At 36.6% G+C, this 72,089-nt stretch overlaps 1 protein-coding gene across 1 annotated transcript; it reads left to right on the plus strand.

Moving 5' to 3' along the window:
• Nucleotides 1-23,126: 23,126 nt before the first annotated feature.
• Nucleotides 23,127-34,283, plus strand: LOC114298861 (pleiotropic drug resistance protein 1). The gene is made up of 25 exons (XM_028243497.2): nt 23,127-23,652; nt 23,774-23,894; nt 24,000-24,088; nt 24,182-24,266; nt 24,982-25,141; nt 25,239-25,315; nt 25,503-25,556; nt 25,656-25,697; nt 28,620-28,668; nt 28,754-29,055; nt 29,158-29,439; nt 29,547-29,863; nt 29,941-30,101; nt 30,203-30,306; nt 30,435-30,591; nt 30,715-30,819; nt 30,908-31,071; nt 31,188-31,520; nt 31,622-31,912; nt 32,007-32,090; nt 32,173-32,306; nt 32,476-32,703; nt 32,834-33,005; nt 33,354-33,608; nt 33,729-34,283. The coding sequence occupies exons 1-25, from the start codon at nt 23,327-23,329 to the stop codon at nt 33,987-33,989; spliced, it is 4,353 nt and encodes a 1,450-aa protein (XP_028099298.2). The 5' UTR covers nt 23,127-23,326; the 3' UTR covers nt 33,990-34,283.
• The last annotated feature ends 37,806 nt before the right edge of the window (nt 34,284-72,089 follow it).

A 72,089-nucleotide genomic window follows, 5' to 3' on the forward strand; every position in this document is an offset into this window, starting at 1 on the left:
TAATTTTTTTAGAGTGTCATCATATCTGTCACGTTGTCACGTTTGAGAAAAGTACACTAAGTAATTTTTATTTTTTTGTAGTGTCACATCATACCTGCCACGTTGTTACGCTTGAAAAAAGTACACTAACGAGTTATTAATATTTTTAGAGTAAAAGTTTTAGAATGTCACATCATACTCGTCACGTTGTTACATTTAGAAAAAGTACACTAAGGAGTTTTAATTTTTTTGGAAGTGTCACATTGTTGGAGTTAGGGGCGCAACTTGGGTGGGCTAAACCCGAGCAACCCCGAACCCAGCCTGAATTTTTTTAGGACTTGGACAAGATATTTTCAAATTCGGTATAGGTTTGGACAAAAATTCAAAAGTTCGAATTAAATTTGGACAGGCTTGGGCAAAGACGTTAAACAACCCGAGCAACCCGAAACCTGAATTATACATATATAGATATATTAAAATATTAAATATACATATCAATTATTAGCCATTACATGATATTAAAGTAATTTAGATTATTAAATCATATTGAATATATATTATATATACAAATAACATAAAATCTTACTTTTTTTTTATTTTCACTTATAAATTATAAAGACTACTATAGTGACATCTTTCTTAAATTATATAAATTATTTGTTTTTATGGTATTAATGATTTTCTATATAAAAAAAATGTAAATAGAGTCAAATTTTAATAATTTAATAATGCAGCTGCAAAAAAAAAAAATTGAAATTCATCTACAATTCAAATAATTCGGGCAACTCGGGCAATTCAGATTTAACTCGAGTTGGGTTTGGGTAGGCAACTTCGGGTTACAATTCAGTCTTGGACGGCCCTGGATAGGTCTCAACACAACTTGGACTAAGCTTGGACAACTTTCTAACCCGACCGAACCAGCCTGAGTTGCACCCCTAGTTGGAGTGCCATATTAATACCTGTCACATTAGAGTATTATATCATACTTATTACATTAATAAAAGGATACAACTGTATAGCAAAACACTACCAAAATAAAAAATAAGATCACACGGAAATAAACTCTCCACTAATAAGACTTAACAGATCAATAAAAAAAATTGAACTAATTAAAATATTTATTTGTGAGATAAAATTTATTGATAAATATCCCTTAAAATACCAAAGTATTCATATAGAGCTCTCATTTTTTAATATTTTCAACAAACATCACTCATGCATCCATTATTTTGTTGTATCATCTATACTATATCATATTAGATTATTTGGCATTTCCTAAATAGCAAATTTTTATCATTTTTTTTATCACATTATTTTATTATTTTTTTTATATATTTTTTTTTGTAAAAAATTAAAAAATACTCTTAGATCATTTCCCACAATCCCTTAATATGGTCTCATCTTAGGATCACGTCGCCTCGTTCCTACCCCATTCTTATCACCTTCCTAATTTTCATGCCTTGTCAAGAAATAGTGTGAAAACATATAAAAATAGGAATGGGACAAAAGTTTTATCAAAAATGTTAGAAGCCCCAAAAATTTTATCAAAAATTTTACCAGATGTCTCATATGGGTGTGGGACTCACATGGGACCCACATGTGTGGGTCCCACACCCATGTGAGACATTTGGTAAAACTTTTAATAGAATATTTTGGGGTTTCTAACATTACTCAAGTTTTATTGTTCCATCAAGACTTAGGCCTCGTTTGACAAGAGGCTATTTTAGCCAATTAGTCAAAAAGTTACTAAATTAGCCAAAAAGTCAACAACCCATACCAAAAAGTCAAAGATTCTCTTTTCTCTCTACTTTTTGCACATCTTTTCGTAATTAGCCAAAAAGTCATCCCAAACATACAAGTTTTTTTTACCTACCTTTTTAGCCAAATAGCTAAAAAGTCATCCCAATAAGCATTTTAAAAAATTATTGTCAAAGTTGAGAGATGTGTCAAAAGATAAATGTGTTGCAAAATTGACATCTTATGTTAGAAAATCTAAGCAGTGGCTTCCTTTCAGTCTCAGATCGGATTGGAGGATATTGTTAGGTCTGTGGAAACCTATTACGGGTCTCGTTTTGATAATCCGAACTGTTTAATATGTAAATCTCGTTGAGTGTTATATGTTTGTAAAAAGTCGCGTTGATTGGATATCAATAGTTATCTCATCGGATTAGTTTTCTATCAACTGTTTATTTTTTTACTATCCATTTTTTTTATATAAAACTGATTTGATCACGTAGCTATCGATATCCAATCAACGTGATTTTTTATAGACATATAGTACTCGACGAGTTCTACATATTGCACGGTTTGAATTATCGAAATAGGACCCGTGGTGGGCTCTCATGGCCCAACAACACCATTGGACCGAAGCGAAGTCAGGCCCAAAATCTAATCTGGTAACTAACTTACGGGAGATTCATTCCTAAGATTCAGGCCTCGTTTGGGAACCTCCATTTTAGTCAAAAAGTTACTAAATTAGCCAAAAAGTCAACAACCCATACAAAAAAGTCAAAGATTCTCTTTTCTCTCTACTTTTTGCACATTTTTTCGTAAAAAGTCAAAAAGTCATCCTAAACACACTAGTTTTTTTTAGCTCATATTTTAGCCAAATAGCTAAAAAGTTACTAAATTAGCATATTCTCAAACAAGGCCTCAGTACAAGCAATTCATATTTGGACGAATTGAGATTTTGTTTGGATGAAATTATTTTTAAATTAGTAAAAATACATGTTAGTAAAATCATTTTTCTGATTGAGTCTTGTTAACTACCGCTTACTTGTTAAGAACTAGGGAATTTTTTTAAAAAAAAATTCAATACATATTTTATTTTTCTCTGTACTTTTTATATATTTTACTGTAATTTTTACATCTAGACTAATTAATCATCATCCAATGCACAATAGTTAGTATATCCCTTCGTTGAATACGTTGAGGACATTATACTCCATCCTTCTGACATTATTTATCATTTTTGATATTAGTCTCTTTTAATCGAATCAATAAATAATGTATTTTTGTCAAAAAAAAAATCTATAAATTAAAATATGTCAATTAATTCTTTTAAGTAAATTCTTCAAAAAAATTTAAAAAATGAATAAATTAATATAAATAGGAGTAATACATGGCAGGATATTATTTATTTATTTATTTAGAGGGGCATACATGGTAGGATTTTTGAGCTGCAATTTTTTGATTTTGGTCGCAGCTCAATGGGCTTTATTTAACTATGATGAAAGTTTTATGAGAGAGAAATTGCTTGGTTCTTAAGTCATCAATGCAGTCATTGATGCCCTCATCTCTCATGAAAATAAAAATAAAAAAAATGTTATTTATCTCAAAATCCTTTAATCATTGGCGAATATTCTTTATCTTCTTTATTTTTAAATTCGTATATTTTAACTCTCTCAATACCATTTCCGAAAAAGGTGATTTGTATGATTTTTATAATTGACAGGTTAATATGTTCGGATTTATAGATTAGAGGGATAATTATATTCATTAATAGTTAAGGTGGTGTTAGTATAATTAACCCAAAAAAATAAAATATTTAAAGAGAACTGCTATACATTGTTTATTATTTTATTCACCCAAGAATTGATACAGCAGCCCTCAATGTTATAGAAAGTGAAAAGTTAGTGGGTAATTACAACTTTATTTATTATTTTCTTCACCTAAGAATTGATACAGCAGCCCTCAATGTTATAGAAAGTGAAAAGTTAGTGGTTAATTACAACTTTGGATGATGGTCAAGGAAGCTCTCAGTGGGAGTAATCACACAAGCATATACTTATTTTTGAAGGTTAATGCCATCACTGATGATATCATCATCTTACAGGAGGTTGAGCTACTCTAATTGTTGTATACCAGACTAATATTCTTTTTATATAAACAGTGGTAGGTTCAGAATTTAAAAAAATAATAATAATAAATTTTGCACATTATATTAAAAAGGATACCTATGAAAGATACGGGGAAAATTATCCGGTTTTTATAATAAAAAAATCATCCATAAGAGTAGAATAAATAAATAATTAAAGTCAATTTGATGGATACCAATTAAATACAAATAAACCATTTTTTTTTTTTTTTTGGGAACAAATAACAACAATCAGAATAGTTTCTCTCAACTAAGAAATACAAAGATTAACAAACAATCTAATTACTGTAATACAAAGAATACATAATGATTTCAGCCTATTATTACATAACAAATAAACCAGTTATAGAAGGGCTTATATTTAAAATAAATCTCAGCCTATTATTACACTTTTTATGATCGATTATGTGTTTTGATTATGTATTCTTAACATTCATATTTTAATTAAGCATATTTTTATACTTATTCTTAATGTATTAAAGTGTTATTATAAGGGTAAGACATGGGGGTTTTGAGAAAGTAATAAATGTTAAGGGTTTTTTTTTAAATCAAAAAATCAAGAAATTTAGATTGGGATATTAGAACTCTCACAAAACTTATAGGGTTAGAGATAGATATAAATAAATAGATAGATATAGATATAGATATTTATATTTATTTTAATATACAAATTATTTGTTTTTGAAAAGGTACTGCAGTAATTATGAGAGAAGTCAAAAAGTCTTGTGGGTTGAGAGAAATTAATAAATGCTGAGGTTAATTTTTTTTTTAAAATAAAAAATTAGAAAAAGAGAGAGAGAGAGCCTGTGGCATATTGGAGCTCCCATAGGCCTTGGGGTTAAAAACCCCATTTTGCTTAATATATAGTATAGACTAGCCTATCACCCGTGCTATGCACGGAATAATTATAGATATTTATATTTATTTTAATATATAAATTATGTTTTTTAAGATTTTTTATAAAAATAATTTAATAATCTTATCACTAACCATAATGTATAGGAGAAATTAAAAAAACTACTGCAGTAATTATGCATGGGCTGTATCTATAATTATTTGTATGAGTGGATTTTAAATGCTAATCAGGGATTTTGACCAAATCAATAAATGCAGGCATGTGGATTGAAAAAAGTTAATAAATGCTGATTAGGGGAGTTTGATCAAATCAATAAATACTAAGGTTGCGTTTGGTTGTGTTTTGTAAATGTGATTTGAGAGTATGAATTGTATTTTGAATTTGTGTGTTGTAAAATTATGATTTGAGTGTAGAAAATTTGTTTGGTAAAGAGTTTTGAAAATAGTTTTGGAAAAGATGTTTGATTTGAGTGGGGAATTGTTGATGTGATATTTGATATGTGATACAAAAATTTACAACTCATAACTAAATATACAACTCAAAATTATTTTAAAGTACATTAAAAATTAAAAAAATTTCAGAAATTTTTTTTTCCAATTATATAAATCAATTGCAAAAAAAAAAAAAAATTTCCTGTACAGCAGAGGACATCCAGGTGGATGTCCCCATGGACGTCCGGGCGGTAGTCCCTAAGGACGTCCGCGTGGTCTTCCCCTGGCCAAAATTTGAACAAAAAATGCGACTGTAATACAGAGCTCTCTGCAGAAGTTTGGAAAGTTGATTCCAAACACACAACCAAACATCATACTGAAATACACATGTGGAATTACATTTTGAATTCACAACCAAACAGAGCCTAAGGTTTTTTTTTTAGGGCCTGGCTTTGGTCCAGTCCACCTTCGGACTGGACCGTGCTGTTGGGCCCGTGGGGGCCACCACTGGTCCCGTTTTGAAAATCTAAACCGTTCAATGTGTAGAACTCTTTGAGTACTATACGCCTGTAAAAAATCACGTTGATTGGATATCGATAGCTATGTGATTAAATCAGTTTTTTGTCAACCGTTAATTTATTCACTGTCCTTTTTTTTTTTATACAAAACTGATTTGATCATATAGCTATCGATATCTGATCAACGTGATTTTTTACAGGCATATAGTACTCGAAGAGTTCTACACATTAAACGGTTCAGATTTTTAAAACGGGACCCGTGGTGGGCCCCCACGAGCCCAACAGCACGGTCCAATCCGATGGTGGACTGGACCAAAGCTAGACCCTTTTTTTTAAATCAAAAATTTAGAAAATTAAGATTGAGGAATTGGAGCTCCCACAAGGCTTGGGGTTTAGAAACTCCTTTTTTCTTAATATATTTACAATTATCTATATATGTGAATTGCAATTTTTAAATGTCTTTTTTTTTTAATGTCTTCTTTTTTCCCTTTTTTATATTATATTAAAGTTTAATATTTTGATAATAATCCTATGTGTTGGACTTTTTAGGGAATTAAATGTCTTTTTTTTTATTATATTATATTAAATTTTAATATTTTGATAATAATCATATGTGTTGGACTTTTTGAGAAATATTTTTTATGCTTGTTCTTAATGAATTAGAGTGTTATTATGAGGGATAATAATTATATGTGTTGAGACTTTTCAAAAAATTCATATGTGTTGGATTTCAAAGAATTTTTTTTAGGCTTGTTCTTAATGCATTAAAGTGTTATTATGATGGTAAAACTTGGGGGTTGGGAAAAGTTAATAGGTGCTAAGGTTTTTTTTTTTTTTTTTTTTTAAATCAAGAAATTTAGATTGGGAGATTAGAACTCCCACAAGGCTTGAGGTTAAAAACCCTTTTGCTTAATATATAGTATAAATATATTATCTATATATGTGAATTGCGATTTTTAAATTTTTTTTTTAAATGTCTTCTTTTTTTTCTTTTTTATATTATATTAAAGCTTAATATTTTAATAATAATTATATGTGTTGGACTTTTCAAGAAATTTTTTTTATGCTTGTTCTTAATGCATTAAAGTGTTATTATGAGGGATAATAATCATATGTGTTGGGACTTTTTAAAGAATTCATGTGTTGGATTTCAAAGAATTTTTTTTACACTTGTTCTTAATACATTAAAGTGTTATTATGAGGGTAAGACTTGGGGGTTGGGAGAAGTTAATAAATGCTATGCTTTTTTTTAAAATCAAAAAATCAGGAAATTTAGATTGGGAGATTGGAGCTCCCACAAGGTTTAGGGTTAAAAATCTCATTTTGCTTAATATATAGTATAGACTAGCATATCACCCATGCTATGCACGGATTGTGTTTACAATTATCTATATATGTGAATTGCGATTTTTAAATGTCTTTTTTTTTTTTTTTAAATGTCCTCTTTTTTTCCTTTTTTTATATTATATTAAAGTTTAATATTTTGATAATAATCATATGTGTTAGACTTTTTAAGGAATTAAATGTCTTTTTTTTATTATATTATATTAAAGTTTTACATTTTGATAATAATCATATGTGTTGGACTTTTCAAGAAATTTAGCATTTATTAACTTTTTTCAATCCACATGTCTTTCCACATGCTTGCATTTATTGATTTGATCAAAATTCTCTGATCAGCATTTAAAATCCTCTCATACAAATAATTATAGATACAATCCGTGTATAATTACTGCAGTACCTTTTTTCAACTTCTCCCATACACTATGGTTAGTGATAAAATTGTTAAATTATTTTTATAAAAAATCTTAAAAAACATAATTTATATATTAAAAAAAATCTAAAACAAATATAAATATCTATAATTATCCCGTGCATAGCACGGGTGATAGGTTAGTTATCTATATATGTGAATTGCGATTTTTAAATGTCTTTTTTTTTTTTTAAATGTCTTCTTTTTTTCCGTTTTTATATGATATTAAAGTTTAATATTTTGATAATAATTATATGTATTAGACTTTTCAAGAAATTAAATGTCTTTTTTTTATTATATTATATTAAAGTTTACTATTTTGATAATAATCATATGTGTTGGACTTTTCAAGAAATTTTTTTTATGCTTATTCTTAATGCATTAAAGTGTTATTATGAGGGATAATAATTATATGTGTTGGGAATTTTCAAAAAATTCATATGTATTGGATTTCAAAGAATTTTTTTTATGCTTGTTCTTAATGCATTAAAGTGTTATTATGAAGGTAAGACTTGGGGGTTGGGAGAAGTTAATAAATGCTAAGATTTTTTTTTTAAAATCAAAAAATCAGGAAATTTAGATTGGGAGATTGGAGCTCCCACAAGGCTTGGGTTAAAAACCCCCTTTTGCTTAATATATAGTAAGTATAGACATGTGTTAGACTTTTCAAGGAATTAAATGTCTTTTTTTTATATTATATTATATTAAAGTTTAATATTTTGATAATAATCATATGTGTTGGACTTTTCAAGAAAATTTTTTTATGCTTATTCTTAATGCATTAAAGTGTTATTATGAGGGATAATAATCATATGTATTGGAACTTTTCAAAAAATTCATATGTATTGGATTTCAAAGAATTTTTTTTATGCTTGTTCTTAATGCATTAAAGTGTTATTATGAGGGTAAGACTTGAGAGTTGAGAGAAGTTAATAAATGCAAAGGTTTTTTTTTTTTAAATCAAAAAATCAGGAAATTTAGATTGGGAGATTAGAACTCCCACAAGGCTTGGGGTTAAAAACCCCATTTTCCTTAATATATAGTATAGATTAAATATTGATAACTACAGTGAAAATAATGACAATAGATCAAGTAACGTTACCCAAATAAAAATGAGTAATGTTATATAAATAAATATTTATATATTGTTAATATATATGGTATATACTTTTAGATATATGGAGTATTGATTTCTTAAATATATTTGTATTGTTATAGTTATGTTTCTTATAAGATACTATCTCTCATAGATATGTTTTTTATAAGATATTTTTTCTTAACCTATATATACATGCTTTTTATTGTATGAGATTAATTCATTGAATACAATACATATTTTTTTCCTCTCTCTCTAGTATTGTAACATGGTATCAAAGATAGGGAATCGTCAAGGGATGTAAGACGAGTTTGAGAATTAACTAGAGTAGTGGTGGTCTTGCAATCGATAAGGCCAGTATAAGCCAAGAGATCAGAAGTATGGTTGGCCTGGGTAAGAAAGTAACCAGATGAATCTTGAAAATTTTCCAAGCTAAGGAAGTAGCTAAGCAAATCAAAATCTTTCATCTCAAACTGGCGATTGAGAAACTGTTTGAGACTAAAAATACCCACCGTGTCATTCCCAATGATAATCATATTATCCACATAGAGGAGAAGAAGAATAGTATCACATTTTGTCTTATGTACAAACAAGGTAGAATCATGGGCACTAAAGGAAAAGCCAAAGTCACGAATGATAGTGCCGAACTTGGCAAACCGGGCACGCTTAGCTTGTTTCAAACCATATAAAGTACGACGGAATTTGCAACCTTTGTTTGATGGAACAGAAGAACAGGAAGATGTTGCATATAAACTTCCTCAGTGAGATCACCAATGCGGAATGCATTCTTGACATCCATCTGATAAAGACTCCAGTGGCGAGCAGCAACCATTGCAATTAAGTTGCGAACGGAAATAAAACGAGCAATATGAATAAATGTTTCCTCATAGTCAATGTCATACTCTTAAGTAAACCCCTGGGTGACAAGGTGAGCTTTGTAACGCTCAATGGAACCGTCAAAATGAATTTTGGTCTTGTAAACCCATTTTCAACTAACAATACTCTTGCTAGGAGGAAGATCAACCATATCCCATGTATGAGTTTTATTAAAAGCCTTTAGTTCATCAGTCATAGCTTGTTGCCAAAGAGGGTTAGAACAAGCTTCTCGATAGGAAGTAGGTTCATCAGAGAAAAAGGTAGTGGAACTAACAATATAATCACGGAGAAGAATAGAAGGTTGCCTTACCCGTGTGGAATGACGCTTTGGTAGAGGAGGAACCTCAATAGGAGGTGGAGATGGAAGAACCTCCACAGGAGTTAGAGAAGGCATAGGGCCATTAGCAGACACAGGATCCTCAGGATGGACGATAGACGTAGGCGATTGTGGAAGCATGGAGTCAGAATCTGTATCAAATTCATCAAAAAACAGGTCTATAGAAAGATCAGTAAAGATTGGTGAGTGAGTGAATTGTGGTAGGTGAAACTTGGAAAGATTTGAGAACATTTTGAATTCCCAGAAGACCACATGACGGGAAATACGAAGTCGGTTAGAGATAGGATCCCAACAACAATACTCTTTATGTTCTATACCATATCCTAGAAAACAACAAAGATGAGAATGAGGTTCTAGTTTAGTGTGTTCATAGGGCTAAAGTAGAACAAAACAAGCAGAACCAAAAAACTTTAAGAGTTGTATAGTCAGAAGGAGAATCATACAAGTGCTCATAAAAAGAATTATTAGCTATGACAAGTGTAGGTACATGATTTATGGTGTGGATGGTAACGAGGGCAGCTTCCTTTCAAAACTGTTTAGGACAAAAAGATGAGATGAGAGCTAGGTCAAGTACCTATATCACGGCGAACATGGTTATACACCATGCAAACCACCTAAGTCGTTCCCTCAACGTCAACCTCAACTAGGTTTCTATCTTCAAACCAATTTGAGTTTGAAGGAGGTATTTTACCTATATCATAGTGAACATGATTATACACCATGCAAACCACCTAAGTGGTTCCCTATGGCGCACAACTTAAGTCGCTCCCTATGGTGCACCACCCTAGTCGCCTCTTGGAGTACTACCCAAGTTGCCTCATTTAGCGCACAATCTAAGCCGCTTTCTCTGGCACACAACCCAAGTCGCCCCTTGGCGCACTACTAAAGCCGCCCCCTAGCACACCATCCAAGCCGCCCCCTAGCACACTTAGTCATCTGTTGCCATCATCGGTCAGCACCACGTTATACGTTATGTGTGTTCCGGGCGTGCTGGTTCAACATCCAGTCTCTACAACGGTCAGACATGACCTATAAACTGTTCCAACATTGATTCCGACAAGTTCCTACAACGGTCCAGCATGACTTTAAACTGTCCCGACATTAGTTTCGGCCAGTTCTTACAACGGTCCGACACAATCATAAACTATCTCTCGGCATTAGTTTTGGCCTCTGATCTATCTCAAACGCCCTTACGCTCCCGTTCGGATTTTGTAATATATTTGCCTTTTATTTTATTTAGTTTTATTTCATGTTTTAGTTTCTCTTTGCAAACTTAATATGTTTATCCTCCTTGAGTTTGAGGGGGGATGTTAATGTATATGTGGTATATATTCCTAGATATATTACGTATTGATTTCCTAGATATATTTGTATTGACATAGTTAAGTTTCTTATAAGTTACTCTTTCTCATATTTAGATTCCTTATATGATATTATTTCTCGGCCTATATTTACAGACCTTCTATTGTATAGGATTAATTTATTGAATACAATACATATTTTTCCTTTCTCTCTACTATTGTAACATATATAATTTTTATATATAATGATGTAATTTGTTATGAACTTTTCATTTCAAAACAAAATACTATTGAAGATGGATTTATTTATAATAATGACATTGCTACGTTATTCTTGTCAAATTTTGTGTATGAGTTTTATGTATATTTAGAATTTTCCAATAAAAAAATCATACATTTTCTTTATATATAATAATGATGTGGCTTACTGTGAATTTTTTATTTCAAAACAAAATTCAATTGAAAATGAATTTATTTACAATAATAGTATTGTTATATCATTCCTGTCAAATTTTATGAGTAAATTTAGGATAAATTACGAACACACCCCCTAAGGTTTATTTAAATTACCCCTTATAATTCTACAAATTACATTATGCCTCTAAGGTTTCTAATTTCATAACAAATAGGTCTTTTTATAAATAAATCATCAAGTTTATTAACAATTTTTAATAATTTTAAAATTTTATTTCAATTAATAATTCAGATAATTTTATTATTGTATAAGTGAACAGTTAAAAATTTCACATTTTTAATTAATTCTGTTAAATAAAAAATTCTAACAAGAAAATAATTATAATTTTTCAAACTATAAAAAATAATTCATATTTTAATTAAACTTAAAGGAGTGTATTTATAATTAACCCTAATAAAGGAATAGAATTTTCCTATTAGATTTTCCATTTCACAACCCTTTCCGAGAAAGTTCAGGCCAATGGTGGGAAAGTGAAACATTATTTTTTTTTTTTGAACTATAAGTGAAACATTATTTGATCTGTTGGAAACTAAGGCCTCGTTTGGGAATAAACTATTTTAGTAATTTTTTAGCTTTTTACGAAAAGATGTACAGAAAAATAGAGAGGTGATGTGACAACTTTTAGTAACTTTTTGACTTTTTGACTAAAATAGCCACTCCCCAAACGAGACCTAAGCCATGATGTAATCCCAAACGTCATTCCCATTGCATAATACACATGGTTTTTTTAAAAAGCAAAAATCTAAACTACAAGGTGCATTGAAAGAACAACTTTGCACATTGAATTTGGAGCTTTCTTTCTAGAAGCTCGATGATAGTTGCTTGTCTTCATCAAAGTGATCATATGGACATCTAGAGCCATTAAAATATTGATCAAACAATAAGATAGAGATTTGAGTGTCTATCATAGTCGTGTCATTTTGTGTGATATGCCTTGTACTTGTAAGAAAATTTATTCAATGATCTGGATTTTGGGACACTGAACCAATTTTTTTTTTCTCTCCCAAATAACGGTGTTAGAAGAAGCATCAATATTTAGAATATCAAACAATATATGTATGAGAGTTGAATGCTATGATTAAATTTTTTTGTAAAAATTATTAGCTATGCAACTTTATAGTAATTGAACCAGTTATATTGATTGTGAATTGGTTCATAAATCAACTATGAATTAATTAATACATTGAGAATTGATCAATATAATAGTAATTTTCATTTCAATCGATATTTCAAATCACACAAGGTGGAACTTCAAATTTTCTTTTTATTTGAAATTATCAAATATAAGTGATTTGATAAAATAAATAAATAATAATAATAATAATAAAAAAAAAAAAATTAAAAAAAAAAATTGACATGAAAGTGTGAAACCATAGTAATTATGATGGGTAACTCCATTAATTGTGCATGCAGCACTTAGGCAACAAATGTTGACTTCAACACTTTGACAATAAAGGATTGAATTTATATTTTTCCAACCTTGTGACATTTTGTGCCATTTTGGAAATATAGTAAAAAATCACGTTTTTAGAGTCTAAAAATGTGACTGTAAAAAACGCAACAAAATTCTTTTGGAAAGTGCAACAAACGCAGTACTAAAATTATAAATTAGGGCCTATAAAAAAAATAAAAAAATAAATCTCTTATGTTGGGTAAGGGTATTTTGATCATTTTAATTTGATTTGACACCATAAATAAATATTAAACTAAAAAACAAAAAGTTAACTTTTTACCAACTTCTCAAATCACTTTCAAAAAAATCAAAAAACTTGATAAAAAGCTAAAAATTAACTTTTTACCAACTTTCTAAAACAACCCAAATGTATAACTTATTCCCCAAACTTTACTAGGAGAGGAGGGACCCTTCTAGGATTTGATTGGCAGGCAAGAAACTCATTCCTTTCTCCTTGAGACCCACACTAAAAAAAAAATAAAAAAAATAAAAAAAAAAATTCATTTTTGTTTGGGTAAAAACAAAAATGCTCATTTGGCTTTTTTAAATTGTCTTTTTAACTTTTTAATCATATGTAAAAACTTTGAAATGATGGAGAAATTAAATTTAAGCTTAAATATCTATATGAATCTTGAGATAAACAAAAATGTGATTTTTCATGTCTACAATTTTGACAATTGAAACGATTGAAATATGAACGCGATTTTTGAGTACCAACTTTTAGTACATCATTTTCTATTTGCCGATTAGCTGTTACATGAAGTAGGAAAGTTTGCTGGCAATCATATAATCAAAGGTTTTTGAACAGTTCAGGATTTGGAACAACTAAAAGATTTCGTTTACACTGCACATTTTTCTCAAATTGAAGGGTGATGTCAAATTGAAGATAATGGAGATCATTATGTTGCACTTCCACCGAAGGACGAAACCAACATTTTGTTATTGGGTAGGTCGAATTTTTTTTTTTTTCATCATATACACAAATATATATGTGTATGTATAAATATGATATATAAATTATATGTATATATAAAAAAAAAATTAAATACCATAAAAGCAATCTCTAATAGTACTATAATATATAAGAGTTTTAAAGATCAAATGTTTTGGTTTTTAAAAGTGAAAATTTTGTTATAAAAGACATTTAAGGATCAATTTCCATAGTAATGAGGATAGTCGTTAAAAGGTCGTCTCAAAAAATAAAAAATAAGACTTTTAGCGACAAAATTTAAAAAATGTTACTAATAAATAGACTTTTAAGGACAAAAAAAATTGGTCTCAAAAGAATAATAATTCATTACTAATGTCCAATTTTTGTTGATAAAAATATAATGACGACATTTTTTGCAACAAAACTATTTGGACTCTAAAAAATAATTTTGTCTTTAAATTTTGGTCTCTAAAACCTTAATTTTTTTGTAGTGTAGGTTGAAGAAGTTTTTTGGTGCAAAATAAAAAGATAATACAAGATAAAAAAAGAATGAGATATATATGCTTTTGTACTAGGGGACTATTTTATATATAAAATGAATTCAAGTGCTATGACAAATAGTATTTTTTTTTAGGAAGACTTATTTAAAAGTCTTATTTCGGACACTTATGCTATATTAAGTCCTATGAAATTTCTTATAGAGTTTCAAGTCCTATTTAGATATGAATGTATTCCGCAAGATCCTATGAGTTGTAAATAAATGGTATTAATATACTATTATACATTACAATGGCAAAACCATATATAAGAAATTAAATGTTACCATAGAAAGTAACATTTTCACATTCAATTAAAAAAATCAAAAACTTAGTAAGTTTGCGAAACGTAATGTGACACGTTACGTTACGTTTATGTAGGTGTGACGTTACGTACATTTATGTAGGTGTCACATTACGTTACGTTTTTATAAGTGTCATGTCATATTACGTTTATGTAGATCTCACGTTACGTTTATGTAGGTGTCACGTCACGTTACGTTTATATAGGTGTCACGTCACGTTACGTTTATGTAATGTCCCATCTGATATGGTCACGTTACGCTTCGCAAACTTAATCTATGGTAACATTCAATTTCTTATATATGGTTTTACCATTATTTATGATATTGACAACTAATATTGAGGGTAAATGTGTTAACAAACTTCACATAGGACTTATGGGAACATAAGTTTTTTAGTAGGACCATATGTAGCATAAGTCTCCCTAATAAGACTTATAAATAATTATTTATTTATTTTATTTTTATTTTTATTTTTATTTTATAGAAATAGAGGAGTTATGACCCTCATGATCTTTTCTTAATCCTGTCCCTACTTGTATTGTCATGATTTAGCTAAAAATATGAATATTCATGGTGGGGGAGAGGGTCGGGTTTGTGGCGTCCCGTCTTTATCTTATTCTTTGTTGACGTGTGAATAAGATAGAAATAATCTAATATTAACGAAAGAGATAGATGAATAAGGAGCGTTATATGTAAAATGTATTTAATTAATATAATCATAATCGAACAAAATGGAAAAAATGAGACGAAAGAAGCAAATATCATTTTTTCTGTTTTCTTATAAGAACGGTAATTTTTGCATGAAATGAGAAGAGTGGTATGGAAAAGAAATTGTTATCCTTAAAAAGGAGGAAATGTAATCGAATCAAAGGTTTGAAAACTTAACCCAGGAATGGGGAGGTGCTGTCACAGTACCAAACGGTCCCCTTTTATTTATATTAAAAGAAAAGATAGATAATGTTAGGAATAGGCAAAGTTTGGGAAGATTTAAAAAAGTCAAAAAGTCAAAAAGTTACTCAAAAAGTTAAAAAGTTAACACTATTCACCAAAAGTCAACAATTATGGCTGCACAACTCCCCATTCAAATTTTTCCCTACAAATCAATTTTTACAATTTTTTATTACACATTTTTCAATAAAAAGTCAAAAAGTTAACCCAAACATCCATATTTTCAACCTCAATTTTTTAGTCCAAAAAGACAAAAAGTGCACTTTTTTAGTCTTCCCAAACTTGACCTAAATTTTCTATTAAATCAATAATTACATGTCTTACATATATTTATAAAAAATATTGATTATATTTATTCAAAAAAAAAAATTGAAACAACACGCGTATTAACACCGTGTTACTTTTTTTTGTTTAGTATAAGTCACCTGTTACTTAGGGGCAAAGGAAAATCTTTTTTTTTTAAAAAAAAAAAGTATTAAAACAACCCATCGTTTTCTGATTGAGTTAAATTGTAGTGAATGGGTTTAAGTGAAAACAAATTAAATGAAATTCATATTTGTGTGTATTGAATGGGTTTAGGTGAAAACAAATTAAATGAAATTCATATTTGTTAAAAGGATGATGTTATATTCCTTAATTTTATCTTTTTAATTCATCCATTTTCATGTGAAACGGTCTCACACTGTTCTCTCTCTTATCTTTAATCTCTCTAATTTCACATCATTAGGAGTAGAATTGGGGATGCAAAATTAGGGGATCGATCATTATTTTTTGTTAAAAAAATTACATAGGTTTGATTGGTTGAAAAAAATTATGTATAAATTGAATTAGTATATAATATGTTTATTTGTCTCAAAATTAATTTTTTTTGTAAGAATAAATTTTAGGATACACTATACCAGTAGTTCTTATATTTTGCCTTTCTGTCATTTTGATTTATGTAATTTTAATTGATTCAATTTGGACTATATATTTATGACTTTGTCATAATTTAATTCAATTTATTACAATTATTAAAAAATTATGAAAAATGCATATATGAGCTACATGTGTCACTTTTTAAGAGCAAATTTTTAACTTTACAAATTTACTGATTTAAAATCAACTAACTAAGTAATTATTTTTCGTTAGAAAATCCTAATGTCTTTATTAATTAGACCAAATTACATGTAGAGATGCCACAATGTTAAGGGTCAAAATTAAATTAATTAAAAGTATAAGAATCAAAACAACACAAGAAGTAAAATTTACAAACTACCAATATAATTTATCCTAATTTTTTTTAAAAAAAAAAAACAATGTTAAAACTTCAGCACTAAACAGTGGGTTGAAAACTTTTTTACTTATTTTTTTCAACTAAACAAATCTTTTCAATTTTTTAAATACGGTTGGTGGTTACTATTTAAAGGGGAAAAAAAGGCAGAATCAAAGTCATGTGGTTCATATGCAATTGCACATTTTTTTTTGTCGGTTTGGATTAAGGTGTAGGGAAATGGGAGAGAAGAGTCAATTGCAATGAGAAGGAAAGAGAAGGAACGGGAGGAAAAACTTTCCTCTCTTGTTTGGTTACATAATATTTAATTAATAAGAGGGTAAGTAAAGTGTTTAAAATATTTGTATTTTCTCTTCTATTTTAAACTATACATAATTTTTTGTGATAATTTTTTATATATATTGTTAAAAATTGACAATTAGTAACTTTTTTTTATCATAGTTGTTAAAAATTGTCGCTAAAACTTACAATTAATAATATTTTTCTGTGACAATTTTCAAACTATCGCGGAAGGTTAAAAATTAACAACATTTTTTTGTGATGATTTAAACTGTCGCCGAAACTTTTAATTAATGACATTTTTTGTGAATAGAAATTAAAAATTAGTGATATTTTTTAATAATATTTGATGAAAAATACCATTAATTATCATAAAACCTATAAAATAATAAGTCCACCTATTAAGATTCTAACGTAAGTTCCCTTAACATTTTTAGCATAACATAATAATAAACAATCAAAAAAATTTACATAATTTTTAAATAGGATAAGATGCAATTTCTTTTATTTTTTTATTTTTTAATTTCCAAACAAAACACGTACTTAGGCCCTCGTTACAAAATTTTACTAAAAACTATTTATAAACAACATTTTATTTTCAAAAATGTCAATAACATAATGCTAAAAATCTTTTTGGAAAAACTGTAAATCTGTGGGAAAAATCTCTTTTAATAAAAATTTGACAAATAAAAAGAAGGGAAAATTAGTCTAAGGTCTCTCTTTCACTTTTAATAATGGAAGATATCCATAATATTATTTTATGATGTCTAAATTCCTTCAACCCCAAACTCATATATCACAGAGAAATTTAAGAAGAAATAAAAGGGCTTCAAAAACTGAGTTTGGTCTCTCTCTTCTCACTCTCTGCTCTCTCTCTCTCTTCTACATCAACCCCAAACCCTAGCTTCCTCCTTCATCCTCATGAGCTTTCTTAGAGCTATCAGACCTTGTTCTTGCTCAAACACGTCCTGACTCTTGGGCTTCACAACGAACTCTTCGCCCTCAGAGATCGAATTAGGGTTTAGCGTTTCATCAGCAGCGATCTCTGATGAATTCGAAGTAGACGATGGCGAGAAACACATCGGCCGAGTCGTGAATAGAAGCAGAGGATTCGATTGAACGTTCGCGCTCACCGATTCCTCAGAACTCGACGAGTAGAAATGGTTCGCTCGGTGATTCAACTCAGTCGCCGCGTGTGAGAACAAAACAGGTGGATTCTCAGCGACGCACAACTCTTTTTCGGAAACCCTAATTTTCGAATCATTGACGTCTTCCCTCGTAGAAGCCATTAACCCACGAACCGTGGTCTCGACGGAACTGTAATCCAGTAACCGAGGGCGTTCGGTACGGGAGGTGTAAGACCCGTGCTCTGTATTATGTTAACTGGTCCTTAATATGAGTATGATTATGTGTTTGATATGATTTTGTGTGCCATTATGTGAAAATATATGGTTTTGAATTTCTATCTGTTTACTGTAGGAATATCTGTTCGATTAGCTGCTTTGGAAATTAAATTGAAGGTTTTATCGGCTACAGAACCCGAAATTGATTACGCCATTGTGATTGGCATAATTTTTAGAGCCTACAGTGAAGTTTAATTTGGAAATTGATTCGAACCAGATTAAATTGGTTTAATTAATCATAAAGTGCTCAATTGTCTATTATTAAATTAATGGGACTTTAGTGGGGCACTATATACTCAAATATCCTCTTTGTTATTCTACTTGGCTGATTCTAACTCAAGAAAAAGAGAGAGGGGGTCGGCTAGAGAGAGAGAAAGAAGGGGAGTTGGGTGTTTGGCTCAATTTTGTGAAGATTGGAGGATTAAACTCAAGATTTGGCCATTGATTGGAGAAGTTGAGCCTCTAGGTAGGTAATTGATCTTGAATTCAAGTTTGAATATTGGTCAAGAACATGAATTAAATTGTTTGTGAGGAGATTGAGTTGTATATGTTGAATTTTAAGTCAATAGATGCATGCATGTAGGAAATTACTATGAATTTCCATATTTGAGCACAATGTATATGTAATCCATGTTGAGTTTTGATTATTGACCATGTATTAGATCATCTCTTCACTAATTAAGTTGAGGATATTGTGTATATTTCACATGCAAGTGCAAATCATGGGAGTTTGAGTCTTGCATGTTTGAATCTAATGTGTTGGTGATGAGTTTGAATTAAATTGAGGCATGCATGTGATTAAATTGTGAAATTGAGCTCCATGATGATGTATTTTGGTGTTGGTATCATGTTAGTATATGTATATGTGAAATTTGGGCCGTGGCATGCAAGAAATGTTGGTAGGAATGTTGGATTTGAGCTTAAGAACATTGCTAGAAAACCCAGAAACTTTGATGTCCGCTCGAGCGGGGGAACCGCCGCTCGAGCGGGGAATTCGAGCTCCCAACATTTTCTTGCAGGCTACGTGCCCGCTTGAGCGGGGAAGTTCACGCTCGAGCGGGGAGCTATGTAGGATGAAATTCTGCTCGAGCGTTCGAGTTCACGCTCGAGCATAAAAATGATACAACCAGCACTTTTGCAGACCTATTGGGTCCGCTCGAGCGGGGGAGTCCACGCTCGAGCGGGGACCCTGTTTTCTGAAATTTTGTTTATGCATTCTGTGTTCCGTTTTCCGTTCTTTTTCACTTCTAAGTACTCTTAGGCATGTATTGAGTATTGTAATTGAGTTAAAGAGATAAGAATGAAGCTTAGAGAGGAATATGTGAATTAAGGGACGGATTGAATTATTTGTGACCCTTTTGTGTTCATGGAATGTGTAGGGTCGAGTTCCAGGGCAAACCAACCAACCGATCACTGTGAGTAATATCTTGACAAAGATATCTGAAATATGTTGTTGTCCAATTGCTTACTTCTATGTAAGTCTTATAAGCTCAATTGCTTACTTCTATGTAAGTTTTATAAGTTTGTTGATTCAATTGGTGGACAATGTTTGCTACGCTGAATGTATGGGCCAGAGGCCGTTTTGATCAGAATGAATGTATAGGCCAGAGGCCGTTTTGACATGAATGAATGGACCAGAGGTCATTTTGACATGAATAGATGGGCCAGAGGTCGTTTTGACATGAATGAGTGGGCCAGAGGCCGTTTTGACATGGAAAGTATAAATGGGCCGAAGGCCAGTTTGATACGAAAGTATAAATGGGCCAGAGGCCAGTTTGACATGAATGAATGAATGGGCCAAAGGCCAGTTTGACACGAATGAAAGATAAATGGGCCAAAGGCCAGTTTGACACGAATGAAAGATAAATGGGCCAAAGGCCAATTTGACACGAATGAAAGATAAATGGGCCAAATGCCAGTTTGACACGAATGGATTGGGCCCGAGGCCATCCGATGTGTTTGGAACCGCAGTTACTTGATCTATATCTATTTATAAACTAGATTAAAATATGAATTGGGCCTAAGGCCGTTTGATGTATATTGATGTATATTGTTCCAAAGTATCTTCTTTATTTGATATTATTCACTGGGCTTTCGTTCACGCTCATTCATGTGTTTGTAGGTGAGCCAAGAGAGGTCCAAACCCAGCCTCAGTGAAGTCAGTGGGGAACAACCAAGGTTTTGAAGAGTTAGCCCTTGCGTCTCACGCACGAGACCCGTCTTCGCCTTTTTGTTATGTGTTTATATTCTGTCATGTCGGCGAAGACTTTGAATTACGTTTGTTTATAGTTTTGATTGGCTGACCTAGACTCAAATGATCCTATCTGTATAGAACTTTATGTTCCTATATTCTCTGATGTGAGTTATTAATATGTATATGTATGGTTTGTTATGATGTGCCATGTAAGCACAGCTCTGTGGACAAAGTTTTAAATTCTGCTTCCGTTTGGCTCATTTACTCTGATGAGTTATGTCTGATTTGGTTTGAGGCCGTAGGTGATCTCAGGATTACTGGCCGGTTATGGCCTTAACCCATGGGGGCAGGTTTGGGTCGTGACAGGAGGAGTGGCACCAGTTGAGTATCATCGATTTGAGATTCAAATTGGGGATGACAGTGGAGAAATCGGGGTTAGAGCCGTCGGGAAATAGAGGAGCAAAACCTAGGTGTCTGCAGACTTGTACGCACATGATCTCAAAGGTTTGGCCTAAAGAGACGACGATTGGATCGAACATCAAGGAACCAGAAATGGGACAGACGTACTCAGTGGGAGGTTCCTTGGTGATCTCTATATAGAGATTTTCCGCTTGTGAAGCTTGCCATTACCACCCATCTCTCTACATGGTACACAAGCTTTGTGGATCTAGAAGGTAAAATTGGAGGTGAAATTTATGGAGATTGGTGATAAAGCTCCGATTTTCAAGGGAAAATTATAGGAAGATTATCTGAATTTATCGATTGTTATGAAGATAGGAAGTGTAAGCTACCGGGGCTGGTGGTCCAGCAGGTGGTGTTTCCTTATAAACCGCTGTCTCTGGTGGTGGATGATTCATATTTTATGAGGAATTGAAGAAGCAGAGGTAGATGATTGAATTGAAGAAGTAGAGGATGCAATTCGCTAAACATTTGGAGGTTAAGAGGATGCAGCTGTTCAAGGATACTCAGGTTCAACTTGAGAAGATCAAGTAAGCTAAGAGGTCGGATTCGAATGGTGACATAAAATGGAATTTCTGAGTTGTGAATTTCTTTGGGTTAAGTGATTTGGAGAGGGAGAATTTCTCTGATTTGAGTGAATTTCTCTGGGTTGGTGAGGAAAATTTCTCTGGCTTTGAGAAAAAATTTCTGAGTTGAAGTGAGTCTAAAGAAATTCTTCCCTAGTCTAGAGAAATTCTCAACTCAGAGAAATTTCAAAAGAGTTGAATTTTGCTTCTAGCATGCTGCTCAGGTGTCTGACCATCCTTGGAAATACCGGCTTCAAAACTACCAGTGGTAGAGTTGATGAAATCACGATGGCCATGAGCATCAATGACAATGCAGTAGTATTTGGTGGTCTCAAACTTCCACAAAGCAATATCAATATACACAGAGAAAATTATGAACAAATTATAAAGATATTTGTGAGCAAATTAGAGAAAATTCAACCCCAGAGAAATTTCAAAGCAAAGAAAATAAAAAAAAATTGAACAAACCAGAGAATTGGTTTGAAATTTCTCTAGATGGAAATTTCTCTAGGTCGACTGCAGCGGAGGCGTTGGTGAAGTTGGCATTGATAAAGGGAGATTTGTTGATAGAGTTTAAGGTGTCTTGTTTGAAGACAGTTGATGTTAGAAATTTTGATAAGGTTTGAATTCATTTTGAGTTTTTAGATTATGGATTTGGTTACTTGAAATTGTGGATTGAAATTGAATGTGTGATTTGATCACAGTGGGAGAATGTGATTTGGCCAGAGAAAATCAACAAATTTCTCTGGCCATCACACAGAGAAAATTAACACAGAAAAGTAACAGACATAATTTTCTCTAGTTTGGTTAAAACATAGAGAAAATTATGAGTAAATCAGAGAATATTAGTCAAATACACAGAAAATTGTGAACAAATCACAGAGTTGTTTGTGAGTAAATTAGAGAAAATTCAACCCCAGAGAAATTTTAAAACATAGAAAATCAAAAAAATTAAACAAACCATATAAATTTAAAAATTCTCTGATTTGAAATTTCTCCGGATGAAAATTTAAGAGATCTTAAATATTATGAAAATATTAAATATCCTTTATATTATAAAATCTTAATATCTGAAATTCTAAAAAAAATCCCTCTAAAAAGAACTTACACCACGTACAAACGAAATTTATTCCACCATAATAATGAAATTATTGTTCCGCTCTACGACTAAAAAACAATTTTGACATTGCAAATAATTTTCCCAAATGGCAATGACATCATTACATACATCACACACTCACTTCAAAACCAATACATATACGCTCTCTTTCTTGTCTCTCACACATCATATTCCTTTAACTACCAAACGAATTACCCAACAAAATACAAGAAGAAACAAAGACGGATACCCACTATCCAACACCTAGAAACAGAGACACACCAAAAGATACCCATCTGTTCTTCTCCTCTAAAAAATAAAAATAACACATCAAAGATTCAATCAAATTCCTCAAAAGAAATTTGAGAAACATTGGTGACAATGGAGGGTGGTGATAATATACTGAGAGTGAGTAGTGCTCGTTTGAGTAGTTCCAACATATGGAGGAACAGCGGGAGAGAAGTTTTCTCAAAATCTTTTGACGATGAAGACGACGAAGATGCTCTGAAATGGGCTGCTCTGGAAAAATTACCCACTTATCAGAGGATTCAGAGAGGTATTCTGACTGAAGAACAAGGCCATGCGAGAGAGATTGACATCAAAAATCTTGGAGTGGTGGAGAGAAAGAATCTGTTGGAGAGGCTCGTGAAAATCGCAGAGGATGACAATGAGAAGTTCTTGTTGAAGCTCAAGAAACGCATTGACAGGTAATCTCAATTTTTTCTTCTTTTTTTTGGGATTTTATGATTGTAAATTGATCTGGGTTGTTGATGTAATCGTGTTTGAAGCACATTTATTTTTTTGTCTCTGTTTTTCTGATTTTTACAGAGTTGGGATTGATCTTCCCACCATTGAAGTCCGGTTCGAGCATTTGAATGTCGATGCAGAAGCTTATGTTGGTGGTAGAGCACTTCCAACAATTCTCAACTTTTCCATTAATCTTTTTGAGGTGAATTTTCTCAATTAGATCACATTAACATGTTCATATCTGTGTTGTAATTTGTAAATTGAACTAAGCCTGTTTTCTCTCTCTGTTTCTCTCTGTTTTAAAAAGGGGTTCTTGAATTACCTCCATGTGCTTCCAAGTAGGAAGAAACCATTATCAATCCTTCATGATGTTAGTGGAATCATCAAGCCTGGAAGGTGAGGATAAAATTTTTAAGTCCCATTGTCTGTTATTTGTTATAGATTAACCTAACAACATAGTTCTCAACCCCATTGATCTTGTTTTTGCAGAATGACATTGCTTTTGGGCCCACCAAGCTCTGGAAAGACATCATTGCTGCTTGCTTTGGGTGGAAAACTTGATTCAGATCTAAAAGTAAGAACACAACTACTACTTCATTTTAAAAAAAAAAACAATCTCTGGATTGTTAAAATTTATTTATTTTTAAATATTATAAATTAATTTGGTCAAAAATAATAATAATAAATTCAAAGCAATCATCATCTTGATTTTGATTTATTTATTTTTTTGAAAAAAATAATTTTTAAAAATTTAGAAACATCTTTTGCTGTTTATTTACACCAAACTAATTGAAGTATTTTTCATAGAACAATTTCTGAAAATTGAATTGGGGACTTGTTTTATCCTGTGATCTTACATAAATCTTGTTGTGAAGAGTTTTGTAATTTTACTAGACACTCAAATTTATTGTACGGGACTTCTACGGAGACGGAGTGCTGTGACTATTAGGCTATTGGGCGTATAGTGAATTTAATCTTCGAAAAGCATAATTTTTAATATATTTTAGAAAACACATACTCAAAATGGAATTGGGGACTTGTTTCATCTTGTAATCTTTACATGAATCTTGTAGCGAGTTGTGTTGTCCTTTTACTCTACACTCAAATTTACTATAAAAGCCCTTTATCGAGATGGAGGGCCCGTTAGGCACATAGTGAACTTTATGTTCTTCCCGACTTAGGCATATTACTAAACCACATATAAGTGTTTAATTGTTTCTCTTTATTGTTTTTTGCAATTGTAACCTTTTGATTTTTGCAAAACAAATCTGACGGTAAAAAATTTGCAGGTTTCTGGGAAAGTAACATACAATGGCCATGGAATGAATGAGTTTGTTCCGCAAAGGACATCAGCTTATATAAGTCAGCATGACCTTCATATAGGAGAATTGACAGTGAGGGAAACACTTGCTTTCTCAGCAAGATGTCAAGGGGTCGGAGCTCGCTATGGTCAGTTATATTCAATAGGTGTTGATCATATTTAGGATTTGGTTATGAGAATTGAACTGGGTCGTAATTGGTTTGCTTGAATTTGAAAATTTTGCAGACATGTTAACAGAATTGGCTAGAAGAGAAAAGGAAGCAAACATTAAGCCTGATCCTGATCTTGATATTTACATGAAAGTAAGGGAATAGTTGTTCTGTTTGGTTGTTGTTGTTTTTTTTTTTTTTTTCATTTGCTTAGTTTTGTTTTTATATGCAATTTTTGGTATTTTGTTGAGCCATAAATGTTTTTTTTCTGGATGCAATTCTTGTGAATTGTTTTCTTTTTTTGTTTTGTATATCTAACTATACTTTTGTAATTATTCAGGCAGTATCACTAGAAGGGCAAAGGGCCAATGTGGTCACAGACTATGTTCTTAAGGTGTTTGATTGAATTTCTCTTAAACGACATTTCATGGGGGAAAAAACAAAATTCGCACAAAATTTGATATGTATACTTTTTGGTTTTCCAAATTCACAGATTTTGGGACTGGAAGTTTGTGCTGACACTATGGTGGGTGATGAAATTGTAAAATAAATTGATGTATTATTATTGATTGATATATTACAAGATTGTTTTGTGTATTACAAATTACAAATGGTGGTTTATATAGATGTAGGTGTAGTGGATGGTGGTGGTAGGTGAGTGTAGTAGGTGAAGTGGGGTGTGTAGTGGAGTAGTGGATGATATATTTTAACAGCCCCCCGCAAACTCAAGGAGGATAGAAACTAACCAACTTGAGTTTGAAGAGAGGAACAAAACAAGAAAATACATAAAAATAAAAAAAGAAAATACATAAAAAAAAAGATAGGGGACACTGTATGGTCGTGTCAGACCGTCGGTGAAGACTCTGAAAGGTGGTGCCATAACGTGGTAGAGGACACTGGATGGGTGTGCCATAACGGTGTAGAGGACACTGGATGGTGGTGTCATAACGGTGTAGAGGATACTGAATGGGGGTGTCATAACGTGGTAGAGGACACTGTATGGGGGTGTCATAACGTTGTAGAGGACACTGTATGCTAACCGGAATCAATGTCGGGACAGTTTATAGGGTCATGTCGGACCGTTGTAAAAGGCGAACCGGAATCAATGTCGGGACAGTTTATGGGGTCATGTCGGACCGTTGTAAAAGTTGCACCCTCAAAAGGTGTGCCCAATTTGTCAAAAGGCGTGCCATCAAAAGGCGTGCCCAATTCGTCAAAAGGTGTGCCGGATTCATCATGGCGAGGCACGTGAGTGCCTTGGTTGGCGTGCCCGTTTGTCTGGCGCCAAGAGGCGCGCGATGCGCGTGGCTGCCTCGGCTATAAGACGGAGGCGGAGGCGGAGGCAAAAAAACCTGCGAGAGATATTCTGATAGAGAGTTCTGAGAGAGATTCTGTAACACTCTGTTTTCTGAGAGAGTTTGCTGAGAGAGATACTGTGTAACACTCTGTTGCCTAGAAAATGGCTTCATCGTCTTCCCGCGGGCTGCTCACCCTCTTTCCCGACCTCAACGAGTCAACAAGAGAGAGAACTGGTGCGGTGGCACTGGAAACTCAACCAAGCGCCCCGGAGTTTACTCCGTTGAACTTTCCGATGCGGTCTGTGGAGCAAAGAATGGCAGTGCTGTCGGATGTGGAGGCCAATCAGTATACTTTGAAGGCATGTGTGGAAAGCATGACGGCGGTTACAAACCTGTCGAACCGGCTGCAGAGTAGGACAAATGAGGTGCAACAGTTAAACTCCCAACTGGCTCTGCTCCAACGCATGTATAAGGATGCGCGAGCAGAGATAAGTGTGCTGAAGGCGGAAAATAAGGAACTGAAGCGGAAGGCCACTGTGATGTTCCGATTTGGAGGTCCGCCATATGCTGCAGTGGAGGAATATGGGGGCGTGAACGTGCTCGGTGGACAAGGAAACACGGAGGCAACACCGTCAAGGGCCGCGCAGGACGGAGGCAAGAAGAAGAGACCGGCGGCAGAGTAGAGACGAAAAAACCCACTGTTCCAATTTGTGTTTTTTTTTTGTTTTTTTTGTTGTTTTTTTTTTTTTTTTTTTTTTGAAGTGGTGTAAAATGGTGATCGGGGTGAGCCCCGATACGAATGAAATAAGTTGGTGTGCAGTTGGTCTTCTTGCTCTTTTTTTTTGTTTTGTTTTTTTTTTTTTTTTTTTTTTTTTTGTGGCAAAGAAATAATAATGAAAAAAAAAAAAAGATGAAAAAATAAAGTGAAAGAAAAATAAAAAAAGAAAGAAATAATAAGGAGAGAATCACGTGAGAAATGATGAAAGTGGGTTTAGTGGATAGAAAAAGGATGAGAGAGAGAGGGAGTGGATGGAATTAAAAAATAAAAAATAAAGAAAAATAATGTTATAGCATGTGCAAAGCTGTGTCGTGGGCTTTGCAAAAAGTGTGGTTTATAATAAAAAAATAAAGTGTGGTTTTAAAGTAAGGATTGGTGGGTGATAAAAAAAAAAGAAAAGCTGAGTTTCCAAACGATGGAGTAAAATAATAAAAAAAGAAGAAAAGTTTCCCAAAGTTAACCCAAGAGTGGACAGTTTTGCACAAGCCCGAGATTGTCTTCTTTCTATGGGAATTACTTTTCGAAAATGTTGCACAACGCTAAGATTAGGATACTGTTCATAACCCATGAATCCACAGGCACTAGTTGTCCAGAAAAGAACTTCAGGAATGCCCAATTCTTCAGCAGCATCCATAGTGAAGCTCATAGCCCCATCGGAGACTATGCAAGTCACCGGCGGGCGGCAGCGGCGGTGGCGATACGACAGTTGTGGCACCGGAATGATTGGTTTGTGGCGGCGTTGGGGTTGCCGGCGCTGGCGATGGTGGCATCCGACGACATTCTTCTTCTTCTGGGATGGTAGGGTTTCGGAATCGATGTAGTCGGAGGTGTGAAGTGGGATGTCGTGGGTTGCATCGGCATCGGACTCGGGGAGCCCATCGGGTATGGTTTCGAACCGGAAGGAAGAGAGCCCGTTGAGGGAGTCGGGGCCCCGAGATTTGAGGAGGCGTTTGTGGTTGAACTCAGTGTTGACAAAGGTGATGTGAAAACCTCTTTGCTGGAGGAGTTTGGAGAGCTTGAGCATGGTGCTTGAGTCGGAGGATGGAAGCTTGACCAAGGGAGCTTGAATTGCGAATGGAACAGTTGGCTGTGGAAGGTATGTGTAAAAAATAAACGGAATAGGTTGAGGTCCGGCGGACGGCTAAGGTGAGGTTGCCGCCCGCCGGTGAAGCGAAAATTCTAAGTTCTAAATTCTAAGCTCTGATACCATGTAAAATAAATTGATGTATTATTATTGATTGATATATTACAAGATTGTTTTGTGTATTACAAATTACAAATGGTGGTTTATATAGATGTAGGTGTAGTGGATGGTGGTGGTAGGTGAGTGTAGTAGGTGAAGTGGGGTGTGTAGTGGAGTAGTGGATGATATATTTTAACAGAAATGGTGCGAGGTATATCTGGTGGGCAGAAAAAGCGAGTCACGACAGGTAATTCCTAACCTGCTAACTTCGTGTTAGATAATTACACATTTTAAAAAAAAATATTTACCTATTTTGATGAAATATGATACAGGGGAGATGCTAGTTGGACCGGCAAGAGCACTCTTCATGGATGAGATATCAACAGGCTTGGATAGTTCTACAACTTATCAAATTGTGAACTCAATCAAGCAGTCCATTCATATCCTTCAAGGAACTGCTGTTATCTCTCTCCTCCAGCCAGCGCCAGAAACTTATGACTTGTTTGATGACATAATTCTCCTCTCAGATGGGCAAATTGTATATGAAGGCCCCCACGAAAATGTCCTAGAGTTTTTCGAATGCATGGGCTTCAAGTGTCCTGAGAGGAAAGGAGTTGCGGACTTTTTACAAGAAGTGCTTTTTTAACTATAACTGTTCTCTAAATACATTCTTTTTTGATTGTTTAGAACACACTAGACTTTTGAAGTACTCAAATTGTTTTTGGTGGAATCATAGGTGACATCGAAGAAAGATCAAGAGCAGTACTGGGCAAAGAGGGACGGGCCGTATAATTTTGTTACAGTCAACGAATTTGCAGAGGCATTTCTGTCATTTCACGTTGGTCGAAAACTAGGAGATGAGCTTGGCGTTCCATTTGACAAAGCCAAGAGCCACCCTGCAGCTTTAACAACTAAGAAGTATGGTGTTAGTAAGAAGGAACTGTTGAAAGCTCTCGTCTCTAGAGAATACTTGCTCATGAAAAGGAATTCATTTTTCTACATATTCAAATTCACTCAAGTGAGTACATGTCAAATCAAATCATTAAACTTTCACAGTTCCACTTCACATTTATGAAATAATTTGGAAGTTTTGTTCTAACTCGCATCAATGGTTGTCTGTTTTAGCTTATTATTATGGCGTTTATTGCAATGACAATATTTCTAAGAACTGAGATGCCCAAGAAAACAAGAGCAGATGGAACGGTTTTCATGGGTGCTCTGTTCTATAGTATCATGATGGTTATGTTTAATGGGTTCGCAGAGCTAGCAATGACCATCTTGAAGCTTCCCACCTTCTACAAGCAAAGAGACCTTCTCTTCTTTCCAGCTTGGGCATACTCTTTACCTACATGGATCCTCAAGATCCCAATAACATTTGTAGAAGTCGGTATTTGGGTGTTCACGACTTATTATGTCATAGGATTTGATCCAAATGTCGGAAGGTAATGATGTGTGACTGTAGTTTAGGATTTGGTTTCAAGATTTTCATTTCAATAATCTGATCGATTTTTAATGGCAGGTTGTTCAAAATGTACCTTCTGCTTCTATTCATTAACCAGATGGCTTCTGGAATGTTCCGACTCATTGGGGCATTAGGGCGGAACATGATTGTTGCGAACACTTTTGGCTCATTTGCACTACTTGGAGTTCTTGTATTGGGTGGATTTATCTTGTCAAGAGGTAAAGAAAGTGAAACATAATATGGCACAAGTGTGCACACACATTTTCTTCTGGTTCATGTGACTTGAGTTTTATTATAAGAGCTTCTTTCTTTGCCTCAGAGAATATAAAGAAATGGTGGATATGGGGTTATTGGGCCTCACCTTTGATGTATGCGCAGAACGCTATAGCAGTGAATGAATTTCTTGGGAGCAGTTGGAGACATGTAAGCTTATCATGTTTGTGAGCTTGCAAGCAACCTAAAGAAAATCATCACAAAAAAAAGAAAAGAAAAAAAAAAGGAAAAAGATTTAGAGTAAGATGATCTAAACTTGGGAAAATTTTGTGTTATAGGTTCCTGCAAATTCAACAGAATCATTAGGCGTAATAGTCTTGAAGTCTCGTGGGATATTCTCAGAAGCATACTGGTATTGGATTGGAGTCGGAGCTTCGATTGGATATATTTTTCTGTTCAATTCCCTTTTCACTTTGGCTCTCGCTTATCTCAACCGTGAGTAACCATTCATTCATTTTGAATATTGGATTTTTCACTTTAAAATTTGACAAACCCCAATTAGAGTTACTTGGGGATCAATTTGTTATATTAAGTAATTAAGGGGTCAATATGATGCAGCATTTGGGAAGCCTCAGGCTATTCTGACTGAAGAAACCATGGCAGAGAGAAATGCTTATAAGACAAGAGAGATTGAGCTATCATCAAGAGGAAAGAGGCTTTCAGGTTGGTCACTAATTAGCACTCAGATTGTGCCCTTCATTTATGGTTTGCAAGTTTTTGGTGGTAACACACTCAACGCATCTTTATACAGAAAGGGGAGATGAAGTTCAAAGAAGTGCTTCATCGACCTCAGTGACTTCAAGAGTAGGCAACATTAGTGAAGTCAGCCAAAACAGGAAGCGCGGAATGGTTCTTCCATTCGAACCTCTTTCAATCACATTCGATGATGTCAGATATGCAGTAGATATGCCACAGGTATCTTTGAGTATATGGATAGTCAAGTAAAAACATAATACTTGTTTGAACACAAAGTGCTAATCTTGATTATCTTGATGATTGTGCACATACTAAAATTGTTACTATACTTATAGGAAATGAAAGCTCAAGGCATTCCTGAAGACCGTCTAGAACTTTTGAAAGGCGTGAGCGGTGCTTTCAGGCCTGGAGTTCTTACAGCTCTGATGGGTGTTAGTGGGGCTGGAAAGACCACTCTGATGGATGTCTTGGCAGGTAGGAAAACGGGTGGATATATTGAGGGAAGGATCACGATATCAGGATACCCAAAGAAACAAGAGACATTCGCTCGTGTAACAGGATACTGTGAGCAAACTGACATTCACTCCCCTCATGTAACTGTTTACGAGTCCTTGCAATACTCTGCTTGGCTCCGGTTGCCTTCTGACATTGATTCTGCTCGCAAAAAGGTGACCTATAATCATAGAGTTTGAATGCCAAGATGAATCCTTGCATGTCTTTCTTTCAATTATAGACATGTTAAAATGTTAATCTAAATGATGAATTGCAGATGTTTGTCGATGAGGTCATGGAGCTTGTTGAGCTAACCCCTTTAAAGGAAGCACTTGTTGGGTTGCCTGGAGTGAACGGTCTTTCAACTGAACAACGCAAGAGGTTGACAATTGCAGTAGAGCTCGTAGCCAACCCATCCATAATATTCATGGATGAGCCAACCTCGGGACTTGATGCCAGAGCAGCAGCAATTGTGATGAGAACAGTGAGAAACACGGTGGACACAGGACGAACGGTGGTGTGTACCATCCATCAGCCGAGCATTGACATATTTGATGCTTTTGATGAGGTAGGCAATTTTTACAAGATTGATGATCCAATGATTTAAATTAGTTTCTAAATTTATATAAGAGAACTAAAGAACAAATATTTTGGATTCGCAGCTATTTCTTCTAAAACGAGGAGGTGAAGAAATATATGTTGGTCCATTAGGCCGCCATTCTGCCCATCTGATTGAGTACTTTGAAGTAATATACACGAGACCATTCAAACTTCCTGTGTTTGTGTTTTTGCTTAGGTACTAACATAATCATCTTATATTTCTTTTAGGGTATCAATGGAGTTAGTAAAATCAAAGCCGGTTATAATCCAGCAACATGGATGTTAGAGGTGACTTCAGCAGCACAAGAAGCAGCTCTTGGGGTGAACTTTGCTGAAGTGTACAAGAATTCAGATCTATATAGGTATGGCCATCTTACATAATCAAAACAAAATTTTGTTTCTACATCTAGTTCAAACTAATCTAAATTCTGAGAAAAGTCAGCATTGAAGTATAAATGTGACAAACATAAATAATTTTCCATTTGGATACGGATCTATTTCCCAGCACTAACACCCATGATGACTAATCAGGAGAAACAAAGACTTAATCAAGGACCTTAGTACACCTCCTCTCGGCTCAAAAGATATATATTTCCCCACTCAATATTCACAGGCTTTCTTCATCCAATGCATGGCATGCCTATGGAAACAACACTTGTCATACTGGCGAAACCCACCATACAGTGCAGTGAGATTCTTGTTCACAACATGCATAGCTCTGTTGTTTGGGACTATCTTCTGGAATCTCGGCTCCAAAAGGTATATTTGTAGAGGAAAAGCCAAAAATAGTTTATTCAATTTTCAAAATTGTTTTGCCATTTTTTTTTTTGGGTAAGTAGTTTCGCCATTTTATAGTTCCTAAATTAATTTTTGTGTTTTGGTATTGCAGGGAAACACAGCAAGATATCTTCAACGCAATGGGTTCTATGTATGCTGCTGTGCTATTTCTTGGTGTACAAAATGCCGGTTCAGTGCAACCTATAGTTGCTATTGAGAGAACAATCTTTTACAGGGAAAGAGCAGCCGGAATGTATTCAGCATTGCCATATGCTTTTGGACAGGTAGTTATTTTTATTTCTATGCGAAATAGATCAGTCAAAATGCATTTGTCATTCAAGCACCTCTCTAGGAAAATTTGGGATTTGGAAATAACCAATTACCAGGAATTCATTGAAATATTTAAAAAAAAAAAGGAAAAAAAGGTTAATGCATGATTACGTACATACATTCATCCTTTCCTCTTGTTAAAATAAAAGATTGCCCATTTTAGATTGGGAAAACTTTGATTACTGTTTGGATGAAGTAGGATCAAAAGAACTGTTAACTATGAAGTGAAGTGTAATTGGAAACTATCTTCTAGATTTTCTTGATATTTCTTTAATTTTCTTGACAATCATTTTGTTTTGCAGGTTGTGATTGAGCTCCCATACATTTTTGTTCAAACTCTCATATATGGAGTCATAGTTTACGCCATGATTGGATTTGAGTGGACAGTTGCCAAGTTCTTATGGTATCTGTTTTTCATGTATTTCACCTTGTTATACTTCACTTTCTATGGGATGATGACAGTGGCAGTAACTCCCAACCACAACATTGCCTCCGTAGTCTCATCCGCTTTCTATGCATTATGGAACCTTTTCTCTGGATTTATCATTCCAAAAACAGTAAGTTAAATTGATTCCAAAACATTCAACTTTCACAACACGAGAGATAACAAGTTAAAGAATAACTCAAAAGGATCTAAACATTTTTTCATTTTTCTTATTTTCCTATGATCATGACAGAGAATACCGGTGTGGTGGAGGTGGTACTATTACATTTGCCCGGTTTCTTGGACTCTTTATGGATTAGTTGCTTCACAGTTCGGAGACATTCAAGAAAAGCTTCTTGACACAGACGAAACAGTTGAAGAATTCGTTAGGAATTACTTCGATTTTAAACATGACTTTGTGGGATATGTGGCAATTATTATAGCTGGGATAGCCGTACTCTTTGGATTCATCTTTGCCTATTCAATCAGGGTATTTAACTTCCAGAAAAGATAATAATTTTATGCAAAAAAATAACTCTTTGTGAAAAAGATCTTCTAGTCGAGATAGTTTCTGCCAATGTGTGATGTACATTATTATAGGATTTTTATTTTATTTTTTTGTTTCAATCTTTTTTTCTGGCTTTATCAACTTTTGAATTCTTTTCTGCTTATTTTGATTTTGTAATGAGTTAAGTTTGTGTAAGGTGACCCTGTACGGCGACCCTAGGGCATTGAGTCCGTAATGTAACTCATCTACATGTAATGAACTGATGCAAAGTGCAATAAAAAAATGGGAAATTTTGAGCAATTATTTGAAAAGTTTCTTTCAATTGTTGTTATATGTATTGATTTTCTTGATACTTTTATTATTACTTTTCTTTTTTGGTCGATACTTTTATTTTAGGGTGATTTACAAGTAAGTCTCGTTTTAGGAAATAATGGTATATTAAGTCCTACTTCGAATTTTTTTACCAGTAAGTCCCATAATAAATTGAAATGATGAAACTACCTTTACCAAATCAAAACACAAAACATAAATCGCAGATTCGCGATTTCATTCTCATAGTTCATCCCGCCATTTCTCACCCTCGCAGATTTCATTCTCACTTGCATCAATTTTGCCTCTCATGTCATCTTCCTTTATCAATCTCGTCTTAGATTTCACAAAAACAAACTAGATCATCAATCATTCTAAGATCCAAACAACCAAAAATAGAGAAAACAAATAAGATTCAAGTATCTTAAACCCTAGTTTTTATGAAATCTTTCATTTTCAAAACTTTTGTTTTTGATTTCCATTTCAATTTGAATGTTGAGTTCGAAACTTTTGTTTTCGAGACTTTTGTTTTTGTTTTTGTTTGCGAATCTGAGAACATTCATGGTAATGGCACCAAAATCATGTTCTCAATCTTTCAGTTTAAGTTTCATTGTTGATTTTTGTACGATTGCTGTGAATGTTCTTAGATTTTGAATAAATTTGAGTGAAAAACCTTAGTTAATCATCTTCTCTTGCTTTCAATTTAAGTTTCAATGTTGATTTTGGTATGATTGCTGTGAATGTTCTCAAATTCTGAAACAATTTGTGTAACGACCCCAAAATGCGTATAAGAAATTATCTTTATTTAATTATGGGTTAATGTGTTTTAATTTAATTATATCTGTTTGAATTGAAGAAATATCTGTTGAGTTACGACTTTGAAATTGAAATTACCGACTTTCATGGATTCAAAAACGGAAATTGAGTACATGGATTTGTTAATAGAAATTTTTAGAGCTATTTAGGAAAGTTAATTGAAAATTTATTTCGTCTGATTCGTTAAGGTGTGTTTGGGTGGTTAACTTTGCACTGCAAATTGAAGGCCTTAGAGGCTTCAGAAACCAAAATGGAGTACATAATTATAATTAACATGATTTTTATGATTTAATATGAAGTTTCGTAAAAATGTGATTTAGAATGAATTAAATTGGGTTTTATTAAATATTATATATATATATATTTATGTATATGAGCCTTGCTTGGCTCACCAAAAGAAAAAGAAGAGAGAGAGAGAGAGAGAGAGCACTCAACATCCATGGAATTTGAAGACAAAATTGAAGAATAGGAACTTGAAAAGCAAGGATTTGAATTGAGGTATGTAGAAATCAACTTAACTTCCTAGGATTAATATATTATTTGTTCTAATTCATGACTTAAGATGAAGATAAAACACCTAATTGAGTTAGGGTTTTGAAGTACAAGCTTAAGTGAGCTCTCTTCATGGAATTGAACCTTGATTCCTTAGATTTGCTTGATTTAAGATTCAATTTCATTATTTTTTCTTATCTTGAAGTTGATTATGAGAAGTTGAACCTTAATCTTGAGATTTTACATGGTTAATTACATATGAAATGAAGATCTATGTGAATATGGAGAGAATTTTTCAAAAAGTTTGAAAAAGAACTAAGTAAGGAGATTGATCTTCCTTACTTGGAGATTCATTGTATTTTTGATGTTTTGATTTAGAAAACAATCATAATCTCATGTTTTCCATTAGTTTTACATGATTTTGAGTGATTTGAGTCGAAATCTAGCTTGGAAAATGAAAAAACAAGTGTTAGAGCCAATAGAGATTTTCAGATAGCAGATTTTGCCCATAGCCGCACGTGCGGCGGGGCTTCCTACACGTGCAGCAGTCCACTTCCAGCACCTAAATTGATTCTGAAATAAAAGCACATTGTCCCACACGTGCAGCCCAATTCCCACAGGTGCGGCCCTATTTCCCGCACCTATGTTTCAACCCAACTTCAAATAGGCATATCTCTCTCATCCGAACTTCGTTTTAAGTGATTCTTGAGCCTAAATTCAAGCTCCGGAAGTCTAGTTTCTAATGGTGGTAGTCGTACACCCAAATTCTGAGTACACAAAGAGATATTTTTAAATTAGTGAAGGTTGTTCACTTTCTATTTACTCTTTTCACACAATTTCTTCTCCTAACCCAGTTTCCTTCTGTTTCTTCCTATTTTCCTTGATATGAATTATGACCCATTGAGGACTAATGAGTTTAGAGCCAACATAAGTAATTGGTTAAGGCAAAGTAAGGGTTCGATTTATTTGATTAATCAAAGATTAAGAAAAGTAACTTTGATCAAGAGAATAATTCTATGTTTGATATGTTACGCTATGTAATTTATAGGTCAAGACAAGGACATCGCCCAACTGCTACCAGAAGCCCGTCACTGTGAGCAATAATATATTGTAAAGACATGTTCATCTATATTTATTTTGATATATATTTGTTGTAATGTTCTAGAATTATGTTTTATGCGAATGAATGAGTTAACAAGGCCTATGATATGGAATATGGATATGAAATGTGAATTATTTATAATATGATGTGTTGGCCCCAAGGCCATTTTGTTTATCCTTTCTGTTTATCCTATGGCACGATATGATTTATTCGGTCTTCAAGACCTATTGATTTCTAGTATGGAACAAAGTACTGTACGGAACTAAGTGCTACAGTGGGAGCTACCTCTAGAGTTCGTATGAGCCACCTCTTGGGTCCATACATACATGAATTGGGCCCAAGGAGAGGTGGAGACATGTCGATGTTCCATCTACTTCATGATCAGATACATTGATATGATATGATACATTTGGACCTAAGGTCATTTTGATATATGATTGGGCCCGAGGTCGTTTTGATATGTGATTGGGCCTGAGACCGTTTTGATATATGATTGGGCCTAAGGCCGTTTTGATATATGTGGGCCCGAGGCCGTTTTGTTACATGGTGGGCCTAAGGCCACATTGTAAATATAATTATGAATAATGTTGTGAATGATGTAATTTTGGAAGAGTATTGTGTTATACTTCTTTTAAATCTAGATTATTTATTCGATTCTCTTTACTTTATTATTACTCATTGAGTTTTGCTCACTCCATATTTTATATGTATGTAGGTGATCAACCCGGGAACCAACCTTAGGTCCACCTCAGAAATTCTTTTGTGAACCTGCTATGTCAAGCCACCCAAGATGCGCCTCTGTGTCGAGGCTTTAACCTTGTATTGTTAGAATTTTGTATTTTATTGAATTTATGTATATGTGTGTGAGATCTGTATAAGCCTTGTTATTGTATATGTAAATATGGAAAGTGTAGTTAATGTTTTAATTATTTTAGTCGTCATGTATGCACAAGCTCAATAGACATTATTATTATTATTTTTATTTTGCTTCCGCTTTAGGCCCCAATATGATTTTAATATTGTGAAATTTTGTTTTGAGGCCTAAGTGCAGGCCGGTTATGGACCAAACTTTTAGGGGCGGGTTTAGGTCGTAATAGTTGGTATTAGAGCACGAGTTATGATCTCACACACATGTCCATTGAGCATTAGAGTGTCTAGAATGCATTTAAGTTTCATCTATTTAGTAACAAAATGATATGTTGTGCATTTTGAAAGATGTATGGGAGCTCGTACAATAAGTTAAGTATTGAGATTGAGAATTAGAAGTCCTCATGGACTTTAGGAAATAAGAGGGGATCAAGATGTGTTGTTTCATAGACTGAGTCTTGAGACTAAGGAAGATTTGATAATTGTAATGAAATAAGAATAAGTTTGTGTATTATGATATTGAGGCTAAGGTTATGAAAGATATAGAATACTGGTGTTACAAGGATATTAAAATTGGTAAGTATAAGTGTGTTTGTGGCAACGTGATGTGAAAGGAGATTAAATCTTAGCTTCTATATGGGTTATATGTGGAATTAGACCATGAGAAATTTTGGGAAACTGAGGTTGTTGTTAATCAATAAGGTATATGGAACTATGGCAATTAAGAGATGTGATGATTGATAACGAGTATGGCACTTGAGAGTTAGGAAATGGTTTGATATGAGAAGCAGAGATGAAGAAATTGTCCTATCTATACCTTTGTATGCTTGTATGTTTCATGATTAAGTATACTGTGTACTATGGTGTAATTACTAAATGATAGCCGACGTGTTAGCAGCTTGTATCTTATGACCCTAGAAGTAGATAATGGGAAGTAGGGATGAAATGGAAGTTGAGTCCTTGTTGAGGCAACTGGATAAAGTGAAAGGAATATTTCCAACTATGATGAACTTATGTGGATATGTCATGAGAAATAATAAGATCAAAAGAAGAAGTTAAGTACGAACTCAACAAAAGAATCAAAAAATGTGGTAGGAAGTTTTATGTATGCTCGAACGATTATTGGAGAATGTAGAATTCTTTTGTGTGGGTAATTGAAATTTGAGCCGAAATGCTAAGATAATTAAGGACACTTCGATGTGTTAAGATCGGTATTACATGTGTTTGAGCTATTTGTGAGCAAAATGTTAGTTTGAAACCCATTCGTTTATCTCCTTAGCTACAGAATGAATTGATCATCGGGCTAATAGTATGCATTAAGAATTTCTTTATTACTCAAAGGATCTATTTTATTGGAAACGTTATACGGATTTGATTTAAGGCCTTTATGAAAAATATTGGAATAAATGATGGGTAAATGTTATTAGCATGCCTAAGTAAGTTATTTGTGACTTTCGACTTTCGACTTTCGGATCCACCTTATTGATTTATCAATGAGGCATTTAAGCTGTATGGGAACTACTATTTGGACTAATGTAGTTAAGGAATTTGTAGACCAAGGTTTGCATATGATATTAAGGTTATATTAGATGTTTAGTCTACTTTGAAGTTATCGAAAACAAAAGAGTGTAAGCATGGATGACATTTGAGGTTGAGCTGTGATTATTGGGAAGTATGTGAATAGGAATTATTTGAATAGTAATACAAAAATATATGAATTTATGGACAATGTGTTTTGTGTTTTACTACTATGAAGTTGACTTTGTGATCATTATGACATTGCAGGATAATTTTCAGTGACTAAATCAATTTGGGTTAACAACCTATACAAATATGATGATAAGATAAACTTTAGTGATAAGAAAATCAAATGGTAAGAAATGTTACGTAGAAAAGTTAAGTACTAAAACGACAAGGACTTTGAAAGGAAATTTTGTGGTAGAAGAATCGATAAGTATATATATTATATATTGAGTGGAGGCAAGAGGACTTCAACCTAAATTTGGTTGTTAGACAATTTAGACCACATTTATCCCATGCATTAGGAAAGTAAAGAGGCTGGGGATGCTTTGAATTACCCAGATATTGTGAATACCTAAATCATTAGTGAACAGAGTGCCATAAAGTTATTGATTCAAAACCCATTTGTTCATTTTGGTTCAATTATTGTAGGATGAATGTGCCATCGGGAGCATGATTGAGTAGTGAATATTTCTTTATTCTTCGAAGAGTTATAATATTTGAGACTGTTTGTGGCACTAATGAATTTGAATTATGATTGATGGCTTACGAGTTGCATAGAAACAAATACTTGAAGAAAATTAGTTTATGACTTATAGATCAATAAATTGAAATGTATGAGGATTGTGAATAATAAGATGATGTTTTGATGTTACCGGGTATTATTATCAATTGGGTTACCAATTGGCCAGTAAATGACGAATTAATTGTGATTCTTGGAACAAACTTTATGGAGATTGACCGCTTAGGACTGTGAACTGTTAAATGATTGAGGGATGCTGTATGTCTGAGGCAAAACTGGACTATAGTAGGAGACTGAGATTTATGAATTGGACTTGTGACAGGGTAAATCAAGTTTGAAGGACCAAACTTCTTAAGGTGGGGAGAATGTAACGACCCCAAAATGCATATAAGAAATTATCTTTATTTAATTATGGGTTAATGTGTTTTAATTTAATTATATCTGTTTGTATTGAGAAATTATTTGTTGAGTTATGACTTTGAAACTGAAATTGTTGACTTTCATGGGTTTACGAAATTGAGTACATGGATATGTTAATGGGAATTTTTAGAGCTGTTTGGGAAAGTTAATTGAAAATTTATTTTGTTTGATTCGTTAAGGTGTGTTTGGGTTGTTAACTTTGCACTACAAATTGAAGGCCTTAAAAGCTTCAGAAACCAAAATGGAGTACATAATTATAATTAGCATGATTTTTAGGATTTAATATGAAGTTTCGTAAAAATTTGATTCAGAACAAATTAAATTGGTTTTTATTAAATATTATATATATATATATATATATATATGTATATGAGCCTTGCTTGGCTCAACAAAAGGAAGAGAAGAGAGAGAGAGAGAGATATTGGGAGGAGGAGGTTCTGGAGAAGAACCACGAGAGAGAGAGAGAGAGAGAGAGAGAGAGAGAGCTCAACATCCATGGAATTCGAAGACAATTGAAGAAGAGGAACTTGAAAAACAAGGATTTGAATTGAGATATGTAGAAATCAACTTAACTTCTTAGGATTAACCTATTATTTGTTTGAATTCATGACTCAAGATGAAGATTTAACACCTAAGTGAGTTAGGGTTTTGAAGTACAAGCTTAAATGAGCCCTCTTCATGGAATTGAACCTTGATTCCTTAGATTTGCTTGATTTAAGATTCAATTTCATTATTTTTACTTATCTTGAAGTTGATTATGAGAAGTTGAACCTTAATCTTGAGGTTTTGTATGGTTAATTACATATGAAATGAAGATCTATGTGAATATGGAAGAAGAATTTTTCAAAAACTTTGAAAAAGAACTAAATAAGGAGATTGATCTTCCTTACTTGGTGATTCATTGTATTTTTGATGTTTTGATTTAGAAAACAATCATAATCTCATGTTTTCCATTAGCTTTACATGATTTTGAGTGATTTCAGTTGAAATCTAGCTTGGAAAATGGAAAAACAAGTGTTAGAACCAACAGAGATTTTTGGACAGTAGATTTTGCCCATAGCCGCACATGCGGCGGGGCTTACTGCCGCACATACGTGCGGCAGTCCACTTCCAGCGCCTAAATTGATTCTGAAATAAAAACACATTGTCCCGCACGTGTGGCCCAATTCCGCACGTGTGGCCTTGTTTCTCGCAGGTGCGGGACATCTTTGTTTTAGCCCAACTTCAAATAAGCATCTCTTTCATCCGAACTCCGTTTTAAGTGATTCTTGAGCCTAAATTCAAGACTCAAAAGTCTAGTTTCTAATAGTGGTAGTCTCACACCCAAATTATGAGTGCTCAAAGAGATATGTTCAAATTAGTGAAGGTTGTTCACTTTCTGTTTACTCGTTTCATGCCATTTCTTCTCCTAATCCAGTTTCCTTCTGTTTCTTCATATTTTCCTTGATATGAATTATGACCCATTGAGGACTAATGAGTTTACAAATAGCATAAGTAATTGGTTAAGGCAAAGTAAGGGTTCGGTTTATTTGATTAATCAAAGATTAAGAAAAGTAACTTTAATCTAGAGAATAATTCTATGTTCAATATGTTGTGCTATGTAATTTGTAGGTCAAGACAAGGACATCGCCCAACTGCTACCAGTAGCCCGTCACTGTGAGTAATATAATATATTGTAAAAACATGTTCATATATATTTATTTTGATACATAATTGTTGTGATGTTCTAGAATTATGTTTTATGCGAATAAATGAGTTAACAAGGCCTGTGATATGGAATATGGATATAAAATGTGAATTATTTATAATATGATGTGGTGGGCCTAAGGTCGTTCCGTTTATCCTTTTTGTTTATGCTATGACACGATATGACTTATTCGGTCTTTAAGACCTATTGATTTCTGGTATGGAATAAAGTGCTGTACGAAACTAAGTGCCACAGTGGGAGCCACCTCTAGAGTTCGTATGAGCCACCTCTTGGATCCATACATACATGAATTGGGCCCAAGGAGAGGTGGAGACATGTCGATGTTCCATCTACTCCATGATCAGATACAGTGATACGATATGATACGTTTGGACCTAAGGTTGTTTTGATATATGATTGGGCTCGATGCCATTTTGATATATGATTAGGCCCAAGGCCATTTTGATATATGTGAGCTCAAGGCCGTTTTGTTATACGGTGGGCCTAGGGCCTTTTTGTAAATATGATAATGAATAATGTTGTGAATGATGTAATTTTGGAAGAGTATTGTGCTATATTTCTTTTAAATCTAGATTATTCACTTGATTCTCTTTGCTTTATTATTACTCATTGAGCATCGCTCACTCCGTATTTTGTATGTATGTAGGTGATCAACCCGGGAACCAATCTTAGGTCTACCTCAGAAGTTCTTTTGTGAACGTGCTATGTCAAGCCACCCAAGATACGCCTATGTGTCGAGGCTTTAACCTTGTATTGTTAGAATTTTGTATTTTATTGAATTTATGTATATGTGTGTGAGATCTGTATAAGCCTTGTTATTGTATATGTAAATATGGAAAGTGTAGTTAAATGTTTTAATTATTTTAGTCGTCATGTATGCACAAGCTCAATGAACATTATTATTATTATTTTTATTCTACTTCCACTTTAGGCCCCAATATGATTTTAATATTGTGAAATTTTGTTTTGAGGCCTAAGTGCAGGCCGGTCATGGACCAAACTTTTAGGGGCGGGTTTGGGTTGTAACAATTTGAGTGAAAAACCCTAGTAAATCATCTTTCAATTTAAGTTTCAATGTTGATTTTGGTGTGATTGTTGTTAATGTTCTCAAATTCTTAATCAATTTAAGTGAAAAACCCTAGTTAATATTTTCTCTTGCCCTCAACTTAAGTTTCAATGTTGATTTTGGTACCATTGTTGTTAATGTTCTCAGATTTTTAGCCAGTTTGAGTGAAAAACCCTAGTTAATCATATTTTCTTGTTTTCAATTTATGTTTCAATGTTGATTTTGGTGCGATTGCTATGAATGTTCTCATATTTTGAGTCAATTTGAGTGAAAAATCCTCATTAATCATATTCTCTTACTTTCAATTTAGGTTTCAATGTTGATTTTGGTACCATAGCTATTAATGTTTTCATATTCATGGTGAATTTGAGTGAAAAATCCTAGTTAATCATCTTCTCTTACCTTCAATTTAAGTTTATTTTGGTGCCATTGCTCTTAATGTTCTTAGATTCTTAGTCAATTTGAGTAAAAAATCCTAGTTAATCATATTTGCTTGCTTTCAATTTTGGTTTCAATGTTGATTTTGGTGTGATTGCTATGAATGGTCTCATATTTTAAGTCAATTTGAGTAAAAATCCTCATTAATCATATTCCCTTACTTTCAATTTAGGTTTCAATGTTGATTTTGGTACCATAGCTGTTTATATTTTTAGATTCTCTTGATTTCAGTTTAGGTTTCAATGTTGAGTTTGACACGATTATTGTGAATGCTCTCAAATTTTAAATTAATTGGACTGAAAAACCCTAGTTATTCATGTTCTCTTCCTTTTGATTTAGGATTCATTGTTGATTTTGATGTGATTGCTGTTAATGTTCTCAGATTGTTAGTCAATTTGAGTGAAAAATCCTAGTTAATCATATTCTCTTGTTTTCAATTTAGGTTTCAATGTTGATTTTGGTGTGATTGCTGATAATGTTTTCATATTTTCAATCAATTTAAGTGAAAACCCTTAGTTAATTATATTCTTTTGGTTTCAATTTAGGTTTCATTGTTGATTTTGATATGATTCTTGTTAATATTCTCAGATTCTTAGTCAATTTGAGTGAAAAACCCTAGCGAATCATATTCTTTTGCTTTCAATTTAGGGCTCATAATTGATTTTGGTACGATTGCTGTCAATGTTCTCAAATTCTTAGTTAGTTTGAGTGAAAACCCAAACTTAATCATATTCTCTTGATTTCAATTTAGGTTTCAATGTTGAGTTTGACATGATTGTGGTGACTGATCTCAAGTTTTGAATCAATTTGACTGAAAAACTCTAGTTATTCATGTTCTCTTCCTTTTAATTTAAGTTTCAATTTTGAGTTTGACACGATTGCCGTAAATATTCTCAAGTTTTGAATCAATTTGACTGAAAAACTCGACTTAATCATATTCTCTTCCTTTTGATTTAGGTTTCAATGTTGAGTTTGACACGATTGCTGTAAATGTTCTCAAGTTTTGAATCAATTTGAGTGAAACACCCTAGTTATTCATGTTCTCTTCCTTTTATTTAGGTTTCATTGTTGATTTTGATACGATTGCTGTTAATGTTCTCAGATTGTTAGTCAATTTGAGTGAACAACCTTAGTCAATCATATTCTCTTGCTTTCAATGTTGATTTTGGTGTGATTGTTGATAATGTTCTCATATTTTCAATCAATTTGATTGAAAAACCTTAGTTAATCATATGCTCTTGGTTTCAATTTAGGTTTCAATGTTGATTTTGATACGATTCCTGTTAATGTTCTCATATTCTTAGTCAATTTGAGTGAAAAATCCTAGTGAATCATATTCTCTTGCTTTCAATTTAGGGTTTAATGTTGATTTTGGTATGATTGCTGTTAATGTTCTCAGATTCTTAATCAATTTGAGTGAAAACCCAAACTTAATTATATTCTCTTGATTTCAATTTAGGTTTCAATGTTGAGTTTGACATGATTGTTGTGAATGTTCTAAAGTTTTGAGTCAATTTGACTGAAAAGCTCTAGTTATTCATGTTCTCTTCCTTTTGATTTAAGTTTCAATTTTGAGTTTTACACGATTGCTATAAATGTTCTCAAGTTTTGAATCAATTTGACGAAAAAACTCTAGTTATTCATGTTCATTTCCTTCTGATTTAGGTTTTAATGTTGAGTTTGACATGATTGCTATAAATGTTCTCAAGTTTTGAATCAATTTGACTGAAAAACTCTAGTTATTCATGTTCTCTTCCTTTTGATTTAAGTTTTAATTTTGAGTTTGACACGATTGCTGTAAATGTTCTCAAGTTTTGAATCAATTTGGCTGAAAAACTCTAGTTATTCATGTTCTCTTGCTTTCAATTTAGGTTTCAATGTTGATTTTGGTGTGATTGTTGATAATGTTCTCATATTTTCAATCAATTTGAGTGAAAAACCTTAGTTAATCATATTCTCTTTGTCACACCCCAACTCCGGGCATGACCGGTTGTGGCCTACAAGTACTAAGCCCAAGGCACACGTAAGCCTTAAATATGAACCCAAAATCAAAAAGAATAAATGTGACGATAGCCCAAAAATAAATAAATCAAAACCCAATCCACTGACATGTCACAAAACTAAATGGTAAAGCCAACCACAACCAACTTCCAAAAAAATATACTAAATGGGACACAAACCGCAAATAAAATAAAATAAAATAATTTCAAATCAAACCCAACCACAATGTATGCACAAAACTCGACATAACAAGCTAAAGAAAATAAATGAATGTCCTAGAGGTCCATGCAATCGAGTCTCCACTATGCCACAAGTCCACTCTAAGTCCTTCTAACACTTGGAAATGATAAACAACTAAGTCAGCTGATAGCTCAGTGAGTAGCAACATGGATAGTATATACAGTTTTGAAAACGGGGATCAATTCCAAAAAATAAGATATATATCACAGAAACTAGATTGGCATACAGTTTGGTAAAGAGAATCTGTTTAAAAAAGAAGGTTCCACAGTTCAACAGTTAAAATACTCAGGTCTCTCAAGAACATGATAAATGACATTTTTCACTTAAAACAGATTACAACATGAACGCCAATAATTTTCTAGGTACCAAGAAATAACAAGTAACATGCCAGACAATTCTCAAGGCTATAAGCTACGTTGGATCCAATATCGAACTAAGAGTCATCCTCAAGGTGGCAACCTGGGCCTTTTCTCTAAGACGATCCGATTGAAGGTCACCTAGCCTAACCTAGGTCTTTTCCTTACAATCGTTGAGCACTAGAGTCATCACGGCCCAACCCGGATCTGTTCCTTAGTGGCCAGAGTCACCACACACAGTGGAATAATTTCCCTGGACTAAAATATCAGATGGTCCTAATAATTAATACACATCAGTTTCGCAAAACATGGTAGTTCACCATTACAAACATGAGACCAAAACAAATAGTTTACAGTATGCCAAGTTCACACATGTTTCAGAAATAATTTGATTCCATTGATAATATAATAATTTATCAAAACAGTTTAGTCTTGAAACAACAATTTAATTTTCCAACAGTTCAGGGTAGGGGAAGATTTATGAAAATATGTAGCATGCAACCACTCACCTGGAAACGGAACAATCTAATCCTCAAATAGAGTATAAAAGTCCAACTAGTGCCCTGAACCAAGTATGAAAACTACATGTCACTACTAATTTAAAAATACTAAAGAATAGGAACTAAGTAGCCTCAAACTAAAGCGCACCAACACGGCTTAACCCAACTCACCATTACTCTTAAATATTACCTAAGTTCATGTTCTTCAAGGTCTACAATTACCCAAGATATGGGTTCCGATCGAAACTTAACTAAAAGTAATTTTAAGATAAAACAAAGTTTTAGACAAGCTTTCCCAATCTATTCGCTAACTTTGAAAATTACAAAACCCACTCCATGCTGTTCGAAAAATTCCAAAATCCTCCAGATATCAACTAATATATCCTAATTTTCAAACCCAATTGGTTTTACTTGATTTTCTTCTAAAAATAATTATTTACAATTAATTATGCCCAAACAGATTGTTTTCTGCAGCACTTTAAAGAAATTGACGGTTCTCTTAGTATACATGAGCAATCAACTCAAGGCAAAAAATTAAAGAAACTAGACTCGTAACCGGTTCTAATGACGCTGATTTGATAATTTTTGGATTTATATCCAAAGAGAACAATACTTCCGAAATTACTGTTTTAAAACAATTTTCTGGACAGATTTGAACGCACTAGTTTATATGGATTTTAACTCCCAAAAATTATGAGAAAATTCATATATGAAATTCAATATGTAATTAATCTACTGTAAAAATTTCAATTCAAAATTCATTCGTTTGATACGGTTTCTTGATTTTTAAAGTTTGTGATTCTGTGCAGAATTTTTGAACTAAAAATTACACCATTCTTTATGCATGAATTTAACTCCTTAGATTTTTTAACAGTATATATATACACACAAATTACATACACCTACAACCTCCCCATTAATGAATTAAATCAAAAAATAGAATAAGGATAAAAAACAAATATAAAATAAAGAAGAAATTTAGAACCCTACCACACGCCCAAAAGTTCTTTGATTGCAATTTCTTCTTTTTTATTTTTCCCTTGTCTCAAACTCTCTCCCGTGGCTGCTGTGTTGTTTCCCTATGTGGTGAATAAATAATAGAGTAGGGTTTGTGTTTATTTTATTTTATACTAGTGGTGGGCACACATAGGTCAAATAAATAGATAAATATATGTGGGAAAGGTGGTTTGGAAATACTCTTTCGATCCACCAGGGCGCTCAAGATCCTCAGCTAGCAACCTGAAAAGGAATAAACACTCTGGTCGGGGGTGCTGGAATTAGTATTTTGACGGGCAAGTCAGTCTCTACTCTGTGGATTACTTGTATTTTAAGTTAATGATTCTCACATACCTCTTTCTGGTTGATGTTCTTCTATTTATATCTTTTCTTTCTTGGGCCTCGGGACTGGGCCCACTTTCAATTCACCATATAACTATTTATTTGGCTTCTTTTGTTGCAAACCGCTTTTCACTCGGCCCCTTACTCAACCGGCTAATTGGCCGAATAGGGTAGGATTTTAATGTGCAAGACGGGGTCGAATGCGATGTATATATTTCGACTCTCCAGGTCCAATAATATTCGGCCTCTTTACGACTCCCAGTATTCGGCCCCCACAATTGCCCCCTAAGCACTCCACTAACGATAGTTAGCTGGAGTGTTTGGTTTCGAACTCAAAAAGTCAGAGCCGAAATTCGGCGGCTAACCTCATTCCAACGCGGATGTCAGATCGCACGCCTCTCGGTTATCATTTCAACTTCCCGCCCCTTCGTACGCTTCCATTTATCTTGATTTAAAATCTTGTCGTCTCTTTGAACACACATTTTTGGACGCTTAAGAGTTTTTGGGACTGCCTTCCGACTCACCTCTGTAACTTCCATTCATCCTTCATTGTCCTCTTCGTCTCTTGTAAGTTTTCTTCCTCTCTGCTTTGAATCCCCTTTCCTGGTTTGCCTTTAGTTTAGTATGCTCCTATAGGCTGACCGAAATGGCAAAGCATCTGAAAGACCTTCTCTCCGTGGATCGAATCTCTGGCTTTCGACGCCATTTTTCTATCCCTAATAATGTCTGTCTGTCACTTGTGACAGACGGCACTCTCAATATGGGAAGGGATGATGAAGTGACAGACGACACTCTCGATATGGGAAGGGATGATGAAAGCACAATCGTCTTCTCTCTCTTATCAATTGTAGAGGGCGGAATCCGTTTCTTGCTTCATCCATTTCTTAGGGCTGTCCTTCGCCATTGGGGTCTAATCGCCTCTCAACCCAATGTCAACTTTTTTAGAATTGTAATGGGCATTATAGAGCTAAACTGTCGCCTTAGGATTAACCTCGGCATACCTACTATTCGGCATTGTTACGCCTTGGCCAAGTCTTCTGGTCGGCATGGACGTTATTTCCTTAGGGCTAAGGACACCGACCATCAACTAGTGACTATGCTTTCCAGCTCTGGCAAGCGTGTCGATGATGTTATGGTCGTTGTCCGAGGTAACTAGAAATTCGGCGAAGGCGAGGATTGCCTTGATCCTATTCCTACACGGAGGGGCGAACCAGGTGGCCGTATAGCTTTTTGCGTTTATTTTTCTTATATTTATAAAGCTTCATTTTTGAGATCTCATGGTTCGGTTTGTGCAGGAAAAGATTTGAAGAAAGTCTTGACTTCGACCGACGACGCCGTTCTTTCAGAGATCAAAGTCGCGCTGAAATAATTCGGTCGTCCAAGCCTTCAGAAACAAGGGAGGGTAGCCTACATTCTTCTTCGATACGAGCCGACGTACACGACCTTCTCGGCAGCAGAAAACATCCCGATTCCGAGGGGTGAAGAGTTTCTTACGGCTCTTATTTTAACCAACTTCAGGAACTTGCGACAAATCGATTTTGAAGGATCCGACTCAGAGCATGAGGAAGCCGCTGAGGTCGCTGAAGAATCAGGCCAGTCTGAGGCCGAAGTAGACGAGGCTTTAAGGGTAGCCTTTGAGGAAGCCGGCCTCAATTCAGCCAACCCTCCATCCACCTCGGGTCGAGGGGAAGTTTATGATGACGTCTTTATTGGATTAAAAGACCTTCCTGGTGCGTACCCTAAAGATATGGTAGGGTTGTCACCCACACAACTTGCCAAAAAGAAAAACGCTGAACGAATGGCCGCGCGGCGGAGAGCAGAGGCCATTCGATCCGAAGTGCCACTCGTTGCCAATGTTGAGCCCCCCTTGCTTGTTATTGAGGAGGAGACGGCTGAACGAAGGGCAGAGAAACATCCTGCCGAGGTTGAGGTCAGCTCTGGAGAAGACCGTGCTGACAAACGGCTGCGTTTAGAGGAGTCAGATACGGTTGTGCCTTTTGTGGTTCAACCAAAGATAAAAAAATATGCCGATCTCCTCTGACGCATCGGCTATGAAAGATCCAGTTGTGACGCTGAGCATGGCTTCATCAGTCTCATTGCCGTCTGACAAGACGGCTTTCCGCTCGGAGCCAGACCTTTTGGCAATAGCGTTAGCTGCTCAATCGGCTCTTCTGGTAAATATCTTGATCTTGTCTTTCCCTTTTATGCATATATTTTGGTTTTAATCTCCTATTTTGTAGACGGTCGGAAGGATAGCTGAGATAGGTCGTCGCTAGTACGACGCCATCAAACGAATTGGCCGTTTACAATCTGAAGTTGAGGGCCAAAGGAGCCGGGCCGAGTTCAAAGCGGCGAGGGCGAAGATAGAAGCTGCAAGGGCCGAGGCCGAGATGGAGAGGGCAAGAAATGCAGACCAGCTTAGATTGGCTGCCGAGCAGAGGGCGAATGCGAGCGAAGCTGTGCTCAAGTCAGCCCAAGAGGCGATCGCCAAACTTGAGGCGGACTTGGCAGAATTGAAGTTAGCGAAGGAAGTAGATGACTCTGAGGCTTCGAAGGCGTATGAGGCTAGACAAAGCGTTGCCCTCGCCAATTATGTGGAAGAAATTCGAGAATCAGGGATTCAAACACAGTTGGCTCAAAGCCCTTGCTGCTGCTAATGTGACATTGGCTATGCCGATTCCATACGAGCAAGTGGATGTTGAGCCGCTGGAGTCTGACTCCGAGGATTGATTAGGACGACAATAGTTATTTTTGTTTAAGGATTTTGAATGTAATGTTACAGCTTTTTGTTTAGTAGTTTTTATGTATGGCTATAGTTTTTAAGTTTTTGCTAGGCATTTCCCTGCAAATTTGTAGCGTTTTATCTAGTAGTTTTCACATGTAAAATGGCTCCAGTCTGTGCCCAATTTACTAATGAAAATTTCCCTTGTACTTTGCTATTACTTGTGCTTAATTTTTCTATTGATACATAGTATTGCTTTTTGCTTCTTTGGATAAAACATTCGTGTACACTTGACGATTAGATAATTAGGCAATTCAGTAATTTACCATCGTAGAATAGCCAATTAGATTAATAAGCCTGCCCTTGCCCCAGCCAATATGAACTCCAAAGGCCGAATACCATGAGTTCATAGAGTGGCTGCGGCACAGATCGATCGGCACTACGCCCAGACGACTAATTTACCATCATCGAATAGCCGATCAGATTAATAAATCTGCCCTTACCCCAGCCAATTTATGAAGTCCAAAGGCCGAATATCATGAGTTCATGGAGTGGCTGCGGCACCGATCAATCGGCACTTCGCCCAGGCGACTAATTTACAATCGTAGAATAGCCGATCAGATTAATAAACCTGCCCTTGCCCCAGCCAGTATGAACTCCAAAGGCCGAATACCATAAGTTCATGGAGTGGTTGCGACACCGATCGATCGGCACTTCGCCCAGGCGACTAATTTAGCATCGTAGAATAGCCGATCAGATTAATAAATCTGTCCTTGCCCCAGCAAATTTATGAACTCCAAAGGCCGAATACCATGAGTCCATGGAGTGGCTGCGACACCGATTGATCGGTACTTCGCCCAGGCGACTAATTTACAATCGTAGAATAGCTGATCAGATTAATAAACCTGCCCTTGCCCCAGCCAGTATGACCTTAAAAAGCCGAATACCATGAGTTCATGGAGTGGCTGCGGCACCGATCGATCAGCACTTCGCCCAAGTGACTAATTTACCATCGTAAAATAGCTGATCAGATTAATAAATCTGCCCTTGCCCCAGCCAATTTATGAACTCCAAAGGCCGAATACCATGAGTTCATGGAGTGGCTGCGGCACCAATCGATCGGCACTTCGCCCAGGCGACTAATTTACAATCGTAGAATAGCCGATCAGATTAATAAACCTGCCCTTGCTCTAGCCAGTATGAACTCCAAAGGCCGAATACCATGAGTTCATGGAGTGGCTGTGGCACAGATCGATTGGCACTATGTCCAGCCGTCAGTAATTAATGAAACCGCCTTGGGGGCGCTGCATGTGTTAAGGATAAATGAGGTGGGTTCTTTTTCGCCCATAATTCCACTTATTATGTTTATACTCGACTGAAACCAGTTTGTTGAGGAAGGTCATATTAACGCTGATGTCAAGTAGACTGTTCTTCAACAGCAGAGGAGAAGGGCGAACGTTGGTCGAGTTGGATACTAGAATGAATCGTAGCAGTGAGCCAGCACGCACATGAGGTAGGATGTCCAGGGAATGGGAAAAACGTCAGCCCCCAAGTCCTCGAAGCAGATCACCCTGAAAAGAAAAACAGCAACGGGGAAGCTCCCTGTGACCGCGATCGAAAAATGAGCCCGACACGACGCCGCGACTGTTGAGTTTTGCGATTTTTGTAGGGAATAAACCGATGACGGAGGCGGATTCTATTGTTAACGACCCAGGTGTAGCAGTCGAGTTCGCTCGACAGATTTTTCCACCGGAAGTCCAGCAGTCGATGGTTGGTCAACAGGATTTTGAAGTATTTCGAGAGGGCATCCATGGGGCGGTGAAGGGGCTGTATACCGCTTATGAAGTCGGCATGCGCCTGCGCGCTGCGCGACGAGAAGTAGAGAAGAAGGACGAACGCATTCGAAGGTTGGAGGCTCGCGCGGAGAAGGCTGAACATGAGCTTAGGGAGCTTAGGAAGGCTCAAACCACTGAGCCGCGTGCGGCAGGTCAATCTAACCCGGTCGTGGAAAAGAGAGTGACCCAACGGCTATTAAGTCATGCGATTGCCGATCGAGATACGGCAAACATGTTTGCCGTAGAAAATGCGAGGACCATGGGTTATGAAAAAGGCTTCCACGACGGCCGGAGAGTCGGGATAGACAAGACAAGAGAGAAACTCACGGAGGAGGTTTGCCGATGCGAGAATCGGGGCTTTAGGCACGGGTGGATTAAGGCTCTCCAAGCCTCAGAGGCACTCCAAGGAGCAGGAGTTGAATCGGCGTCGCCATTATATCAACGTCATGACTTTCCTTTTGACGCTTTCGAAATTGAGAAGAGCGATGACGAGGGTGATGCCGAATAGAATTGAACATATATTGTAAACGCTCCAACACAGATTGGGCGTTAGCTATGTATCTATTGGCTAATTTAATAAAATATTTTATTTTAAATGTTTGTGTTTTATTTTGAAAGTTTACATGCCTAATTAGGCATCTCGTTTCGAATGTTTGCATATTTTAATGTTTATGCGGTTGCGCCGGCCCAACTTAATTTAAGCATTTCATTTTCAATGTTTGTATGCTTTAAAGTGTAAACAGTTTTTGCCGGCACAGCTTAACAAAGCATTCCACTTCGAATATTTGTATGCTTTAACCTTCGTCGTGAAAGACGCTTCGAATCCGGAGTCTTATTCAGCCCAAACGTGTTATGCACGACTAGGGCTCCGAATTCGGAGGCTTTTTGTCGGCCAATTGTGATATCTACGAAGGGAACTCCGAATCCGGAGTCTTAGTCGGCCCAATGGTGTCATGCACCGATGGGGCTCCGAATCCGTAGACTCAATCGGCCCAAAGGTGTCATGCACCGATGGGGCTCCGAATCCGGAGACTTGATTTTGGCCAATCATGATATTCACGAAGGGCGCTCCAAATCCGGAGGCTTAATCGGCCCAAAGGTGTCATGCACCGATGGGGCTCCAAATCCGGAGACTTAATTTGGCCAATCGTGATATCCACGAAGGGTGCTCCGAATCCAGAGGCTTAATTGGCCCAAAGATGTCATGCACCGATGGGGCTCCGAATTCGGAGACTTAATCGGCCCAAAGGTATCATGCATCGATGGGGCTCTGAATCTGGAGACTTTATTTGGCCAATCGTGATATCCACGAAGGGCGCTCCGAATCCGGAGGCTTAATTGATCCAAAGGTGTCATGCATCGATGGGGCTTCGAATCCGGAGACTTAATTTGGCCAATCGTGATATCCATGAAGGGTGCTTCGAATCCGGAGGCTTAATCGGTTCAAAGGTGTCATGGACTGATGAGGCTCCGAATCCGGAGACTTAATCGGCCCAAAGGTATCATGCACCGATGGGGCTCCGAATTCGGAGACTTAATTTGACCAACCGTGATATCCACGAACGGCGCTTCGAATTCGGAGGCTTAATCGGCCCAAAGGTGTCATGCACGGATGGGGCTCCGAATCCAGAGACTTAATCTGGCTAATCGTGATATTCATGAACGGCGCTCCAAATTCGGAGGATTTTGAACTGAATTACGCGATAAGGAAATGAGAAACTTTGCATTGCAAGAGTGAAATATGTACATGGTGAACCATTTGAAACTAGTATCATTCCCCACAGGTCGGGTTTAATGATAAAATTTACGCAAGTGTGTTGAATTCCAAGGCCGTGGCAGACTCCTTCCAGACATGTCTTTGAGCCGATATGCCCCTACTTTCGCGATCGAATTGACTTGATATGAGCCATCCCAATTAGGGCCCAATTTTCCATCAGCTGGTTTCCTGGTAGCGGAGAGTACCTTCTTCAGGACCAACTCTCCTAGTGTGTAGCGGCGCAGCTGAACACGTTGATTATATGACTTAGCAAGATGCTGCTGATACCATGCCATGGATGCAAGGGCACGGTCTCTTCGTTCTTCAATCAAAATCAAATCCAAGGCCAGTATCAAGTCGTTTTGGCCCATATCAAAAACTTTCGATTTCAAGGTTGGGAGGCCGATCTCCAGGGGTATGATTGCCTGGGTTCCAAAGCATAAAGCAAACAACGTTTCCTCAGTGGATCGACTCGGCGTAGTTCGATGAGCCCACAACACACTCGGCAATTCTTCGACCCATTTGCCTTTAGCTTTCTCTAGTCTCTTCTTGATGTCGTCCATAATGGATTTGTTAGAGGCTTCAGCTTAACCATTGCTTTGTGGGTAAGCCAGCGTGGAAAAGTAAGGCCAGATATCATACTTACTGCATAGATCTCGGTAGACGCCGCAACCAAACTGGGTGCCGTTGTCTGAGATAAGTGCTCTTGGAATGCCGAATCGTCTTATGATATTTCTCCATACAAAGCGCTTAAGATCAGTATCTTGAATGTGCGTTAATGCCTCCGTTTCGACCCATTTTGTGAAGTAATCTGTCGCGACAATCAAGTATCATTTGTTCCCTGGGGCCCTCGGCAATGGTCCGACGATATCAAGTCCCCACTGGGCGAATGGCCAGGGACTGGTGATAGAGCTTAACTCTTCAGCAGGCAGATGGGTTAAGGGGGAGAACTTCTGGCATTGTTCACATTTTTTCACATAACATTTGGCATCTGCTCTCATTGTCGGCCAATAATACCCCTGTGTTACAGCTCGATGAGCTAAAGAGCTCCCGCCAGAATGTGTGCTACAACTGCTTTCATGTATTTCAGTCAGAAGCTCTTCAGCTTTGTCCGGATGCACACATTCGAGGTATTGACCAGAAAGGGATTTTATATAAAGCTTTCCTTGCGGATCCAAGTAGTATCTCAAGACTTTGTTTTGCAGCTTGTGCGATTCTCTCTTGTCCGCTGGGAGTTGTTCGGAAGACAGGAATGCAGCAATGAGATCCATCCAACTCAGTTCTGACTCTATGACATTGACTTGGACTTCCTCTGAAGGGCCAATGCTCGGCTCCGGGATGAAACCTACTTCGATGGTCCATTTAATCTCTGAGTTAATGGTGGAGGCTAGGCAAGCCAGGGCATTTGCGTGTGTGTTCTGATCTCGTGTTATTTGATTCAATTCATGATGGTCAAATTTTGCCAGCAAGGAGTTAGCTGTTTTCATGTAAGCCGCCATACGGTCATTTTTGGCCGCGTACTCCCCCTTTAGCTGATTGATCACCAGTTTTGAATCGCAAAATACAAGCAAACACCGAGCACCCAGCAGATGTGCATTCCGCAAACCGGTTAGAAAGGCTTCGTATTTGGCTTCGTTATTTGATGCATCGAAGCCGAGTTTGATGGCCTGCTCAATTATTGCGCTATCGGGAGCCATGATTACTACTCCGGCTCCACTGCCCTGTTGATTGGATGATCCATCACAGTATAACTGCCAAATGTCCCCAACATAAATTCTCCAGTTCAACTTAGGTCGAACTTCATCAGACTTGAAGTCGGCAAGACCCCCTGTGAATTCGGCCACAAAGTCGGCAAGCACCTGTCCTTTGATTGAGGTTCTAGGCAAAAACTGAATATCGTACTGGCCGAGTTCAAGAGCCACTTTGAAACGCGCCCTGATGCTTCTGCACTACGGAGTACCAACCGGAGGGGGTGGTCCGTTAGTACCCCGATGGTATGCCCCTAAAAGTAATGCATCAACTTTCTCGCTGCCATGACGAGGGCCAGAATGAGTTTTTCCAATGGAAGGTAGCGTGTTTCGGTGTCAACCATTGCCTTGCTCACATAATACACCGGCCGCTGCTCCCCCAGCTTTTCCTTTATCAGTACGACGCTGATGGCCCGATCAGAAACTGCCAGATACAAAATGAGCGGGTCACCTGCCGAAGGTGTTGTGAAGAGCATAACTGATCGGAGGTAGGTCTTGAGGCCGTTGAAAGTGACTTCGCACTCGGCGGACCATTCAAAAGCCTTGCCTTGCCGTAGTGTATGAAAGAATTGTCGGCAGCGATCTGTGGATCGACTGATGAACCTGTTGAGTACGGTGGCCATCCCCATCAACTTTTGAACCTCTCTTACTGAACGAGGGGAGCCGAGCTCTAAGATTGCTGTGATTTGCCTCGGGTTGGCTTTGATTCCTCGGTGGTTGACAATGCAACCCAAGAATTTGCCAGAGCCGATCCCAAACGCACATTTGGAAGTGTTCAGCTTCATTTTGTGTTTGCGTAAAATGCCGAATGTCTCTTCCAGATCGGGTAGATGAGTTTGCTCTTCTTTGGACTTGACCACCATATCGTCAATGTACACTTCCATAGTGTGGCCGAGTTGCTCCTTGAACATGGCAGTGACCAGTCTTTGGTAAGTTGCCCCTACATTTTTCAGCCCAAAAGGCATAACCTTATAGCAATAGGTTCCTCTTAGGGTGAGGAACGTAGTTTTGTCTTGGTCCTCCGGATGCATCGCAATTTGACGGTAGCCTCTGTAAGCATTAAGGAAGCTCATACGCTGATGGTGTGCCGTCGCATCTACAAGTTGGTCTATTCTGGGGAGGGGAAAACAATCCTTGGGGCAGGCTTTGTTTAGGTCCGTGAAATCAACGCAGACTCGCCAAGTCCCATTTTTCTTCTTCACAACCACAGTATTCAAGAGCCATGTAGGGTAGGTCACTTCCCTGATTGCCCTGGCATCGAGCAACCGGTCAACCTCTTCAACAACGGCGGCAGTGTGCTCTGCGGTTGACCACCGAATTTTCTGAATAATCAGCTTGCATTTAGGGTCAACATTTAAACGGTGCTGTGCAACTGACGGATCTACACCCGGCATCTCATATGGAGTCTACGCAAATTGTCGCGACCCAAACCCGCCCCTATGGGTTTAGCACCATAACCGGCCAGTAATCCGTGATTACTAAAGGCCTGCTTAATAGTAAAGATAGTAATACAGAGTACAGGGGCTGGCGGAAGCCAAAACAGTAATAAAAGATGTCCAATGAGCTGTGACAGTCTGTATAAAAAAAGACTTTTCTGAACATATTCACATTCATAAGCAAAACATACATACACCATATGTACAAACATTCAGAGTACAGTACAACTCTTAAACAATATTACAAAACAGAGACGGAAGAGTGAAATTGAGACACCCTAAAGCAGCCTTGGCTTGAGACGACTTGGAACCTCGAGGTGAGGCACAATGGTTGGCTTTACAAAAAGGGAGTTAACCCGACGCTCCTAGCATCGATCCGGTGCCTGAACACCTACATATAAATATAAACAGTGAGCTAAAGCCCAGTGAATAACAGTTGTGTAAAGAGGTTAAAAATGAATGTTCTTTCAGTAAATAAACAGTCATATCAGTTGCTTGGAAACATAGCAGTCATATGTGGTACATCCAATAACAAACAGTACGGTTGGTCTTAACAGACCGAACAGTCAGTTAATGGCCATCATAATAGTAAACAGTAGTGGTTCCAAACATGGGAACCGACAGAGATCTCTGTGACAGTAGTAGTAACAACACAGTAACAGTAAATTGTTATAGATACCACAAATACAGTTTATAAATAGGACAAACATTCATTCCTTAAACAATAACGTTTCAGTAAACAGAATAGTTAAGCATTCAGAAAATATTCATAATTGAACATATCTTTACAACATTGTTACTCACAGAGCACTGGGCTAATAGCGGCTAATGAGCGTCCTCGGATGCCAACCCTCCACAGTTACAGAATGAACACACACTAAGTTACACACTTGGTATTAACATCTTAGCCCATATTTTGACTCGGTGTGGTTCTACGTCAATAACCTCATTAAGATGCCTTAAACTAGGCCTAGGAATGCCTAGGATGAAATGAGGATGCAAAGATGTACTTCAAAACACTTTTCAAAATTTTTAGAAAATAGGGGTATCGCTTGAGCGTGGCTTTCTTCACTCGAGCGAGCTTGTCAAAATAGTGGGGTCGCTCAAGCGTGGACTTTCTCTCTCGAGCGGTCTGTAAAAATGCAAAAGTGCTGGATGTTGAAAATCTTCGCTCGACGCCCGCTCGACGCTCGCTCGAGCGTAAGACACAGTCCTCGCTCAAGCGTAGGTTCCCTCGCTCGAGCATGCGTCTACGTGCACCAAAAACCTGAGAGCTTGCAATCTATGCTCGAGCCAGCATTCCTTCGCTCGAGCGGAGCTCTGAACAAAAGACGGTCGCTCGAGCGTGGAAGCCAAAATTTGGAATTTCCAGATTTGCCTCCCAAGCTCAAACCAAGCATTCAACACCTCAAAACTCAACCTCTTGGGCCCATTTTCTGGAAAAACACTTTAAACCCATAATATAACATGTTTCGAAGATCAATTTGTAAAATCAAAGCCCAAGGGTGAGTCAATTGAACACCATTTTCAAATAAACTTCAAGAACAAAGCTCAAACATAGCATGCGTGTATTCAATTGAATTCAAAGCTTCAAATACATGATCAAATGCAAGTTTTAGCTCAAGAACATGGTGAATTCATGGACCACATTCAAAATGTACACATGCATGGAAGAAATTCATGCAAAACAACCTCAAAATGAAAGAATATGGACATGCATGCATGAATTAGCTCATAATTCAATTCTTCAAATTAATCCTTGACTTTAAACTCTAAATTACCATGAACCTTGCAAGATACAACTCAAATTCACAATGAAGAAGGTGAAATCTCTACCTTAGGTCTTTAATTCCAAGTCTAGAAGCTCAATTATGCAATCTACTCTTCAATTCTTCTAATTCTCCAAGCAATTCTAGGTGAACTCAATTTCTTCCAACTCTCTAGCTCTCTCTCACATTTTTGGTCTCTAGAGGAAATGAAGATGATGCAAATTGACATATAATCAAGTCTCAAGATGATTTATGAAAGTGGCCCACTAATGGCATTTTGGTAATTTACGTGAACTAATGTGATTTACATTATTTAATCCAGTTTAATCATTCCAAATCAAATTTAAATTAAACCTACCATAAAATCACATAAATTCTAATTAGCATAAAACACTAATCAATTTCTAATTCGGCCGCCGATAAGACTTCAATTTGCAGTTGAAAACTTAATACATGAACAGATCAATCAATTGATAAACAGATAGAAATGCAATCAAACAACATACTCATGCAATCAGTTCAGGATTTCATCATAATCAGTTACTTATCATGTTCAGTCACAGTTTAGCAGTAATCAGAGGTGAGGGTTGTCACACAAATACATCAAGGTTGCCGAGCTGGAAGGAAATTAGCTGCTCTCTATCGGCTTGATTCAGGGAGGCGCCGACCATGAAGAACCTGTCTGGGTTTCCGTCGATTTCAACTCGATCTAGGGCTTCCGTGGCCTTTTCACTTGGGAGCCGCCTAACATCGTCGAGGCTCTCCCGATCCGGCACCTCAATAGAATTCACTTGCAACTCCTTTGGCGTCTTTCCGGTAAGGAGATAACATGCTTGTGCCGATTTCTGGGAGCCACAGATTTGCTCAATGTCGCGTTCTGTCGGGAAGCGTAGCAGCGAATGATAGGTGCTTGGCACAACCTGCATAGTATGCAACCAAGTTCGCTCCATGATGAGATTATACGGCGATATCAGCTTGACGACCAAGAATTCCATATCCACTGTTCGGGAGCCCACTTGAACGGGTAGTGTGATTTTCCCTAACGGGTATTCTGGGTTGGCGTTGAAGCTAAATAGTGGATAGGGAGTTGGAGAAAGAACCGATTCGGAGAAGCCGAGTTTGGTGAATGTCTTGTAATATATAACTTCCGATGTGCTCCCTGGATCGATGAGTACGCGCTCAACGGTGAATCGGTTTACGCGTAACTCGATTACCAGGGGATTAATGTGGGGAAACGTCACTCCGACCAAATCTGAATCATCAAATGCAATGCTCGCAGCTTCATGGGGCTGTTTAGCCAGAATGAATTGATTTTGAGGGTCAGAATTTGACTGAATCGTATGTACCGAGGATGACATTGGCATGCTGTATGTCATGTGGATCACGCTGAGTGGAGGCGAATCCTATCTTACGGCTATTGCTCTGGTAAAATTGCCTTTTCGGACGTACTGTTGCAGCCGACCGTCTTGTACTAATTCCTCTAGATGATCCTTCAATGCATAACAACTCTCAGTGTCATGGCCATGATCCTTGTGATACTCGCACCGCCTATCCCGTCTTCTCGTGTTGGGAGGTCCCACCATTTTGGATGGCCATTTGAAGAACGGAAGGTGTTGGACTTTGGACATAACCACGCTGATCGGCTCTGACAACTCCGTATATTTCTTGTCGGCGCGCCTTGTGCGCCTGCTATCGACTTGCAGTTGTTCATTTGTTCGGTGGGGGCATTGGTCGCTTGATTGGCGAGAATCTCGTCTCTTGTCTCGTTTGGCCTGATGTCGTGGTTCAGGGCTTTGAGGTGGTACAAAATTTAACGGCTGAGCAATTTCATAAGGGGCCGTCTTGTTGGCTAGGTTTCCGGCTTTAACCCTCAGGGCGTCATCTTCCACTTTGCAGTATTCCTCAACTTTCTTCATCAGTGTCCAGACTGTTTTGGGGGGTCTTCTAGTCAAGGAACTGCGGAGAGCACTATTAGGATGCAAACCCATTTTAAAGGCGATAATGGCCATAGAATTGTTGCAAGCATCATCGACAAGATTGAAGCATTCCCAATAGCGCGCCGAATAAGCTCATAGAGTTTCTTCCAGCTGGATCTGCATTGCCTAGAGAGAGTCGACTTGCTTCGGCTAGACCTTGTTGGTGATAAATCTTGCCCTGAACGATTTCTGTAGTTGATGGAAACTCTTAATCGATGCCGACTCCAATTTATAATGCCATCTGACGGCCAATGGCCCCAAACTGCTCAGAAATATTCTGCACATGAGAGCCTTGTCGTCTGCATGCAGCGTCATGGCTTGCTTATAATGACGGATATGATCAGTGGGGTCAGATTTCCTGTCGTACAAGGTGAACGACGGGGCTTTGAACTTCTTGGGTAGTACTGCCTTTGCGATCCGTCGCACGAAGGGATCGTGTTGGTCCTCTTCGTCTGAACCATTTCGTCTTCGCTTATGCCTTATACGTGGACTATCTTTAGAGGAACTGGTAGTTTCGGGTCGTCCCTTCTTCTTGGGCTCCGGGGATAATGAGTCGGAGTCACTGTCAGTGTCTTGTTGTCGAGCTCGAGGTTGTCGACTACCTGCCTTCAAAGGTCGTTCTGGATCTTGGCGTACAGCTTGTTTGGACTTTGCCATTTCCAAGGCCAAATTCTGACGGAGACGTTCGTTCTCAGCGATCATGTTCTCCAACCTCTGCTCATTTTTCTTTGCTTGTTCCATAATCGTTTGCATTGTCTCATGCGCTGAAGTCGAGGGTGAGTCGAAGTTCAAGGCACGTCTTGCGGCGATGGTCTCTGGTCCTAGCATGTTTGTTGGAGTGAGGTCATCTCTCTGTGTGGTCTCGTCAGTGACTATCGGAGGGTCTTCCGTTACACTCGCCATGGATGCATTTGAATATTCCCACAGACGGCGCCAATTGTGGGGAAAGTGGTTTGGAAATACTCTTTCGATAAATCGGGGCGCTCGAGATCCTCAGCTAACAACCTCAAAAGGAATAAACACTCTAGTCGGGGGTGCCAGAATTAGCACTCCGACGGGCAAGTCAATCTCTACTATCTAGATTACTTGTATTTTAAGTTAAGTGTAATGATTCTCACATACCTCTTTCTGGCTGATGTTCTTCTATTTATATCTTTTCTTTCTTGAGCCTTGGAACTGGGCTCACTTTCAATTCGCCGTATAACTATTTACTCGGTTTCTTTTGTTGCAAACCGCCAACCGGCTATTTGGCCGAATAGGATAGGATTTGAATGTGCAAGACGGGGCCGAATGCGATGTATATATTTCGACTCTCCAGGTCCAATAATATTCGGCCTCTTTACGACTCCCAGTATTCAGCCCCCACAAGCATTTAAAGATTGGTAGTGAAATTGAAAGAAAGACTAATTTTTCTTTGGGAAAATTATGTAAATAGTCCCTGTACTTTACACGATGTGTCAATTTGGTCCCTGTAGTTTCAATTTGCTCGATTTTTCCCCTTAATTTAATAGATTGTGTCATTTTAGTCCAATAAATAATGGTTGTTAACTTAATTTAACGGGAAGTCAAAATATGTGTTAGTTTGGTCCCTGTATTTTTCACAATATGTCAATTTGGTCCTTGTCAAAATCGAGAAAATTGAAACTATAGAGACCAAATTAACACATCATGTAAAGTATAGGGACCAAATTGACACATTATTTGACCTTCCGTTAAATTAATTTAACAACCGTTATTTATTGGACTAAAATGACACAATCCGTTAAATGAAAGGGCAAAATCAAGCAAATTGAAACTACAGGGACCAAATTGACACATCGTGCAAAGTACAGGGACTATTTGCATAATTTACCCTTTTTCTTTTCTTTCTTTCTTTTAAGGTGCCATGAGAAGCAGAAGAAAAAGGCTACCAACATTCGGTTAGTGAACAAGAAGTTGACTGCAGCAAACAAGCTCTTGAAGGAAGAGCATGATTGCCTTCAGAAACAGGTTTCGCATATGGTATACGAGAATGAATACATGTGGCAGAAACTAAAAAATGTATGTTCAAATCATTACATGCTTCAACTATTGATATTTTGGGTAATTTATTGTTATTGCTTTCATTTCCTTTTCATTTTAGTTTTTCCCCAGGATTTAATGGTTTTGAATATTACTCAGATTCCTATTTGCTCTACCATATTATTGTTTATTTTTGTCCAATTCATTAACTTTTACTTTTTGAGAGTATTAGCATATAAACTGACTGGGAAACCTTAATAGATGTCATACTTCCATAGGCATCTAATGGACCATCCCTTTGGAGTAGTTCCATTGTTTGACTAATCTATCGATTGAGATGCTAGAAATACCTTAAACTAAGATATGTTGGATAGTTTAAAGCCAGGATTTCTTTGAAGGTGTAGGAATTACCTTTCTTTAATAATTTATGAAGACACAATTTGTTAGAAGTTAACATGTTTAATTTGATTACGATGTCATAGAGATAAAACATTGTGATTCACAGATCTTGCACATTTGCAAAGTAATGGCACAAAATGAATTTTCTTCAACTAGGTTTTGAGATGAAAATCAAGAATATGTTAGTGTTGGTTGCTTATATTATATGATACCCCTTTTTCCAAATTGTACTTTGAAATAGTATAATATATGCATGCCTTCTGTTTTTTCCCTTTTGAGAGTTGGCATGGTCTGTGTGCTGAAGCTGTAACTCTTAAAGCAAATTTGATTTGGAGATATGGACAATTTTTTTGAACTTTTTTTCCTCAGATGTCAACTTTAAGTACATGTATCCTATTTTACATGTAGCTATATATGGAGGCATACCATCTTCCACTTCTTGATCGTCATGTTTTGCATTACCTTGTTGTCAATCTTCTTTCTTCTTGCCCTTGATGCCTTAAATTTGAATGAAATCACTCTTCTTTCTTGTTCATCTCCAACGAGCATAACTGAAATGAACCATTTCAGACAACATTTTCCTATTTTGTTCTCGATTGGCACCAGTTTTTAATTCTCATAGATGCATTTCGTACTACTACTTGTGTTTCTATTCCTACATCATTTTATTTTGATGGGTTGATTCCAAGTATGCTTCATAATTCTTTTCCATTTCTATTTAATGTTGGCCATCATTCTTGTTGTACAACAGCATTTTGAGTTTATATGCTCTTTATTGTTGAAAAATTACTTTTATGCCTTAAATTTTTGTTATGTTCTCACCCTTTTCCCTTCTTTCGCAACAGGAAATTATTAATTTTATAGTTGTTATAATTTGGAATGTCAATTTTATTGAATAAGTGCTAATGGTTATTTATTTATTTATTTTTACGAATTGCTTTTATGTGGGCTATTGTGGATATTTATTTTTGTGTACGAAGAACATTTGTTCTATATATGCAAGATATTTATTTTTTTACAATCCTTTGTTTTGGAAATCCAGTGTTTTTGTATGTAATATTTAATTTAGATGGATTACACTTGGTTGGTATAAATTTATATGATATTTGGAATATAATGTTATTAAAGTTTTTGGATAGTTGACAATGAAATAGGTATTATTGATTTTTTTTATCAGCAAAAAAAAGATCTTTATTGATGAAAAAATACAAAGTATGATAAATACATCAATAAAGAGGAGCACAGCACGAGCTCACGCTCCAAGCTCCAAGCTCCAAGTTGGTGAGAAACCAACAAACAGAGCAAAAAAAAAAAAAAAAAAAAAAACAGCCAAAATAAAACTAAAACCAACATAGCAGACTAGAGTTACAGAGCAAAACAAAGCTAAACCAATATAGTAACCCAGAGTTGCAGCCAACATAACAGCTAAGCAAAGTCTTAAACCCAAACAACCATCTTACCAGACCAACAGAACATCTAGCATCCACAAAGCTACACAACAGACAACCAGAACCAGCTCCAAGAACAATACTAGCAGCAAAATACTAAGCATCAAAGCAAAATAATAGCATACCCAAAATTAATAGATTATGACACTAGAAATACTAGTCAAGCCAAAATTTACAGCAAAGTACTATGCATCAAACCAAAATTAACAACATACATAGCTGAGCAATACTAGTCACCAATGATAGCACCTCTGCTTTATAAACCAGAACCAACTCCAAAAGCAATACCAGCAGCAAAGTACTAAGCATCAAAGCAGATTCTAAACCACTAACAACATACACACTGACTGGTTAAGCAAATTCTAAACCAAGGCGAGCTGCTACTAATTCAACCCAGACACCTTCTCACAAGTTGCAAATTATGAACCAGATCATTGACAGAATAAGCTAGAGAAGAATCTAAGGACTTCACCCACAAGGAAATTCGCACTTTAATGGTATCATATAGAACTTCAAAATTAGGCTGCGCCCCATTAAACACACAATCATTCCTTAGTTTCCAAATGGACTAGAAAATTACAAATGGGATTACACTCCATAGCTTCTGTAGACCGCCCCGAACTCGCTCCACACGCGAGGGTGCAAATTGGGATCGTAGCGACTACAGTTCGGACTCCTATCACGGTTCTGAATCTAATCTCACAAAGTGCAATGTAAGACTGATAAATCACCAAAGAGTCCAAATCCGGCAATTGGTTTTGAAAAATCAATTTTGAATCGAAAAGCGCCAAACATGGACTACATTGCCAGATTTCAGAGTCGCCACCTAAATATTTTGTTTTGGAAAATTTAGGAAACCCTGACTCGTGCCTAAGGTCACGTGTCTGTCATCACCAAAGTTGCCTCGGCTCGGGAACTTGGGTACGAGAGGGGAAGGTCCTGAAATGAGCACCCCCGCTCGCTCGATCAAAGGATCGGCCTCTACTAACATGATATGTTGTTTTTGAAAACACATGTGTTCTTATTCCGGTTTATTAGCTAGCTTACTATGTGATGCACACAGCATACAAGTATAGACTAAATCACTCGATTTGGAACAAAACATCTTATGTTCGTTTTCAAAAATGGTTTGAAGGTGCTACTCGCAAGTAGGCTAAAATGCGGATTTGCCACCCTCAAGTGGGCTTAAAACAACATGATTTGCCACTTCAAGTGGGCTTAAAACTCACATTTTGATGAATTGTTCCAATTCAAGCAATGAAGCCTTCATCAACAGGCATTCATGCAGCTAAACACTTAAGCAAATAGCGTCATGGAAAGCATGCTATCATGGTAGTCACTTACACACATGCAAGGATGCTAAAGCGTAAACACTCACAGTGTAATCCGAGCCAAAACAGAAGCTAGTTAGTAATCAATGCATGATCCCAGCTATGTCAACAATGCCTAATGCAACACATGCAAAATGCAACTAAGTGGGCTCGGCTATTCTAAGGTGGCATATGAATGCAACACTTGATAACATGCTTTGAAACACGTATTCAAGTAAGTATTGAAATTCAATACAGTTTGAATGATGCGCCGAGCCTGGTGCATGCAATACGAATGAATGATGCACGCATGCAAAGCATAAGTATGCTAATTGAAACATGCCCTAAAACTAACCATCAAAAGCTAGTAAATAAAAGGGAGAAAGACATGGGGTTGGAAGACATTCACACACACGCATACTTATTACAACATTTGCTCTCTCGGCGGAGGGTCCGAATAATAAGCTAAGCTAAGCTACTTATTACAAACCAAGCTAATTAACCAACTAGTTAATTAATTATTACAAACCGAATTGAACCAACTAACTATTCTAAGCTAGCTAAAGCACAAAATGAATTGATCAATTAAAAGCATTGACTAATTAATTACAACACCTTTATAACTAAGATAACAACTTATTCTAAGTTAACAAAAGCACTAAAATGGCCTCAGGATGAGGGATGCATGCGTGCTCGATTGCCTCGCTCGGAAATCCATTGCTATGCCACCAATTGCCTCTATTTGCAGTTGATTTGTTCTCTGAAAGTTGCACAAACTTCCAGATTGCTTCTGCTCCAACACAGGGACTCTCTGGTAGGTGCCGAACAGAAAAGGAGGCTGTAGACCAGAAAAACTAGTTGTAGACCAGAAAAAGTGGTCGGTTGACCACCCCTACTAGTCAGTCGACCAGTTGATTGGCCAAGCTCTAGTTTTGCTGCAATAGAGAACAACAAGGGGCACAACAGTGTATTTGCAAGACATGTGTGTGCAACTACTCTCCCTATTATTTCTTAAGCTCAAGGGAGTGTGGTACTCGACTCTCGGGCCACCAACCGAGCATCGCAATGCACGATGGCCGAGAAACCAAGTTTGCACAAGTCAATGAATGCACAAATAAAATATAAGAGCCTCCACCTCTATCATGCATGATCAAGAGGGTTGGCGACCAAGAAATGCTACAGGTTTCATCACTTGGAGTATGAAACGTGCCACATTCCTTTTGTTTGGATTAACGTCTGATCCAAACACATGCAATGCAACTCAAACATGTTATCTTGACATGTTTTACTTGGTTCAATTTTGTTTACTCATTTTAGATTACCAATCCATCCTTTAATTGGTTAAGTCCAAAAGTGAGAAGTCCTATAATTGGAAAGACGGACCAAGCCATAAGCTTCTTGAGCATGAAAGAAGCATCATCCCGTTGGTTAGTAGAAACCTTCAAAAGAAGGCTAAAACCATTAGGCATGAACACCTCTATTTCACACTCAAACCAACAGAGGGCTTAAGACCACTTTCAAAGCGATATAACAAATGAAAGCTAGCATGCAATGGTATACATTTCAGCATTGAAAAAGGATGCTAAAGACCTTCAAGCATGCAAACAATGCAAGCATAACATGTTAAAGGCCCAAAACATCAAAGCTAGTAAAGGGCATTTGACAAGAGGCATGCAATACCAAGCCTAAATGACTAAACCAACAATGGACAAATCTAAACCATGCCAAAACAGAGGCCAAAACATCCTGAAACTTGGGCACAAGAAGCTAGAAATGCATGCTCATATGATGGCTCATAAACAAGGCATAAAGGCACAACTTTTAAACACAATTAAAGAGTGATAAACATGGGAGTATGGAAAAGATATAAGCTCTGAAATTCTATGCCAAATGGTACCAAGGCATGCAAACATCACAAGTATAGCATGGTAGGGGCCTCAAAACTCAAGACTAGTCAAGGCATTTGCACCATAGCTATACAAAACATGAGTCATATGACCAAGGCAGCCCAAAACAGCCCAAATGGAGTTCTAAAACATGCTTGAAATAAGCAAAGAATGGCTAGATTTAAAGGCCAAAACAATATCACATGTTAGGCAATTTAGCACAATTGCACTACAAGTATACAAAACAAAGCTTGAGTAATGAAGACCACTCAAAATAGAGTTAGAGCATGCCAAAACATGAACAAAAACATGCTGGAGTGGAGCCAACATATGCTAGAATAATGAGCCAAAACATCAAGCATACAAGGCTAGTAAGCAAGATTTGCACTACAAGTACATGAAGCATGCAAGAGGTGACCAAACCAGCCCAAAACAGAATCATATCAGGTCCTAAAAGTCACAAAAACATGCTTGAAAAGAGCTAACATAAGCCACAAAAAGATGCTACTTTATAGTGCTAACAAGGCATGGCATGGAGAGACAAGGAGGGGAGGCCACCCCCTCCTATTTGAGACCTCAAAAAAAGTTTTCTACCACTGAAATTCCTCTGGAATTCAGTGGTTTTAAGGCCAAAAATAAGTTGTTTGAAAAGCTTGAAAGTTAGCTCAAAAGGCCTTACAAGTCAAGGAGCAAAAGGGAGGAAACACCCCCTACCCAAACAAGGCTTAAACCACCATTTCAGAACCTCACAATTAGAGTTTTTTATGGTTCAAAACCAGCCCCAAAATAGTCCAAAACAATGGAAAAAGGGGGATAAAGCAAGTGTGTAAAAACAAGCTTGAAAGGGGGAAGTGCTTATCCTCGAAGCACCTTGAAGCATAGCAGCAAAACCACCCAAAATCTGAGCCAAAATCAGCCTTTTGGAACTCAAAGAAAGTCCAAAGCTACCTCAGCCCAATGGTGATCAAGTTTGATCAAGGATGCCTAGGCAAAGGAGAGGTATATCTCCAAGTATATCTCTTGCATGTACACAAGGGCAAGAGGGAGAGCCAACTAGAGAGAAAAGCTAAAATTTAGCTCTGAAATTTGTAGAGAGAGAGAGAGATTTTAGTGTGAGAAGCTCCCACAATTGCTCAAAATGTTCTCCCCTTGCAAAATGGGAGAAATGCCTCATATATAGCAATATACAAGTCTTAGGTCGAAATATCTGATTATAGGACAACTGGAGGTTGTGGAAGACAGTTGGAGGGAAAATATCTCCCAAATATCTGAGTTTGGGACCTTAGTGCTCGGACAGCCACTTTTTTTGGTCGATCGACCACCTTTTTGGGTCGACCGACCACTTTTCTGGTCGACAGGCAAAATTCTGCTTTCCAGGTCCAACTTCAAATGGGCATAACTCCTTCGTCTGGACTCCTTTTTAGGTCATTATTATGTCCAAATTGAAGCGTTCCAATGGTGCAACCTTGCATCAAAATGCCAACTGTGCAAAAAGTTATGCCTATTTTGGTGAAGCCGCTCAGTTTCGATCCTATCCGGATTTATGCCGAACTTCTCCTCAACTAGTTTTCTTCTCTCCTCTCTCATTTTCTTCAACTCCAAATCCCTCAACAAGGTGTTTTGAAATATTGTAGACACCCCATTTTTGACCGTCCTCAAGACTTGGACGTCACCATTTGAACACTCGGTGATTATCCATGTTTGTGTTCGTTTGGAGTTCCCGGAGGCCTCGGCTCGCGCGCTTTGCCTCAGGATCTCCGAACCCGACCGTTTAGTGTCTGGTTTTGCACCAAACACTGACATCTTGCTTTTGAGAGGCAGGGTAGGGCTTGTAGACCATCCCCACCCACCACCGGCAGTGGCTGGAGGCCACCGGCTGGTTTTTGCTGCCACCAGCAATGTATATTGCCGACCGGCACTATTTGTTGCCGGTCAGCACTATTTAGTGCCGGCCGGCACTCTTTTTTGCCAAAATGGCATTTTTGGCCGGCCGACTACTGTGCATCTGCTTTTGCAGATATTTTAAGACAGCTGTCTTACTTTTTGCTCCCCTCCATACAGTGTATGGAGGGATCTCCCTCTTATGAAGCTTGTCTTGTAAGCTTTACAAGACAAGAAGTTCCATAAAGGGAGAGGTTGGTGTCTTGGCTTGAGAGGTTAGACACTTGAGATATTTTGGGAGCTTAGACAGCCATTGTTAGGGTTTGAGTTCTAGGGTTAGGGTTAGATACACATCCTATCTCTCTTTCCCTCTCTTTTGTGCTCTAGGTGTTTTGTGTCTTACTATTGCACACAAACACCTAGTGTTTCACCTTTGTCTAGCTATTGAGGTTCTAAGGGACTGATTTTAGTACTTTGGTGTTGGATTCAAGCCAAGGAAGGCCATTGGAGCATCATTGTTGAAGAAGGCTTCAAGGGTAAGAATCTCACCCCTTTATTCCCCATTTTTGCACCTTATTTCTACCTGTCTTAAATTCGTTTTTGAGCTTGGTGTATAATACAAAAAAGTTCTGCTTTTAGACCCTCTTGATTGCTTATTAAGGGTGTTTTGTGATTTGAGGGTATTTGACCCCTCTTAGGCCTTGAAAGGCCTTATTTTGTGCTATTTTGTGTTAGTTTCGGGACTTTGGTGTTTGGGCCTCTTCACCACTGAAATCTTGAGGGATTTCAGTGGTGGAGATGGTGCCTTGAAGTCTCTAAAGGGAGAGGGCCACCCCCTCTCCTTGTTGTCCTTGAAAAGGGCATGTTTTGGCCTCTAAAGGGAGCCTATGTTTGAGTGTGTGTTGAGCATGTATAGGCTATTTTTCATGCTTATATTTCCATAATATAACATGATTTTAAATTGGTTTTGGTACTCCATGCATGCTTAGCATAGTTGCCATGTAATGCCTTGTGATCCCTTAACATGCCTTAGGTTGTGCGCCTTTGTTTCTAGCATGTTTTAGGCTTATATTTGTGAAGGTTTTGTGCTCACTTTGCCATGTTTTAGCTCTGTCCATAGTCGTTTGGGTTGATCTTGGCATGCATAGTATAGCTCATTTGCATTTGAGTTTGTATGCTTCAAGTATGTGAATGTGTAGAATGTGTTTCTTGCATCATTTTGGTGGTTTGGAACCACCCACCATGTCATTTCAGTCCTTTTAGCATGCCTAAATGTTTGCATTTTGTGGTCCTTTTGTTGCTTCAAGAGTTGGTACTCCATGCTTCATATTTGTGCCATGATGTATACCTCTAGGATTAGGTTGCTTAGATGCCATCTAAGTGATTCTTGAGGCCTGTTTTTGCATGATTTGGGACTGTTTTGACCCAATTTGGTCATTTGCTTCATGAGTCATATGATCATGCTTTAGGTCCTTGGGCCTCGTTGCACGTATAGCTTGCATGAGTAGGTTAATTTGGCATGATCTCCTACATGTTTCCAAAGCTTATAATGCATGCTAATTTGTCCGTGATTGTCCCTTTCAAGTGTGCTTGAGGGTTGTCTAATTTGTGCCTAAGTGTTGGGCCTTAACATGTGCATGTGTGTATATGTGTTTTGGTCTCTTCTTTTGGTCGTTTTAGCCACTGTTTTGGGCCTTATTAGAGCCGCCCAAATCATGCTTTACACCACCTTTTCATTGGCTAGCATTGCCTCATGTTTGCTTGCATGCTTGCATAAGTGTATCGCCATGCCATGTTGCATCCTTAGCTTGCATGCCTAGGTTGCATTGCATTTTGCATACATGCCTTGTTCCTTGACTTGATGATAGGAATTGGGCCTTAGTTTGTTTGATTGGTTTGCATTTTATTTGACATGAAGGTTGCATACTTGATTCCTTGGGCCATCATGCATGGAAATACGTGATTGGTGGTCCGAGAATAGAGGCACATGCCCCTTTGAGTCATTATCATGATAAGGGACATG

The sequence above is a fragment of the Camellia sinensis genome, chromosome 13 (assembly GCF_055761805.1).
Source record: "Camellia sinensis isolate YWXY chromosome 13, ASM5576180v1, whole genome shotgun sequence".
NCBI lineage: Eukaryota > Viridiplantae > Streptophyta > Magnoliopsida > Ericales > Theaceae > Camellia > Camellia sinensis.

What these genes read in the sequence shown, in the direction of transcription:
- LOC114298861 (XM_028243497.2), top strand. Translation starts at nt 23,327, where the DNA reads ATGGAGGGTGGTGATAATATACTGAGAGTGAGTAGTGCTCGTTTGAGT. An exon ending in CTCAAGAAACGCATTGACAG is followed by an intron (nt 23,653 to 23,773) that starts GTAATCTCAATT and finishes TGATTTTTACAG; the next exon opens with AGTTGGGATTGATCTTCCCA. An exon ending in TTTGATCCAAATGTCGGAAG is followed by an intron (nt 29,864 to 29,940) that starts GTAATGATGTGT and finishes TTTTAATGGCAG; the next exon opens with GTTGTTCAAAATGTACCTTC.